The following is a 72,089-nucleotide window of genomic DNA, read 5'->3' on the forward strand; positions in this document are numbered from 1 at the left end:
GGGGGTCATTTACTAAGGGCCCGATTCGCGTTTTCCCGACGTGTTACCCGAATATTTCCGATTTGCGCCGATTGTACCTGAATTGCCCCGGGATTTTGGAGCATGCGATCGGATTGTGGCGCATTGGTGCTGGCATGCGCGCAACGGAAATGGGGGGGCGTGGCCGAACAAAAACCCGACGTATTCGTAAAAACCACCGCATTTAAAAACGGAAAATGTGGCGCTCGGGACGCGCTTACCTTCACTCAGCCCGGCTTGGTGTATTCCAGCGCGTTCCGATGCTTTTCAGCGCAGCAGCGCCACCTGGTGGACGTCGGAGGAACTACCTTAGTGAATCCCGGCCGGACCCGAATCCAGCGCAGAGAATGCACCGCTGGATCGCGAATGGGCCGGGTAAGTAAATCTGCCCCAATATGTTTACAATGAAATTCTCTCACTTTTAACTGTTTTCTTTTCTTCAAAAACTTTTAGCAACACTGTCAACAAATGGACTTTGAGTTGTTTACAACGCTCTGCATTCATTAAGACATTTGTGCTGGTGTCTATTGATAAAAAGTAATTGAGTGAACTATTGCGAAGGGATTGAACATAAAAAACATTGTTTGGTTGCCTTTTGTATTATTTAACAAATTACTTTCAATGTTAATTGGGAAAATCTGTTATTTGGTTTACAAACTCGTGGCCTTTGGTTTTACACATTGCCATCCGTATTCGTTGGGTCCAGATGATGGAAATAAAGTGCAGCTCAGCAGCCACGCTATGTGTATAACAGTTTGGGAAATTTTTTTAAAAAAATGTTATGGCCAAAAGCTTTCATTTATACCATAAAACAAAGATATAAAAATGAAAAAATGTTCCGGACAGTTGTGGAATCACTCTCACAGCGCTCGCTGCTGCCATTGCGTTTGTGCAGCGCAGCAAAACAATCGTGACTTTAGTTTATTAGTACATTTCTGTTTTTCTGTGCTTTCCATGTGAAATTCATGCAGCTTGCTTTTCAACTTTGAAGCAAATACCTCGCATGAGAACTACAAATGTTGAATGGTTCTTACTGTTCCTGAAGTTTAATTTATCTCCATTGTAATATTTGGTCATATGAAATGTTTTTTTTCAGTTTGTATATTTTGCATTTTGGAATGGAAGACATGGGCCACTATTGTCAGCCAAAATGTCACATGACTCACTCTGCTACGCGGGACAAAATACAACGCCACAACCTTGTTAAGGTAAAGGCAAAAAGATTGGTATATGGCAGCACTGTAAAGCATCTCATCTGCTCAAATTTACATGCAATTTCTGTACGTCAGCACACTAAGATCCGGCAGAAACTTCAGCTAAGTAATAATGTCATTCCAAAGCGATCAGGCGTTAGTACCACTGCCATTATAGTGGCATAACAGGCAACAGCATTTTTACTAATTGTGGGGCAATTGTTCCTTTATTATATATTTTGAATTGAAATTTTAAAAATTTATTAAAAATAATGTATGCAATAGACACTGAAAAACTTTTAGAAAATAAAACGATTGCACAAAATGGACATTACTCCCATTTCAACCAAAAAGAAGTTGTTTCTTTGGCATCTTTAACTTATTGTAACATTTTGCAAAACTTTTTTACATTTTTGTGTTTTTTTTTTTTTGGTGTATAACATTAATTGCCAAAAATCCACAGGCACATACCTCACATGTGTTACTTGTTTTAGAACTCAACAAGTGTGCATTTGCTTTCAAAAAGTAAGGAATAATGTGAGCTTGGAACAATATTACTATTTTAAATGAGATGATGTTCTTCGTACACCAAGCAACTATTTTGTTTTGCTTAAAAAAAACAAATTGAAAATTTGGTGCAGGGGACATAAACATGTAAAACGCAACTACATGTTACTTGTTAAGGTGTAACGTCAGAATTGTGAAAGAACTATTGGCATCTTTCAAAAACGAGCCTGCTGTCGTTGGCTAAAAAAAAAGGTTTAACCCCTTAACGCTCTGCGCCGTAGCTCTACGGCGCAAAGGTATAAGGAGTGTATGAAGAGGGCTCACGGGCTGAATGCAAAATGCAAAAACCCCCACCGCTAATAACCGCGGTCAGTGCTTGCACTGATCGCGGCTACTAACCCTGTCATTTCCGCCGGCAAAGTCGCCGGCAATCTATATTCCAATCACCGTCAACGTCATCAGGGGGCGGCGATCGGTTACCATGGTAGTCTCGGGTCTTCGTTTGACACAAGGCTACATGGCTTACGCAGGTTCGTTACAATGAGCCAGTGGCTCTGAATGACCTGCAAAAATTCCATATACTGCGATACAGAAGTATTATACAGAAGTGTTATACAGAAGTATTGCAGTATATGGTAGGAGCGATCTGACCATCTAGGCTTAATGTACCCTAGATGGTCTAAGAAATAGTGGAAAAAAAAGGAAAAAAAAAGTTTAAAAAATAAAAAAAATTAATAAAATATTAAAAATTCTAATCACCCCCCTTTCCCTAGAACGGATATAAAACATAATAAACAGTAAAAATCACAAACATATTAGGTATTGCCACGTCCCAAAATGCCCGATCTATCAAAATATAAAAACGGTTACGGGCGGCGGTGACCTCCGAGGCGGGAAATGGCGCCCAAATGCGACTTTTACACCTTTTTACATCACATAAAAAATGAAATAAAAAATTATCAAAATGTCGCACAGACCTCAGAATGATAGCAATGAAAATGATGTATCATTTCACAAAAAATGACCCGTCCCCCAGCTCCGTGCGCCAAAGTATGAAAAAGTTATTAGCGTCAGAAGATGGCAAATTTTTTTTTTCTTTTTTGTGCACATTTGTTCAATTTTTGAAAATGTATTAAAACACAATAAAACCTATAAATCCGGTGTCACCGCGATCGCACCGAACCAAAGAATAAAGCTGAGGTGGTATTTTGAGTGAACAGTCAAAGTCGAAAAAACTGAGCCCACAAGAACATTTTTTTCAATTTTTCCACATTTGGAATTTTTTTTCAGCTCCGCAGTACACGGCATGTTAAAATAAATAACATTACGGGAAAGTAAAATTTGTTACGCACAAAATAAGCCCTCACACAGGTCTGTACACGTAAAAATGAAAAAGTTATGGATTTTTGAAGTTGGAGAGCGAGAAATGAGCGGAAAAACCCTGCGTCCTTAAGGGGTTAAAGCCGTGTGATGAAAACTACTTACCACCATGGAAATCACGTCTAAGCCGGCTACCGCTTGGCAGATTTTCTTCCAACTGCTGAGCTTGGCCCGAATTTGGCCGAACGTGCAATGGGGCATTTGGCTCCCAAGGGGGTAGCTCCGCATTAAGTAATGCAAGGTAAGATGGATTTTGGAGAGGCTGATATTGTGGTGAATTGTAGGTGGTGGTGGCAAGTGTGCAGGCTGGTGTAATGCAACTGCACTAAATGTGGGTCTACGGGCAGCAGCAGCTTGTGGCAGAATTTGGTGAAGAGTTGGTGGTGGAGGTGCAGCAAGTGCATTACGTAAGCCTTTTAATATTATATCTGGTAAATTTGGTGTGTTTGCAAAAATTTCAGCTATGCCAACGACAAATGTCATGAATGTGCTTTGCTTATCATTTGGCAAATAACGACATTGCCCGGCCACAAGATGGCCAAAACCATCATACAAATCTTCAGACCCTACCTGGCGCAATAAGTTAACTGCTTCAATCTCTATTGCAGACAGATTTGCAGCTGTCGACTGAGTATTCCTGCGTCGAACTGCGCGAGTAGTTGACTGTCTTCAGGCAGAGGTGGGGGAGATTCTTCAACCACTGGAGACATCAATTCCTCTTCAAATGTGACATTATCTTCATCAATTCCTTGGGACATTGCCAACCACTCATCTTCCATGTCAGTTTTGTGCGTCTGGTTGGAGTCTTTGTCCACAAAATTGCCTTGGGTGCTGAATACAAATATGCAAATGATTAATATTCTACATTCATTTTATAAAATTAATGTAAAATGCAATTGAAATCCATGAAAGTACAATATTTGTTGAAACAGAAAAGTCTATGCTTACGATCGCAGGCTCCGTGTTGGTGCAAGGAACATCAATTCTTCAAAATGTTGGTAAGGCCTCCTGTTGGTGGGAGAAGAGCCACTTTTTTCCTTTATTGCGAGATCTTTGCGGAATCGGTCTCGACAAGACCGCCATCTTTTGCGCAAATCCTCTTCTAAAATTAACTTAAAATATTAAATTATCTCCATTTCATGAATACACATAACTATATGTAGAAATTAATCCATTCCACACCTAGTCTCCATTTTTCACGCGATGGTAGTGAAGGCCATCTGCTGTCCATTTCAACACATATTTCCTGCCAAAGATTTTCTCTCTTTTGATTGTCAGCATAATCCTTATTTGTTTTGTCCCAAAGTTGGGGCCTGGCTTTGACCTGCAAGGCATTTTTAAAGTGAAAATTGTACACATAACTTGTGTGCATAATTATAGAATTTATGGCAAAACCTAATAACTGCATCCCCCCCCCAAAAAAAGTTGTGAATTAATGAAGGTTAATGGTTTGTTCAACATTTTTTTTTGTTTTTTTCCCCCAATTTTCTGGGTTAACCAAAAACAAAGGAGAAGCGCCTAAATTCCGAAAATGCATATCTTTTAAACCGTCAGCTTTATAGTTCTACTAAGACAACAGCATCAACAGTAAAAGAAATAACCATATATATATACTCAAGTGTAAGCAAAGCCTAAGCTGAGGCCCATATTTTTACCTCTAAAAGCTGGACAAAATTTTTCGTTTCCACAATTTTAAGCAGCGTTTTAATTTTTAGCAAGTGTTTTTTTTTTGGGGGAAAAAAAAAAACTAAACTCAAGTATATATGGTATGTATTTTTTTATCCACCACAAGGTGTTTTTATTTTTAATTTTTGGATTTTAATTTAGTAAAGGTATTAACACATTTAAAAACATCGGCACATTATGTATCCAAGACATTATTACCTAGACGGAAATAAAAAAAATAAATTAAAAAAAAAAAAAAAAAATGCCTTGTCCTATGAGGGTTCGGTTCAGCCGTCATGGGTGAGTTCCACCTCCGGTCACCTGCTTCTTCCAGGTACTATTAAGTGCATGTCTTACGTCATTCTTTTTATAAAAAAAATTTTGTGTATTGACAAAAACCGGGGGGTCGTCCGTTGGCCACGGCCTCCCAATTGGTGTTGCAAGCATGACAGTGGTGATGTGCCACAATCAAATCACGGACACCCAAATCCGGGGTTATTTTGGGGTACATCAAAAATTGTCGCAATAACTTGCGGAATAGCGGTCCAATTTTTCATTTTTAAAAGTGCACTAACGATACATTATATGTGGTTTCGGCACAGTTCGGCTACGCCCTCCTCATACAGAGATTGGTTTTGCTGTGTATCGCAGCAAAGACCCATCGCTAACACCCGCATTCTGTGCTTGCACCAGTCGTGGGAGTTAACCGTTTCTTGGATGCAATAAAAGCATGGCGGCGCATTTGAGCCACCATGTTACCTGCAATCGCCGCTCCCCGAAAATCATTAGGGGGCGACAATCAGTTGCCATGGTAGCCTTGGGTTACCGGAGGCTGAATGGCCTCTGCATATGCATTACAATGAGGCAGTGTCTCGTTGTACAGTATAGTGAGCAGAAATTTAATATACTGGGATAAAGTAGTATTGCAGTACATGGTCCGAACGGTCTGACCATCTAGGGCAGTGGTGGCGAACCTATGGCACGGGTGCCAGAGGCGGCACTCGGAGCCCTCTCTCTGGGCACCTAGGCTATCACCCCAGAATGAAGTTCACCAGACAGAACTCAAAGAATCTGGCTGCAGAATCTTCCTACAATGATGGATGAATTTGCCCTCCTCCTTTCAACTGGGTTGGTGTCTTTGGGAGGCTGAATGATTGAAAGTTGTCAATGAACAAAGAGAAATACATTACTGCTTAAGTTTCTGCGCTGGCACTTTGCAATAAATAAGTGGCTTTTGTTTGAAGTTTGGGCACTCAGGCTCTAAAAGGTTCGCCATCACTGACCTAGGTTATTGTACCCAAGATGGTTGAAAAAAAAAAAAAAAAAAAAACCAATTCCCCCCACCCCTTTGCAAAGAACGGTTAGAAAAGATAATAAACACTAAAATACACAGACACAATCAAAACTGTTGCGCCCCAAATTGACCAATCTGTAAAAATTTAAAAATTGTTATGGCCGTCGGTGACCTGCGGATCGCCAATTTGCACCCTAATGTCCAAAAGCCGACCTTTACAACATTTAACATGACGTAAAAAATGTAATGAAAGAATGAAAAAAAATGCCACCCACTCCTCAAAATGGAAGCAATGACAATGTCGGCACATTTTGCAAAAAAAACCCATCACACCGCTGCATAAACAAAGTTATGAAAAAAATTGGAGCGCCGCAAGACGTCTTACCTGATTTTTTAGTTTTAGTGAGAATTGTAGAAACTCTGTAGAAACTTTGTCCACATTTTCAATTTCCCACCAGCATCCCACTACATGGCAGGTAATATTAAATAATATCACTGGAAAATCTTTGTCGCAAAAAAAAATATCTCACACAGCTCTGTACACAAAAAAAGTGGGATTTTTTAAGATGGAGAGCGAGAAATGAGCAATTTTAACCTGCGTCCATAAAGGGTGAATGCATCATGTGGTCTGCCCTCGTGTCACCCAAAATAATGGGGGTCATTTACTAAGGGCCCGATTCGCGTTTTCTCAACGTGTTACCCAAATATTTCCGATTTCCCCTGAATTGCCCTGGGATTTTGGCGCACGCGATCGGATTGTGGCACATCGGCGCTGGCATGCACGCAACGGAAATCGGGGGCGTGGCCGAACGAAAACCTGACGGATTCAGAAAAACCGCCGCATTTAAAAAAAAAAATCTGTTGCGGAGCTTGCACTTACCTTCACTCAGCCTGGTTCGGTGTATTCCAGTGCGTTCCGATGCTTTTCAGCGCAGCAGCGCCACATGGTGGACGGCGGAGGAACTACCTTAATGAATCCTGGCCGGACCCGAATCCAGCGCAGAGAATGCGCTGCTGGATTGTGAATGGGCCGGGTAAGTAAATCTGCCCCAATGTGTCAATTAATTGTGCATATATGGTGAACTCTATACACATAGGGGCAGATTTACTTACCCGGCCCATTCGCGATCCAGCGGCGCGTTCTCTGCACAGGATTCGGGTCCGGACAGGATTTATGAAGGCAGTTCCTCGCCGACCACCAGGTGGCGCTGCTGCGCTGAAAATCATCTTAACGCGCCGGAATACACCGAGCTGGACCAGGTGAAGGTAAGCGCTTCCCAAGCGACACATTTTCGGTTTTTAAATGCGGCGGTTTTTACGAATACGTCGGGTTTTCGTTCGGCCACGCCCCCCGTTTTCCGTTGCGCGCATGCCGGCGCCGATGCGTCACAATCCGATAGCGTGCGCCAAAATCCCGGGGCAATTCAGGTACAATCGTCGCAAATCGGAAATATTCGGGTAACACGTCGGGAAAATGCGAATCGGGCCCTTAGTAAATGACCCCCATATTGTTGCACAGGCAGCTATTGCAGTCATCATCAAAGCAGGGGGAAAAAATGCTTAGCCAAACATGGATTCCCCTTTTTCTATAATTTCTATTAAAAAAAAAAAAAAAATTACTCTAAATTTAATATTAATAAACATTCAAAAAATTTATTAAAAAAAATTTATTTAGCTCACAAATCATTTAAGCACACTTGCATTTGCAATAAAGAAACAAGAAAAGACCCATTCATATTACTGCAATAAATCACTGACTGTAACTATAACACACCATCAGCTACTGCACATAAGACTAGCAGACACATTAGTGCACTGTATCATAACAGTAAACTTCAATCCAGAAAAGACCCAGACACAATGGGGGTCATTTACTAAGGGCCCGATTTGTGTTTTCCCGACGTGTTACCCGAATATTTACGATTTGCACCTATTTCCCCTGAATTGCCCCGGGATTTTGGCGCACGCGATCGGATTGTGGCGCATCGGCACTGGCATGCATGCGACGAAAACCTTTCACTTACCTTCACTCAGCCCGGCTCGGTGAACTCCAGTGCGTTCCGATGCTTTTCAGCGCAGCAGCGCCACCTGGTGGACGGCGGAGGAACTACCTTAATAGATCCCAGCCAGACCCGAATCCAGCGCATAGAACGCACTGCTGGATCGTGAATGGGCCGGGTAAGTAAATCTGCCCCAACATGTAGGCCAAAAATATTGTGCAAATCACATTACTGAAAATACGTACAAGACCAATAAGCTTCGACACATCCATGTTCGGGCGCTGATAGACCACAGTCTCCTTACACCACTCTCGCGCGGCTGCAACTGCTGTCCCGAGTGCGCAGCACAGAAAAGGGCGGGTGAACTGCTGAGGTACTTTGGCACCTTTCTCAAATGTCGTGAGAAGACACGCTCCACACGATCCAGACACTTTACCTATGCAGAGACATGGACGCAGGCGGTAAACGCATCCGTTCTCCATTATATCTCTCCACCACTAATTAATGACCGCACACGGAGTTGAAGAAAGCAACGACTGCACATGCATATGTAAGTCACATAGACTTCAATTAGTAGGTCTCGGCTGCGTCTCTACAAAAACAAAATAACGCTTGCGGTAAACGCAAGTGTGACGCAACGTGTGACCGCACCCTTACAGGGTCCGAGGTGAAAGAGCTTGGCAAATATCTGCTGTTTGCCGGATAACAGACAGGAGATAGGACATAGGATGGATTAGTAAAGGGAGATCTGACATTTCATGTAGTTAGTGATGTGATAGATCTGTCTAAAGAGATGGGATATAAGAGCACGTTTGAAGCTTTGGAGGGTGGGTATTAGTCTCAGAGTCTGGGGAAGGGCATTCCAGAGAATTGGTGCGACTCGGGAGAAGTCCTGGAGACGTGCATGGGAGGTTCGAATTAAGGGAGAAATTAATCTAAAGTCACTGACAGATCGAAGAGCACGGGAAGGGCGATAGACTGAGATGAGAGAAGAGAGATAGGGAGGTTCAGCATTGTGCAGAGCTTTGTGGATGAGGGTTATTATTTTAAAGTGAATACGGAAGGAGATAGGCAGTCAGTGCAGTGATTGGCACAGACCGGAGGCCTCCGTGTAGCGTTTGGTCTGATAGACGAGCCCGGCTGCTGCATTAAGAATAGATTGCAGAGGAGAGAGTTTAGTGAGTGGAAGATGATTAGTAGGGAGTTACATGAGTCTAGTCCAGCGTGAATAAGTGCAACAATTAGCATTTTAAAGGGTTTCAATTGTTAGAAACGGTCGGATTCTGGAGATAATTCTGAGATGCGTCAAGAGTGAGCAAGAGATTGAATATATGGTAAAAAGGAGAGGTCAGAGTCCAGCACAACCCCAAGACAATGGCCCCCGGGGCTATAGTGCTCCCACAGACTGAGATGGAGGGGTCAGGGTTGGGTTGGTTAGTTGATCAGCAGAGAGATGATACTGGAAACCAAACCTGCTGATGGAGCAGTATAGAGGGAGAAGAGAAGAGGACCTAGGACTGAGCCCGGAGGATCCCAACACTGAGAGGTAGAGGAGAAGAGAAGAGGACCTAGGGCTGAGTCCTGAGGACCCCGACACTGAGAGGAAGATGAGAAGAGAAGAGGACCTAAGACTGAGCCCTGAGGACCCCGACACTGAGAGGAAGAGGAGAAGAGAAGAGGACCTAGGACTGAGCCCAGAGGAACCCAACACTGAGAGGAAGATGAGAAGAGAAGAGGACCTAGGACTGAGCCCTGAGGACCACGACACTGAGAGGAAGATGAGAAGAGAAGAGGACCTAAGACTGAGCCCTGAGGACCCCGACACTGAGAGGAAGAGGAGAAGAGAAGAGGACCTAGGACTGAGCCCAGAGGACCCCGACACTGAGAGGAAGAGGAGAAGAGAAGAGGACCTAGGACTGAGCCCAGAGGAACCCAACACTGAGAGGAAGATGAGAAGAGAAGAGGACCTAGGACTGAGCCCTGAGGACCCCAACACTGAGAGGAAGATGAGAAGAGAAGAGGACCTAGGACTGAGCCCTGAGGACCCCGACACTGAGAGGAAGAGGAGAAGAGAAGAGGACCTAAGACTGAGCCCTGAAGACCCCAACACTGAGAGGAATATGAGAAGAGAAGAGGACCGAGGACTGAGCCCAGAGGACCCCGACACTGAGAGGAAGATGAGAAGAGAAGAGGACCTAGGACTGAGCCCAGAGGAACCCAACACTGAGAGGAAGATGAGATGAGAAGAGGACCTAGGACTGAGCCCTGAGGAACCCGACACTGAGAGGAAGATGAGAAGAGAAGAGGACCTAGGACTGAGCCCAGAGGAACCCAACACTGAGAGGAAGAGGAGAAGAGAAGAGGACCTAGGACTGAGCCCTGAGGAACCCGACACTGAGAGGAAGATGAGAAGAGAAGAGGACCTAGGACTGAGCCCAGAGGAACCCAACACTGAGAGGAAGATGAGAAGAGAAGAGGACCTAGGACTGAGCCCTGAGGACCCCAACACTGAGAGGAAGATGAGAAGAGAAGAGGACCTAGGACTGAGCCCTGAGGACCCCGACACTGAGAGGAAGAGGAGAAGAGAAGAGGACCTAAGACTGAGCCCTGAAGACCCCAACACTGAGAGGAATATGAGAAGAGAAGAGGACCGAGGACTGAGCCCAGAGGACCCCGACACTGAGAGGAAGATGAGAAGAGAAGAGGACCTAGGACTGAGCCCAGAGGAACCCAACACTGAGAGGAAGATGAGATGAGAAGAGGACCTAGGACTGAGCCCTGAGGACCCCGACACTGAGAGGAAGAGGAGAAGAGAAGAGGACCTAGGACTGAGCCCAGAGGACCCCGACACTGAGAGGAAGAGGAGAAGAGAAGAGGACCTAAGACTGAGCCCTGAGGACCCCAACACTGAGAGGAAGAGGAGAAGAGAAGAGGACCTAGGACTGAGCCCTGAGGACCCCAACACTGAGAGGAAGAGGAGAAGAGAAGAGGACCTAAGACTGAGCCCTGAAGACCCCGACACTGAGAGGAAGAGGAGAAGAGAAGAGGACCGAGGACTGAGCCCAGAGGACCCCGACACTGAGAGGAAGATGAGAAGAGAAGAGGACCTAGGACTGAGCCCAGAGGAACCCAACACTGAGAGGAAGAGGAGAAGAGAAAAGGACCTAGGACTGAGCCCAGAGGAACCCAACAGTGAGAGGAAGATGAGAAGAGAAGAGGACCTAGGACTGAGCCCTGAGGACCCCGACACTGAGAGGAAGAGGAGAAGAGAAGAGGACCTAGGACTGAGCCCTGAGGACCCCGACACTGAGAGGAAGATGAGAAGAGAAGAGGACCTAGGACTGAGCCCTGAGGACCCCGACACTGAGAGGAAGATGAGAAGAGAAGAGGACCTAGGACTGAGCCCTGAGGACCCCGACCCTGAGAGGACGAGGAGAAGAGAAAGATCCAGTAAAGGAGATATTGAAAGTGCGGTCAGAGAGATAGGAAGAAAACCAAGAGAGTGCAGGTGAATGGAGCAGACGCTGCCAATAGCTCCAGAAGAATAAGGAGTGAATAGTCACCTTTGGATTTTGCAGTGAGGAGATCATTGGAGACTTTAGTAAGAGCAGTTTCAGTGGAGAACATAGAGCGGAAACCAGATTGTAGGGGATTGAGGATGGAGTTATAGAGAGATAACGGGTTATAGAGCATAGACCGGGCGTTCGAGGAGTTTGGAGATGAAAGGGAGGTTAGAAACTGGTCTGAAGTTAGTAGCATTGGATGGTACCCTAATCCCAATACACAGGGGAAGATTTACCACAAGTGTCTAAGGTAAAATTATTCTAGTTGCCTGTAGAAACCAATCAGAGCTCGGCTTTTTTTTTATAAAAAATGTTATAAGCAGCTGTGGGAAAAGGAAAGCTGAGATCTGATTGGTTGCCACGGGCAGCTAGAACAGTTCTGCTCTCAGACACTTCTGATAAATCTCCCCCACTGGCTTGCAAGACCTATATAGCATCATATATAAAAGACACCAATCACTTCCCTAACTTCCTGAGACTTCATTGAGTCACATTCCTCCACCCCATGGATGATGCCATAGGGTGGAGGGTTAGTAAGAATGCGCAGGAGGCACGGACCCATGGAGATATTCCACATGCCCCAGCTCCATCTTGGGAGTTGCGGAAGTCCGACAGTCCACTTCACTCGGCGGTACAGGTTTTTTTGTCACAGGTAAGTTACACCAATTCCTTATCAGCTGTTGAGCTTATGTTCAGTAGCGCAGGAATAGGAGCTTGAAATAGACCAATGAGGAATATTCTAGTGAGAAGGGGGGGGGGGGTTAAAAAATGCAGTAGTAAGATTTCCTTTTGACACAAGCAAAACCATATGAAGCACCGGGAGTTTGAAAGGGCCCTTGTTTGACTTGTTATCATGTGATGCCCTTCTTTCTCTCCCTCCAACACATCACCGGGGTTAGTATCAGACTTGTAAGTATTCATCAATAAACAAACGATAAGAAGAGCAATGGTGAGGGACGTTCTACTATGTGGTACCTGGTCAGTCAATATGTGGTGCCTGGTCAGTCACTATGTGGTGCCTGGTCAGTCACTATGTGGTACCTGGTCAGTCACTATGTGGTGCCTGGTCAGTCACTATGTGGTACCTGGTCAGTCACTATGTGGTACCTGGTCAGTCACTATGTGGTGCCTGGTCAGTCACTATGTGGTGCCTGGTCAGTCACTATGTGGTACCTGGTCAGTCACTATGTGGTGCAAGGTCAGTCACTATGTTGTGCCAGGTCAGTCACTGCTAGACAGAAGAAGCAGCCACACAGTGATTTATTTTGGGGAAAGGCCGTTGCAGTGTAGATAACAGGTTTCTAGTTGGCTGAAGAAAACAACTGGGTGTCTGATTTGTAGATTTGCACCTCACCAGTCTGTCTTGTGCTGACTATGTTCAAGATGGTGACAGATGCTCCCCTGCTAGTCTGATGTGTGTGGATGTTAGCGGGACAGTCCATTCGATCTCTGGAATGGGACTGGAAAGATTTGAGTTACTCAAACACATGTTCAGAGGGGGCCGTTTTCTCCCATCCTCACTCACTTCTGCTTCTCCCCATACTCCATTCATCTTTACTATTCAGCACTCTGTGTCATATGACCAGTATGATGCCATCTAAGGTCCTTTACCTGGTAAAATTTCTAAAATCTACCCCATTTATCTATCTGATCAAATGCAAATCACAGCAGCCTCCATGGAGGATGGGGATGAGTAGAAATCCATGTAATTTCATGTGATCAGATTCATACATGGGGTAGATTTTGCAAATGTTAGTGAATAAAGGACCTTGGATGACATCACCGTGGTCAAATGACATGAAGTGGTAAAAAGGAGGCAATGGGAGGAGCAGAAAACACAGTCTTTGTGTTTAAACTCAATCGGCCTCCAATAAGGGACCTAGTCCTCACCTTGCAGCTCAGTGACCACTGACAACTAAAAAATAAAGAGATTAAAGCTGCAGGAGGGTGAACGGCATAAAATACAGAATATTATTCCTGCCGGATGTGCTGCCTCCCCTCAGTGGACACTTGACTACTCAGTTTTCTACACTTTTTGGAAAAGTTGGGTCGGCTTTAAAAATATGCGGAAACAGTTGTACGCAGAAAGTTATTGATTCAGAATTTATTGGTTAGTTTGATCCTACAATATGGAGCAGTTATACCCGACTTAGTGGTAACCGTGCAGCCGGGAGCATTTCCGGTCTTCCAGAATTAGGAAAGGAGATGGGAATCTGCTCTGGTTGGATTCATTGTCCCATGTGGAAGGTATTGAGTTATCACTCTGTCACGTCCCTAATGTGTAAAACTCAACTACATTTCTATATAATGTGAAGATCTTATCTGCTTCTTCCTTCCAGTAACAATGTTCTTGTGTTGAGTTCTGGTCTCCATAGGATAATGTAGCATTTCGGGAAGAATATGCACCCTAATAGTCCGGCACTGGAGGTCAATATGGCGAATATCTCCACGGCCACCATGTATTTCCCTCTGGTGCTCAGATAAGCCGGGATCATGGCGATCCAGACGCTGCAGAACACCAGCATGCTGAAGGTGATGTACTTGGCCTCATTAAAGCTGTCCGGTAATGTCCGAGCTAAAAAAGCCATAACAAAACTAACAGAAGCCAAGACCCCCATATAACCCAGGACAGAGTAGAACCAATAAACAGACCCTTCATTACACTGCACAATGATCTTTCCTGGATAAGAGTGTGTGTCCAGCTCTGGGTAAGGGGGAGCTACAGTCAACCAAGTCATACAGATTATTACTTGGATGGATGAGAGGAACGACACCAAGGAATTAGGCCACTTGCTTCCAATCCAGCGTTTCCAGGTACTTCCAGGCTTTGTGGCTTTGAAGGCAATGCAAACCATGATGGTCTTTGCCAGGACACAAGACACGGCTACTGAGAAGAGGATTCCAAACGAGACCTGACGTAGCATGCAAGTGAGGTCCACTGGATGTCCAAGGAACAAGAAGACACAGAGAAAGCTCAGCATGATGGAGACCAGGAGGAGGAAGCTCAGGGTCCGGTTATTGGCCTTCACAATGGCCGTGTCTTTGTAGAAAATAAAAGTCATAAGAATGAGGAATGTAAGGAAAGAAAATATCGAAGAAACCAGAGAAATCCCCAAGACAATTGTGTCATCTGTGTAGGAGAGGAATTCCTTCATCATTGGAACACAACGATCCTTCTTCTCATTGGACCATTCAAGGTCTGTACATTTCATGCAGGAGTCACTGTCTGCAAAATACAAGAAAGAAAGCAAAAAATACTAAAGAATATTCACAACTTGTGTTGAGCGTCCAAAATCGGGTCCGTGTCATGCAATGTGGGCTCGGGTTTAGTTTAGTGTTAGAACGAACAGGAAAAATCTGGTTGATGTCCTGTTGAACATATAATCCAGTGACCATTACTGCATTTATAATAGCAAACAATTTAATAGCGCAGTTTTTTTTGTTTAATTCATTATTTCAGGTATGTTATTGTTTTAAATACTTTTCCTAACTCATTATTGGTGGCAGTTGCGCTGATAACCGCTACATTCTGCCACAAAGATAATGGGGCTCATTTACTAAGGGTCAGCGGAATAGCTGACGATTTCCAATGTCCGCCGCATTTAGAAGGGCTTTTTGTCGGACGTGATCAGTTTTTGGCGCATCGGCTCCGGCTTTCACGCGGCACAAATCGGGGGACGGGCCGTCGGACGATCCGATTAACGCGCAGGATTTAACATTCAAAATTGTGTTGCATGCCAAGCACTTACATGCACCGGGAAGAAGAAGGTGAACTCCAGCGGACCTCAGTGGGGAAGTGACACGTGGACGCTCCGAATCTTCTTCGAACAATGCACCTCGGGGATTGCGACGGGTAAGTAAATGTGCCCCAATAACTGTGTCTGATACCCATAGGGGGGGATGTATTAATGCAATTGGCCACAATTCTGGTGGTTATGACCTCTAAAACACTGTCTATAATGCCTTGCAGCCCAGTGATCAAGGCTTTTAGACCATTTTTTGGCAGCTTTCCGACATGGAGAATCGTCCGTGCGCCCAAAATTCTTGCGCAGGGTTTAGACCAACTAAAATGAGGTCTAAAGTAGGAACCGATAGGCTGCACCAGAATTCATCATGACAGTCATAAATCTGCCGCAGCAAAAGACAATTGTTTTCCAGCTAGAAACTGGCGGAACCTGAGACACAATAACTGTGTCTTATACCCATAGAAGGGAATTTATTAACGGACTTGGGCCACAATTCTGGCGGTTCTGCGCCAAAAAAAAAGTCTGAAAAGCTTTACACCACATTTATCAAGGCTTTTTAGACCAGTTTTTAGCCATTTTCCGACTTGTCGACTAAGGGGTTCATCATGTCTCAAGTTACTGGGACTCGTGGTAGAGCACTATTGAGGCCAGAACAGTGCGAAGAGGTGATGTCGTGGATTGCGGACAATGCTTCTAGCCATTTGTCCACCAGTCAGTCTTCCACGCAGTCCACCCATGTCACTGAAATCAGCACTCCTCCAGCTCCTCCACCTCAGCCTCCTTCCCCCCAGTCTGCCCCCTCCCAGCAAAATTTGGCATTTGAACCGGCATACTCTGAGGAACTGTTTTCTGGACCCTTCCCACAGTCACAAACCACTTGTCCGGTTGCTGATGAGCAATTTTCCGATGCCCAGGTTTTCCATCGGTCGCAGTCTATGGGTGATGATGACATTATTGACGTAGTGGAAGAAGTGTGTAAAGAGGTGTCAGACGATGAGGAGACACGGTTGTCAGACAGAGGTGAAGTTGTTGTCAGGGCAGGAAGTCAGAGGGGGGAGCAGACTGAGGGATCGGAGGATGATGAGGTGACAGACCCAAGCTGGGTTGATAGGCCGGGTGAACACAGTGCTTCTGAGACGGAGGCGAGTCCTATAGCAGAACAGGTTGGAAGAGGCAGTGGTGGGGCCAGATGGAGAGGCAGGGCCAGAGCTGGTGCATCAGCGCCAAATGTTGCCCGTAGTCAAGCTCCCGTGGCGAGGGCTCCCGTGGCGAGGGCTACATTTTCAGAAGTCTGGAGGTTCTTTAAAGAAACACCAGATGACCGACGGACTGTGGTGTGGAACCTTTGCCAAACCAGGATCAGCAGGGGTTCCACCACTACTAGCTTAACTACCACCAGTATGCGCAGGCATATGAATGCTAATACAAGCCCATTCACCTCCGGCCGGGCACACCACTGCTCCTTCCCCTGTGTCATCTGCTAGTCAGCCCCCTGCCCAGGACCACGTCCCAAACACCTCCCGTGCGAAAACCCCATCTTCGCCTCCACGATCCTCCACAGCATCCACCAGCGTTCAGCTCTCCATACCCCAGACGCTGGAGCACAAAAGGAAGTATAGCGCAACCCACCCACACGCCCAAGCCCTCAACGTCCACATATGCAAGTTGCTTAGCCTGGAGATGCTGCCCTATAGGCTGGTAGAGACCGAGGCCTTTCGAAACCTCATGGCGGCGGCTGCCCCTCGGTATTCGGTCCCCAGCCGGCACTACTTTTCCCGATGTGCCGTCCCAGCCCTGCACAAGCACATGTCAGAGAACATCATCCGTGCCCTGACCAACGCAATTTCTGACAAGGTCCACCTGACCACGGACACGTGGACGAGTGCTGCTGGGCAGGGCCACTATATATCGCTGACGGCACATTGGGTTAACTTGGTGGAGGCTGGGACCGAGTCTGACCCTGGGGCTGGTCATATACTGCCGACGCCGAGGATTGCGGGGACTACCTCGGTCCAGGTCTCAAAGGTCTACTATGCGTCCTCCTCCTCCCACCCCTCCTCCACCTACTCCTCCGAATTACCATCCGTGGGCATGGCGCCATCAGTCGGTAGCTCTAGGCACAGCAGCAGTGCCGTCGCTAAGCGACAGCAGGCGGTGCTCAAACTGCTGAGCCTAGGCGATAAAGGGCACACCGCCCAAGAGCTATTACAGGGCATCACAGCGCAGACTGATCTGTGGCTGGCACCGCTGAACCTGAAGCCAGGCATGGTTGTGTGTGACAACGGCCGCAACCTGGTGGCGGCTCTGCAACTCGGCAGACTGACACATGTGCCATGCCTGGCCCATGTGTTAAATCTCATAGTTCAGCGTTTCCTCAAGACATACCCCAATCTGTCTGATTTGCTCACGAAGGTGCGCTGCATCTGTGCGCATTTCAGGAAGTCCAGCACAGATGCTGCCACTCTCAGGGCAGCGCAGCGCCGCCTCCAACTGTCCGCTCACCGACTGTTGTGCGACGTGCCCACGAGGTGGAATTCAACATTAACCATGTTATCCAGAGTTTACCAGCAGCGCAGAGCGATTGTAGACTGCCAGATGTCAACTTCCACCAGAACTGGTAGTCAGGTCAGTCAGCTTCCTCAAGTCTACAATGAGGAGTGGACGTGGATGTCTGATATCTGTCAGGTGCTGAGTAACTTTGAGGAGTCAACACAGATGGTCAGTGGCGATGGTGCCATCATCAGCCTCACCATCCCGCTGCTTGGCCTGTTGAAAAACTCTCTGGTCAGCATGAAGTCGGAAGCTTTGCGCTCATCACAAGAGATTCCCTTGTTGATAGCCAAAGCGCCCTTAGGTCTGTTTCTAAGCGCATATCGGAGGAGGTGGAGGAGGATGAGGAGGAAGAGGAGGAGAATGTTGGCGAGACAGAAGAGGGGAGCATTGCTCAGTCCTTCACTGTTCAGCATGTATGGGCAGAAGTAGAGGAGTTGGAGGAGGAGGAAATAGGCAGTCAGGCCAGTGAGGAGTGAATTCTTGCTCGTTGGGACTCTGGCGCATATGGCAGATTTCATGCTAGGCTGCCTATCCCGTGACCCTAGCGTTCCAAGAATTTATTCCAGCACCGATTACTGGGTATTCACTCTCCTGGACCCACGGTACAAGCAAAATCTTTCCACTCTCATCCCAGGAGAGGAAAGTAGTGTGATAATGCATGAATACCAGCAGGTCCTGGTGCACAAGCTGAAACAGTATTTCCCTTCTGACAGCGCTAGCAGCAGAGGGCGTACTTCTGCGGGACAAGTAGCGAGGGAGAGTAGGCGAGCAGGCAGCTTTTCCAGCACTGGCAGGGGTACGCTTTACAAGGCCTTTGCCAGTTTTATGTCACCCCAGCAAGACACTGTCACCTGTCCCCAGTCTCGGCAGAGTAGGGCTGATCTTTACAGAAAGATGGTGAGGGAGTAGGTAGCTGACCATACCATCGTCCTAAATGATCACACAGCTCCCTACAACTACTGGGTTTCAAAGCTGGACATGTGGCACGAACTGGCGCTGTACGCCTTGGAGGTTCTTGCCTGCCCTGCCGCTAGCGTGTTGTCCGAGCGGGTTTTCAGTGCAGCTGGTGGCATTATCACCGATAAGCGTACACGCCTGTCGACTGACAGCGCTGACAGGCTGACGCTTATCAAGATGAATAAAGCCTGGATTTCTCCGGATTTTCATTCTCCACCAGGTGAAAGAAGCTCAACCTGAATAATGTATGCACTCCTCCTCCTCATTGTCCTCCTTCTCCTCCTCTTTGTACACTAAAGCATAGGAAACTGGCTATTTTTTGGCTCTGGCTCTAGCTATAGTACTCTATGTATTTAATTTTTCTGGAGGGCCACCTACCCGGTCCTCTGTTTTAAGCAATTTTTGGGAGTGCCACATACAGGCACTCAATCTATTTAATTTTTCTGGAGGGCCACCTACCTGCTCCTCTGGTTTGAAAACTTTTTTGGACTGCCAAATACAGGCACTCAATTTATTTAATTTTTCTGGAGGACCACCTACCTGCTCCTCTGGTTTGAAAACTTTTTTGGACTGCCACATACAGGCACTATCCAAATTAAATTGTCTCCATAGCAGCCTCCTCAAACGACCCGGCCTGCTTTGAAAATTATAATTTTTTCAAAGTAAACGCTTCTGGCCCCCAGGCCCATTTTGGGTGGGGAGGAGCCGAGAGACAGGGGCTTGGACAGGCGAAATCTCGCCTGGCAGTGGACCGCCAGCTCCATCCCAAGATTAGGCAGCCTCAGAGGCATCCATGCATGCTGCCCCTGCTGTTTCCTGTCCATTTTGCCTCCACGATCCTCCACAGCATCCACCAATGTCTCATTTCAACTCTCTATACCCCAGATGCTGGAGCACGAGAGGATATGCAGCACATCATCCCCTTATCAAACGACCTGTGTCAGTCAGAATTTTCAGGTGTTTCACCAGATACATAGTGGAACTCGGCCCATCTGTTGCCGCCATGTTGGAGACCTGAAGTTGCAATCATAGCAGCGCAATATGGCTGCCTCCACATGTCGTCCCCTTATCAAATGAGCTGTGTCAGGCTCATTTTTCGGGTGTTTCACCAGATACGTTATGGAACTTGGTCACTATGTCGCCACCATGCTGTGTTATCGACTAAATATACCGTCAACCTTTTGTTCACATAGGAAATCATTTCACCTCCTTTGGTGAAACCTGAGTCCATTTAGGGTATGTCGCCATGCCACTCTCTAGCCTGCCACTGCTGCCGCTGCCTCTGCATGCCGTCCCCTATAGTGTCAGGGTCAATTATTGGATGTTTTATCTGCTATCTAGCCTCCTTCGGTCACTCTGTCATGGCCATGCTGTTGCCCATAATTTTGGCATAATGGTGCGATTAAGCAGCCTCAGAGGCATCCATGCATGCTGCCCCTGCTGTTTCCTGTCCATTTCCGTGGTGTTTCGATCCTTTTCTGAGGTTCCCAGGTGTGTGGCAAAGCTTCCCTGTGCAGACCCTTGGTCCCCTTGAAAAATGCTCGAGTCTCCCATTGACTTCAATGGGGCTTGTTATTCGAGACGAGCACTCGAGCATCGGGAAAAGTTTGTCTCGAATAACGAGTACCCGAGCATTTTAGTGCTCGCTCATCTCTAGTGCACAGTGTCCTGGCCATTTTTAGAATGTCTTGCAGATGGGTGGAAGACCTGTTGACAACCAGATTGAACACGTGTGCCATGCTGGGCGCATGTATCATTCCTCCTCAGTGCAGCGCGGCACCATGTTCCTCCCATTGTCTGTAACAATGGTTCCGATTTTCAGTTGTCACGGAGAAAGCCACACATTGATTTCTTCTCGCATGACGCAGAGCAGTTTCCCGCCTGTGTGACTTCGTTCACCCAGGCAAACCAGGTGTCGAACTGCCTGACACTGCCTTGCCCTGCACATGTCGTATGATGGAGTAGCACTTAGACTTGTAGAGGCTGAGGTGGTGGTGGAAAAGGAGGAGGCGGACACTGGTGCAGGAACAGCAGTTTGACAACGTGGTGGAGAAAGCAGCATCTGCTGTTCAAGTTGTTGGTGTGGCTGGGCGGGAAGCACATTCACCTTGTGGGCTGTAAAGGACATATACTGGCCCTGACCATAATTACAGCTCAACAGTCCGCGCTGCCGTGCACCTTGGAAGAAACCGATAAGCTCAAGGACTAGCCCACCTACTGTTCTACATATTTTGGAAGAGCTGGTACTGCCGTTTCGGAAAATAAATTTTGGCTTGGTACTCTCCACCTCGGTTCGGCACAAGCCATTAGTTCTCTGAAGGGTGCAGAGTCCAGGACTTGGAAAGGGAGGGACTGCACTACCAACATCTTGGGCAGGAGCACGGTCAGCTTCTGCACCTTAGGATGACTGGACGCATAGAGTTGTTTCTTAGTAATCGCCTCTTGCAACATTTGTTGGCGCCATGCGTAGCGAGGAGCAGGAGCATCTGGACCGGGAGATGATGTCAAAGACAAACAGCATACTTTTAAGAGGCGCTGGAGCCTTGACTGGCTGAAATGGCATGTGTGTCACTAGGTGCTGCTGCGACGGCAGGATGGACCTCCACATCTGTTGCATGTTTCTCCCAGGCCACTGGATGGTGACGCTGCATGTTTTGAAGCAGGGCCGTGGTACAAACGTTAGCTCCCTGGCCACGCTTTACTTTCTGCCTGAGATTCTACATATACACACGCTCCGCTCCTCTGGTGTCTTCACAAAAACTGCTACACCGCAGAGGTGGTGATTTTACTGCCAACAGTCTGCACTGAGTGACTACTAACACCGCTGCCTCACTGAGCCCCTGTGCCACTTGCTTATTTGTGTTTCCCTGTCACTGCTTTCTTCCTCAATGGTCTCAGTATACACAGCTCGACTACTTGCAAGTGCAACATAACCTCCTGTGCCACTCTCCATATCTCTACTTTCCCGCCTACTGCACAAAGCAGAGGATGTCTGCCCCACCTCTCCACTGCCAAGCAGCTGCTGACTGTCCGCAAAGACTTCGTCCTCCTTGAATAGTAGCGCTGAGCCCAGACCACCTAGTAGCTCTCTGGCTGCAGGAAAGGAACAGGACAGAGGCTGGTTGAGGACAGGTTAGGGCCCCTGGGCCATGCCAACTAAGGGTTGTATATGATATACCCAAGGACTCTTGGCTGGGGTTGTCAGATGTTATTTGGGAGGAAGTGGATGACCTAGTCAACCAATCCAGGACCTTTGGTTTGTTGATAAACACACACTGGCAGTTCTGGCCTCACAGAGCCACCTCTGCTGCAACGTCCCCTTACTGTGCTGCCACCTCTGCCTGCCCCACCTTTCTGTCTGACATGTGGATTAGACACGGATATACTTTATCTACCAAAAACTTGAAATTTGGGGTATACAGAAGCACAACAACTGACACCCTGGGATTAGAGCAGAAATCACTACAGCAACAGTGTGGATTTTACACAGATTTCTTCCTATTCACTATTCAGCAACAAAATAGAACTGCTATTTGGGGTATACACATCCCCAAAAATCAATACAGTTTCAAATGGCGGAAAAAAAAACAGAGTATACAATTTGGAGTGTGGTTGGACTGCGCTGGTGGAAGAAGGGGTAGCCCACACTATTCCTTCAAATAAGGAAAGAAAAAGGTGATTAAAAAATGTCACACAGCCCTATAAAAACAGTCAGCGTTTTCCAATCTCGGCATTTCACACTGTATGTGCTGCCTGTAGCGTCCAGCTGCTTGTACTGTACTGTGCTGTAGTGATTTCGGCTCCAATCCCAGTCGATTTTGGGGGATCTAAATTATAGAACACACCTGCGCTGTCCTAGTAATATAAATGATAGCTAATGTGGAATCTGTGATGGAGCATGAAAACTCCCAGATGGTAATTGTATCCAGTCCGAATTCCTGTTATTCACCTGAATGGTCCAAAGAGGTTTCTGCATACAAGAGATTGGTCTATAGATGAGAATATGTCTTAAAACATAAATAAGTGTCACGTATTTATGTTTTAAGACATATTCTTACAAAGAAGGAGTACATACATACATACACACACATACATATATACACACATATATACACTCCCCGGCCCCTTTATTAGGTCCACCATGCTAGTAACGGGTTGGACCCCCTTTTGCCTTCAGAACTGCCTCAATTCTTCGTGGCATAGATACAACAAGGTACTGGAAGCTCCTCAGAGATTTTGCTCCATAGTGACATGATGGCATCACACAGTTGCCGCAGATTTGTCGGCTGCACATCCATGATGCGAATCTCCCGTTCCACCACCTCCCAAAGATGCTCTATTGGATTGAGATCTGGTGACTGTGGAGCCATTTGTGTCCAGTGACCTCATTGTCATGTTCAAGAAACCAGTCTGAGATGATTCCAGCTTTATGACATGGCGCATTATCCTGCTGAAAGTAGCCATCAGATGTTACAGGGTACATTGTGCTCATAAAGGGATGGACATGGTCAGCAACAATACTCAGGTAGGCTGTGGCGTTGTACCAAGGGGCCCAAAGAGTGCCAAGAAAATATTCCCCACACCATGCCACCACCACCACCAGCCTGAACCGTTGATACAAGGCAGGATGGATCCGCGCTTTCATGTTGTTGACGCCAAATTCTGACCCTACCATCCGAATGTTGCAGCAGAAATCGAGACTCATCAGACCAGGCAACGTTTTTTCCAATCTTCTACTGTCCAATTTCGATGAGCTTGTGCAAATTGTAGCCTCAGTTTCCTGTTCTTAGCTGAAAGGAGTGGCACCCGGTGTGGTCTTCTGCTGCTGTAGCCCATCTGCCTCAAAGTTGGACGTACTGTGCATTCAGAGATGCTCTTCTGCCTACCTTGGTTGTAACGGGTGGCGATTTGAGTCACTGTTGCCTTTCTATCAGCTCCAACCAGTCTGCCCATTCTCCTCTGACCTCTGGCATCAACAAGGCATTTCCGCCCACAGAACTGCCGCTCACTGGATGTTTTTTCTTTTTCGGACCATTCTCTGTAAACCCTAGAGATGGTTGTGCGTGAAAATCCCAGTAGATCAGCAGTTTCTGAAATACTCAGACCAGCCCTTCTGGCACCAACAACCATGCCACGTTCACAGGCCACAAATCACCTTTCTTCCCCATACTGATGCTCGGTTTGAACTGCAGGAGATTGTCTTGACCATGTCTACATGCCTAAATGCACTGAGTTGCCACCATGTGATTGGCTGATTAGAAATTAAGTGTTAACGAGCAGTTGGACAGGTGTACCTAATAAAGTGGCCGGTGAGTGTATATATATATATATTATACATATTTTTCATATATTTTCTTTTTTTTTTTTTATTCAAAAGCTTTATTGAACATACAATGAGATCACAAACCATAATCGTTACATCATGTTATCACAATTGTCTAAATTAGGTTCATATAGGCAATTTGTTTGAGTATTAAAGAATATCTTGTTTAATCTAAAGTTGTATCATTGTTTTGGAGTAAAGAGAAGTAAGGAGAAACAGATTAAACTGTGGGAAGGGAATGAAAGGGAGTAGGGAAGGTCAAGGTATGTTTTGAAGGGGGGGAGGGTGTTCTCAGTCATGCATAGTGGAATAGGAGGGAGAGCGCATAAAGTCTAACCAAGGGCCCCATATTAGGATGTGTCTTTCCTTTGTGCGATGAGATTCTGCCGAGAGCTCTTCCATTCTCTGTAGAGATAGGATCTCTGTAAACCACTCCGACATGGATGGCACTCGAGTGGTCTTCCACGGTCTTGGGATCAGTGTGCGTGCTGCAATTAGCATGTAGCCTGTTAGTGATCTTTTTGCTTTGATGGGGAATGGTGGGAGCATGGATAGTAAAAGGTGTACAGGATCATTTTCCAACCCCTGACCAGACAATTCGTTTATCACATCCACCACCCGGGACCAAAAAGGTTGCAATACTGGACATTCCCACCATATATGCAACATATTCCCTTCTCTTTGATGGCATCTCCAGCACTCGCTTGGGCTGGAGGGGTAGATAGAGTGCAGTTTGGCCGGTGTCCAGTACCACCTGGACAGGATCTTAAAGTTGGTCTCTTGAGCTCTGACAAAAATAGATAGTTTATGACAGAACTCAAAGGCTTTTGACCAATCCTCAGATGTAAATGTTTTCCCCATCTCTTTTTCCCAAGCACTTGTGTAGGGGGCAGTGGTTTTAGCCCACTCGTCTTGGAAGAGGCTATATAATGCTGAGATCGGGTGAGGAGTAGCCGTCGGGGATGTGCACATTCACTCAAAAGGTCTTAGCTGGCAGTGAAGTTTGAGGCGTCTTTTGTGTGTAGTATAAAAATGACGCAGTTGGTTGTAGTCCCAATTTGTGCGAGATGTGAGTGTGGATGAGGTGGTAATGTTGGCGAGAGGGTGAAGAGAAGAGTCTTGTAGCAGGTCCCTAAACACAAGTGGGTCACTTAATCTGATTGGAGCTAAAAATTCCGGATGGGTTCCCGGTGGGAAGTCAGGGTTATCCGTAATCGGAACAAGTGGACCGTCAGGTTCAAATAATCGGGAGGTAGTATCCAGTCTCTTTAGCGTTTTAAGATTTTGGGTGGCCACGTATGGGAAGGCATTTAAACGGTGGTCTAATGGGGCATGTGAGTGTGACCAGGGCAAGGTGGTTACGGGTGCTGGAGAGAGGCTACCTTCTATTTGTATCCATAGTTTATTTTTACTATTATGGAATCAATCAAGTATCTAGCATATGTGGTCGCAAGGAAGTAGTTTCTACATTCCGGGAGTCCCAGACCCCCTTGCATCTTTCTCAGAATCAGTGGAGGACCAGATAAATTTATTTAGGAGGCTCGATAGTTTCTGTAAAAACATTTTGGGAAGGGCTAAGGGGATTGTTTGGAACAGGTATAGCAACCTTGGCAGTAGAGTCATTTTGACACAGTTAACTCTACCTACCCAGGAAATTTGCTTAGATGAACAGTTCGTTAGGTCTCTTTTTGCGGATTGCAAGAATGGGTCAAAATTCAAGGCGTATGTGGATTTAAGGTCAGAAGGGATTTGAATCCCTAGGTAAGTAATAGCCTTCTGCTGCCAGGAGAAGGGGTATCGCAAGCTTAAGTCACGTATCTCAGCGTCTTGAAGGCCCAGGCTCATAGACTCGCTTTTGGATACATTTACCTTGTGATTGCTGAAGTGTCCGAATGTTTCTAGAACCGTCATCAGCGGGGGTAGAGATGTGCCTGGATTTGTAAGGTATAAAAGAACGTCATCTGCGAAGGCTGAACATTTGTAGTCACAATCTCCTATTTTGATTCCCGTGATATCAGGATGTGTTCTGACGGCTATAAGTAAGTGTTCTATCACCAGCGCGTATAGAAGTGGAGATAGAGGGCATCCCTGTCTAGTGCCATTTTTGATGGGAAAGAGGGGCAATAGTGATCCATTTATTCTTATTTGCGCTTGGGGGGTGCTGTACATAAAGGGATATTTAAGGTGGAAGAAGCAGAAATCAAGGGCTCTTGCTTCCTGGCCCCCCCACCTGGATGAACCAGGTCATATATTGTGTGTGCTTTCTGTGTATGTATATAACTTTATAAGAGTAATTATAACATAGTACTTATTATAATATAGTAGACTTTATACGTGTACCTGTAGATATTCCAGGTGTTATGTGTTTTACCATATATATACATAGCTAAGTGTTTACAGTGAGTGTGTATATATTAGTGTAACTATATGTATAACCTGTAGCCGTATCCCATTCACACGTGGATCTGTGCCCTGCACGTGTATTGGAGTAGATATATAGATGCTATTGTGCATATACTCCACTGTAGTCTCTATATGTACATGTATATGGTCAGGTACTGGATGTGACTCCTGCGTCAGGGTATATCCAGGAGATGCTGTAGTAATAGAATATATTGTATATACATACACATTACTGTGTCCGGGAGGGGTCAGGAGAAGAAGGTTTGTGTGCAGTTGTGTTCTCTATGTATTTTGTATTGTATTTTATGTAGTTACTTTGTCACATGTATGTTGTTAGTAAAGTCTTTTTGTATATAAGTATCTGCGAGGGTTGTATGTTATTCCTGTGATATATGAAGGACTGGAGTAGGTGCTTATGGTAAATAGCACAGACTAAGGGGCTGGACAGAACCACTGAAGCCTAGAGGAACTGAGGAAACCCAATCCCCCAACCCCCCTTTATCAATGGCGAGCCAGGCCCAAATGTCATGATCCATCTACATTAGGATATAGTGATGAAATTGTTGTTATACTGTGGACTTAGGTCATTATACTGGGTAGGTTCGGACAGGTAGCACAGTGTCACCTGAGGCCTAGTATGAGTGTGATTATTGGCAGCGAATCTATATGAGTTCAGTTCTTAGGATTCTGGTTGGTTTCTGTTATCAGACCCTTGTGAGGTGACCCGGGTGTGAGGGTCTTTGCTTTGTATAGTCCTTGGTACAGGAGTAACACAGATCGCAGGGATACAATGACTGGCAAAGTGGAACATGTGACTTTTGAAAAGTTGAGTAAATATAGTTAATTTAACCCCGTGTTATCTAAGAAAGAGGAATCTCTTGAGCTGCTATGGGAATCCCTGGTAGAGCAGGCGAGTTCCTATGATAAGTTGCAGTGTACTGAACCAGACATCTAAGAGGCTCCACATGATGGCCAAGCTTGTGTGTGTATTTGAGGAGGCCATTAGTAAGATGGAGAAGATAGATGGAGACAAAGGATCAAAGGTTCCTAAAGATTTGCATTGCAATTGTTGTAAGGAAGGGGTTAAACAGCTGTGTAGCTTAGAGACACAACTGGAAGAGCACATGGAGGCTATAAATGAGATGGAAAGCCGCATACACACGCTGCAGTCTCAGGTCGCTGAGAAGGAGAAGTATTATGCAGATGTGGATAAGGTGTTTATACAGTTATACATGGAAATAACCGAACATAAGCAAAAAGCAGCAAATACTGAGGTGATTATTGACAACTTGAAATGTGAAATAGCAAAAAGGGATGAGATCATCTGTAGCAGGCAGACGTCCATCAAAGAGTCTTTGCCCACGAAACAAGTTTGTGTTTCGAGTGCAAACAGGAGGAGAGATGAGACTGAACCTGCGGCTGCTACAGATCACTCCACAACCCGGCTTGTTACTAGGCCTGGACTAGTGGGCAGTGGAGTAGATGGAAGGACAAGCATTGCTGGTGGGATAGATGGAGGATTAGAGGGCGACTCAGAGACGTCACGGATCAGCCATAACCTGCGGCTGCTACAGATCACTCCACACCCCTGCTTGTTCCTAGGCCTGGACCAGTGGGCAGTGGAGTAGATGGAGGGACAAGCATTGCTGGTGAGACAGATGGAGGATTAGAGGGCGACTCAGAGACGTCACTGATCAGCCATAACCTGCGGCTGCTACAGATCACTCCACACCCCTGCTTGTTACTAGGCCTGGACCAGTGGGCAGTGGAGTAGATGGAGGGACAAGCATTGCTGGTGGAATAGATGGAGGATTAGAGGGCGACTCAGAGACGTCACTGATCAGCCATAACCTGCGGCTGCTACAGATCACTCCACACCCCGGCTTGTTACTAGGCCTGGACCAGTGGGCAGTGGAGTAGATGGAGGGACAAGCATTGCTGCTGGGATAGATGGAGGATTAGGGGGCGACTCAGAGACGTCACTGATCAGCCATAACCTGCGGCTGCTACAGATCACTCTACACCCCTGCTTGTTACTAGGCCTGGACTAGTGGGCAGTGGAGTAGATGGAGGGACAAGCATTGCTGGTGAGACAGATGGAGGATTAGAGGGCGACTCAGAGACGTCACTGATCAGCCATAACCTGCGGCTGCTACAGATCACTCCACACCCCTGCTTGTTACTAGGCCTGGACCAGTGGGCAGTGGAGTAGATGGAGGGACAAGCATTGCTGGTGGGATAGATGGAGGATTAGGGGGCGACTCAGAGACGTCACTGATCAGCCATAACCTGCGGCTGCTACAGATCACTCTACACCCCTGCTTGTTACTAGGCCTGGACTAGTGGGCAGTGGAGTAGATGGAGGGACAAGCATTACAGGTGGGATAGATGGAGGATTAGAGGGCGACTCAGAGACGTCACTGATCAGCCATAACCTGCGGCTGCTACAGATCACTCCACACCCCTGCTTGTTACTAGGCCTGGACCAGTGGGCAGTGGAGTAGATGGAGGGACAAGCATTGCTGGTGGGATAGATGGAGGATTAGAGGGCGACTCAGAGACGTCACTGATCAGACATAACCTGCGGCTGCTACAGATCACTCCACACCCCTGCTTGTTACTAGGCCTGGACTAGTGGGCAGTGGAGTAGATGGAGGGACAAGCATTGCTGGTGGGATAAATGGAGGATTAGAGGGCGACTCAGAGACGTCACTGATCAGCCATAACCTGCGGCTGCTACAGATCACTCCACACCCCTGCTTGTTACTAGGCCTGGACTAGTGGGCAGTGGAGTAGATGGAGGGACAAGCATTGCTGCTGGGATAGATGGAGGATTAGAGGGCGACTCAGAGACGTCACTGATCAGCCATAACCTGCGGCTGCTACAGATCACTCCACACCCCTGCTTGTTACTAGGCCTGGACTAGTGGGCAGTGGAGTAGATGGAGGGACAAGCAATGCTGGTGGGATAGATGGAGGATTAGAGGGCGACTCAGAGACTCCACTGATCAGCCATAACCTGCGGCTGCTACAGATCACTCTACACCCCTGCCTGTTACTAGGCCTGGACTAGTGGGCAGTGGAGTAGATGGAGGGACAAGCATTGCTGGTAGGATAGATGGAGGATTAGAGGGCGACTCAGAGACGTCACTGATCAGCCATAACCTGCGGCTGCTACAGATCACTCCACACCCCTGCTTGTTACTAGGCCTGGACTAGTGGGCAGTGGAGTAGATGGAGGGACAAGCATTGCTGGTGGGATAGATGGAGGATTAGAGGGCGACTCAGAGACGTCACTGATCAGCAATAACCTGCGGCTGCTACAGATCACTCCACACCCCGGCTTGTTACTAGGCCTGGACCAGTGGGCAGTGGAGTAGATGGAGGGACAAGCATTGCTGGTGGGATAGATGGAGGATTAGAGGGCGACTCAGAGACGTCACTGATCAGCCATAACCTGTGGCTGCTACAGATCACTCCACACCCCGGCTTGTTACTAGGCCTGGACTACTGGGCAGTGGAGTAGATGGAGGGACAAGCATTGCTGGTGGGATAGATGGAGGATTAGAGGGCGACTCAGAGACGTCACTGATCAGCCATATCCTGCGGCTGCTACAGATCACTCCACACCCCTGCTTGTTACTAGGCCTGGACTACTGGGCAGTGGAGTAGATGGAGGGACAAGCATTGCTGGTGGGATAGATGGAGGATTAGAGGGCGACTCAGAGACGTCACTGATCAGCCATAACCTGCTGTTGCTACAGATCACTCCACACCCTGGCTTGTTACTAGGCCTGGACTAGTGGGCAGTGGAGTAGATGGAGGGACAAGCATTGCTGGTGGGATAGATGGAGGATTAGAGGGCGACTCAGAGATGTCACTGATCAGCCATAACCTGCGGCTGCTACAGATCACTCCACACCCTGGCTTGTTACTAGGCCTGGACTAGTGGGCAGTGGAGTAGATGGAGGGACAAGCATTGCTGGTGGGATAGATGGAGGATTAGAGGGCGACTCAGAGACTCCACTGATCAGCCATAACCTGCGGCTGTTACAGATCACTCTACACCCCTGCTTGTTACTAGGCCTGGACTAGTGGGCAGTGGAGTAGATGGAGGGACAAGCATTGCTGGTGGGATAGATGGAGGATTAGAGGGCGACTCAGAGACGTCACTGATCAGCCATAACCTGCGGCTGCTACAGATCACTCCACACCCCGGCTTGTTACTAGGCCTGGACCAGTGGGCAGTGGAGTCGATGGAGGGACAAGCATTGCTGGTGGGATAGATGGAGGATTAGAGGGCGACTCAGAGACGTCACTGATCAGCCATAACCTGCGGCTGCTACAGATCACTCCACACCCCGGCTTGTTACTAGGCCTGGACCAGTGGGCAGTGGAGTAGATGGAGGGACAAGCATTGCTGGTGGGATAGATGGAGGGTTAGAGGGCGACTGAGACGTCACTGATCAGCCATAACCTGCGGCTGCTACAGATCACTCCACACCCCGGCTTGTTACTAGGCCTGGACTAGTGGGCAGTGTAGTAGATGGAGGGACAAGCATTGCTGCTGGGATAGATGGAGGATTAGAGGGCGACTCAGAGATGTCACTGATCAGCCATAACCTGCGGCTGCTACAGATCACTTCACACCCCTGCTTGTTACTAGGCCTGGACTAGTGGGCAGTGTAGTAGATGGAGGGGCAAGCATTGCTGGTGGGATAGATGGAGGATTAGAGGGCGACTCAGAGACGTCACTGATCAGCCATAACCTGCATGTGTGTGACAGTAATGTACAGGAATCCCAATCTTCCCATAAGATGGAGAGGATGCAATATCTGTTGAATATATGTAAATATATCCCGAGCTATGATGAAAATTTAGATCCTTTCACTTCCTGTGACACGTTTGAAGGTTATTGTAAGAAATTTTCTGTTCCAATGGAGCATCGCATGGAGCTGTTCAAGCTATGGCTACCAGCACATCTTTATCAAAGATACGAGGCCATAGGGAAAGCAGCCCCCAGTAACGGCCAATTTCATGATGAGGGAGACAGACTTTCCATCCTCATGAAATTGGTAACAGGGCATTTGAATGTCACCCCAGACATACTGGTTAACTTCAGACCAACCATCTATGATGAGCCCTGAGGAACTGAGGAAACCCAATTCCCCAAAAACCCCCTTTATCAGGGTGAACTAGATCTCCCAGGGGGGGCCAACATCTTAGCATATATTTTAGTGTCTATGTTGATTAGGGATATTGGTCTGTAGCTCGGGCATAGCTGGGGGTCTTTTCCTTCCTTGGGGATGACCGTGATATGGGCCTGAAGGAATGAAGGTGGAAGAGGGTTAGTGGAGGTAACTGCATCAAATGTGGCTAACAGGCTTGATGAGATTTCATGTAATAGTTTTGTAAAAGGGAGCGGTGTATCCGTCCGGCCCTGGGCTCTTGCCAGTCGGGAGCGATTTAGTCACATTTTGTAGTTCTTCTAACGTAAAAGGTCGTTCGAGTAATTCAGTATCCTCTTGTGAAAGGGTTGGCAATGCCGTGTTTTGGATGTATTGTTTCAGTGTTTGTGTGGGTTGTGGTGGGGTGAACGAGGTCGAGGGGTGTGGGAGATTGTATAAAGAGTGGTAGTAAGAAGAGAAGGCTTCAGCTATCTCCTCAGTGGTATGGACGGGTGAGCCTCCCTCCTTCTTTATTGAAGCTATATAAGTCGATGCTCTCTTGTCTCGTAGGGTCCTAGCGAGTAGTCGGCCAGGTTTGATCCCCCACTCGTAGAAATAATGTGAGCACAAGTGTTTAAAGCGTTTTTGTTTGGTTTCAAGGATAGAGTTAATTTCATGTCTAACTGCGGTGAGCTCACGGAGTGTACTGAGTAGAAGGGTTTGTTTATGTTTGGCTTCGAGATCATGGAGTGTGGTCAGAAGGGATTTAAGTTTGGCTCCTGCAGCCCTTTTTAATCGGGAGCCGTGTTTTATAAGGATGCCTCTTAGATTGCGATTCAAGATTTCCCATTTGTAGGCCGGGAATGTGTTGTCATGTTTGTGATCAAGGTGAAATGTATTAGCAACTTTCTTAAGTTCCGCGATGCAGAGGTGGTCATGTAGTAGGGACTCGTTAAGTCTCCAACTGAATGGAGAGCGTTTTCCAGGTAAGAGAGAGAGAGTACATGTAACAGGGGCATGATCCGAGCTGATGAATGAGCCGATTTCTGTGCTTAGGACAGATGAGAGGAGATGATGATGGGCATATATATAATCTATTCTGCTGTATGAGTTATGTACCTGGGAATAGAAGGTATAATCCCTATCCTCTGGGTGTTTCAATCTCCAAATGTCACAGAGTTGCATGGAGTGGAGTAGCTTTCGCAGGCGATTTAGTTTACCATATGACACAGAGGATTTACCTGAAGAGGTGCCTATGAGTGGGCTTATAGCTAGATTGAAGTCACCACAGAGGATGAGGGAGCCGCTAGCAAATTCCGTTAAATCTTCTAATATTCTGATTAGAAAATTTGTCTGGTCAAAGTTCGGAGCGTAGATATTGGCCAATGTGTATACAGAGCCCTGGATGTCACATTTTATAAAGGCATATCTAGCCTCGGTGTCGAGTTTTGTTTCTAAGACAGAGCATTGTGCAGATTTGTGTATGAATATAGATGCCCCTCTAGATTTTGACTCGGGATTAGTGCTATGTATGTGGGTAGGGTAATGTTTGCTATTAATCTTAGGTATACAGTCAGTTTTAAAGTGTGTTTCTTGTATGCACAGAACCCGGATCTTCTGTTCATGAAAAGAGTAAAGAATCTGCGAACGCTTTTCCGGTACATTAAGACCTTTGGCGTTGAAGGGAAGCTATTTTGAAAGGGAGTGCGTTTGAGGTGGTAATTTTTGGCTGCTAATGTCAAGTTACTAAACCACCTCCAAATCTGTTTGATGTAGGAGACTGAGATCAAGTGACTACGTTAGAAGTAGTGGGAAGGAAAAAGAGTCAGGGTATGAGGGGTACGGAAGAGGGTTTAAGAACAAAACTTAACCCGGACTAAGAACTGTTCCGGGAAGGGAACTAAACAGTTTAGTGCTAGTGCACAAATTTAAACCGCAGTGTCTTACTACAGTTTCACCTATGGGGGTAGGTTTACCTAGCAGTAAAAAATATAAATGTTGGGGCATGTATGATGAGTAAAAGGATAGCCAGTAGATAGCGGTCCTCTTTCGTCTGCGGCCCCCTCACCTCTGCTGGATAAGAGTATTGATGAAAGATACTGTCTATAGCATCGTGGTCAGAGCGAGAGGGTCGCAGAGGGCTCAGAATATCGTGGTTGGCTATTTCACAATCATAACAGAGAGAAATATCGGAACAGTGAAAAGACTATTGACCATTGTTCCATAGAGAAATATTAAAGGATACAGAGTTTAGGAGTATCAATACTTCTAAAATAAGCCGTGGAAGGCTAAGTTCTTTGGTCTAGTCAGATTCCAAGCGACCCCTGTTTCTCTGGCGTTGTGGGCGGGGTGACTCCCAGTCTAAGGATCTTCCAGGAGCTGAGGCAGAGGGGTTGTAGGATTGTGGAGGTTGGTCAGCTGTAGGCGAATCCCAGTCTGGAAGGATCATTGAGGGTAGGTCTAAAGCACATACGAAAGATGGTAAGTCCTCTGGATGAACTAATGACGCTAGTCCTTTTGAGGAGCGTGTGTGGAGTGCAAAGGGGAACCCCCATCTATAGGTTTTCTTGTAATACTTGTAGAAGAGGTCGGAGTGCAGCTGGAGAGATCAGGGAACAGGGCTATCCACCAAAGTCCAGGTCACCTTTTTGTCTTGCTTTCTGCATAATCTGTTCTTTGATAGAGTATAAATGTATCCTGCAGATTAAATCCCGTGGTCTAGCTGGGTCTGAACTGCGGGCCCGGAGCGCCCTATACGCACGATCAATTTCGATACGGGTATCTGCCGGACGGCTCAGTAACATGTTGAATATACCTGTGAGGGTTGGAATGAGGTCAGAGGTATGTGTCGCCTCTGGTAGGCCTTTGATTCATATATTGTTTCGTCGATTTCTGTTCTCCAGATCATCTAATTGGGACATCAGTTGTCTCATTTGAGTGGACTGTAAGTCTGCTTTCTCTCGGATCTCTGCAATAGCAGTGGTAGTCTCTGCCCTAAACACTTCAAGAGACTCTACTTTTTCTTGTATAGCATTGACTTCCACTTGGACTTTCTGGAGATCTTGGCACCAGGCACCTTTAAGGTCAAGTGCTAGCGTGTCCATGTCCCCCTTAGAAGGTAGTAGAGCCAAGAGGGCTTGTAGTTCTGGGTGTCCCTGTAATGCGTGTGCCACTGCTTCTGGGGTAGGCAAGGTAGGGTTAAAGCCGCCACTATCTCCTTCTTCGGGTTCACAATGATTTGTTTGCTGCACCCTGTTAGATGTTTCCTCTCCTTTATTTAAAAGGGGGCATTTGTGGGGGGACTCTGTAGTGAAGCACTCTCTCCCTTGGAACCCTTTTTTGGTGTTTCATAGGAGGTTTGTGATGTGGTTGTTGAGGGGATCCTGAGTGGGGGAGCCATTGTGTAAAGATCTCCTGTTGTGTGGTCTGAAGCCCCTTGTTGTTTCTGGCTGATATAGAGGTGTATGGGGTCTGAGAAGGAAGCTTACCTCATGTTGGGCCTGCTATCTCAGAGGAGAGGCCAGCAGGAGAGAAGGCTTGCAGCGGTGGTGCTGGCTGCTGTATGCTGGGAGGTCGTTCTCCTCGGGTTCCTGAGGGGTGTCTGCGTCCCTTCTGCCGCTCAGTAGCTGGGACTCGCTGCTACCTGGTGGAGCGTGGAGTAGCTGTCAGCTTCTGGCAGTCGTTCTCCCGTGACTTGGGAGATTCTCCTTCCCTGCCTTGTTGCGAGAGGTGGCCGGGGTCCTTGCTGAGGCGTCTTGATGCCTTTCTGGTGCCTAATTTCCCCATGTAAAGGTTTCTTTTGCCCTTTTTTGCTCGGCCGAGCACGGAGCTCTGTCTATGGATGTCTGCTCTGCATCGCAGTTAGGCCACGCCCCCTTTTTCATATATTTTTTAATTGTATCAATAAAAAGATTTTTATTTATTACATACTTTTTTCTCTAGATTAGGATGTACATTTAGATAAATACACACTTTGTATATTGTTGAGGGCATTAGATGAGTTTTTGCTCAGGGAGTCTCCCTGAGGCACACGATGGATAGCAGCAATGTTTGCAGTTACCAAATCCTATATAAAGAGGGTGGTCATGGTGTAGCACACTTACCTCTCATTCCTGACTTTCGAAACGCGTCGAGGAGAAGTGTTCCTTTGGACGACCCGCTGATTGAGTGACGTCACTCCAACGTCCGGGGCAGCTCCACATTATTGCTGACTTATTCAGAGTGCAGCACTTGTAGAACCTCATCTATTTACCAATTTCTTGTATGCAGACCATTCAGGTGAATAACAGGAATTCGGACTGGATACAATTACCATCTGGAAGTTTTCATGCTCCATCACAGGTACCACATTAGCTATCATTTATATTACTAGGACAGCGCAGGTGTGTCCTATATTTTAGATCCCCCAAAATGGACACCGTGCGATTGGAGCAGAAATCACTACAGCACAGTACAGTACAAGCAGCTGGACGCTACAGGCAGCACATACAGTGTGAAATTGGGGATTGGAAATGTCTGCCTGTTTATATAAGGCTGTGACATCACATAAGCCTGCCGGTCGCTGATTGGCTTACAGGTCTGCACATGTGATAGAGGGTGTTACTTTCACCTTCCCAGAGTTCTCTGCCCCATATAACACATTGTGCTCGCGCCCATTTAACTAATAAAGTGTGGGAAAAAAAATTGTTCCCACGAATCACCATAAACTTCAGATTCGTGACCAAAGTTTTCCTGAAATTCTAAACAAACTCCGATTCATTAGAGTTGATTCGCCCATCTCTACCCAACGTGTCTTATGGAGCAGTGATAATATCTGTGTCTGATAATCAGGGCCAGATTAGGGTTGGCGGGGGCTCTGGGAGCAAAATCTGTCTGCGGCCCCCATTGAGTGTAGTCCAGACAAGGTAGAGCAATCACTATATACAGCGGCCAGCATTTGCTATGTACAGCCCCCAGAAATCGCTATATACAGCCCCCTAGTAATCACTCCATACAACCCCCAGCATTAACTATATTCAGTCCCCCCAGCATTACCTATATACAGTCAACAGCATTAACTATATACAGTCCCCCTATAATAACTATATACAACCCTCCTATAACTCTATACAACCCCCTATAATAACTATATACCGCCCCCTACAAAAACTATATACAGCCCACTATAACTAACTTTATACAGTCCCCCTATAATAACTAATTACAATTCCCTATAATAACTATATACAGCTCCCTATGATAACTATACACCCCCCATAATAATTATATAGAACCCCCCTATAAAACCTATATGCAGTCCAAGGTAAATATAGTGATTGCTGGGGGCTGTATATAGTGATTACTGGGGGAGCTGTATAGAGTGATTGCTGGGGGTGCTATATATAGTGATTGCTGGGGGAGCTGTATATAGTGATTGCTGGGGGGCTGTATATAGTGATTGCTGGGGGCTGTATATAGTGATTACTGGGGAGCTGTATATAGTGATTACTGGGGAGCTGTATAGAGTGATTGCTGGGGGAGCTATATATAGTGGTTGCTGGGGGAGCTGTATTTAGTGACTGCTGGAGGAGCTGTATATAGTGATTGCTGGTGGCTGTATATAGTGATTGATGGGGGAGCTGTATATAGTGTTTGCTGGGGGAGATGTATATAATGATTAGAAGGGAGCTGTCTATAGTGATTGCTGGGGGAGCTGTCTATAGTGATTGCTGGGGGAGCTGTATATAGTGATTGCTGGTGGAGCTGTATATAGTGATTGCTGGGGGAGCTGTATATAGTGATTGCTGGGGGAGCTGTATATAGTGATTACTGGGGAGCTGTATATAGTGATTGCTGGGGGAGCTGTATATAGTGGTTGCTGGGGGAGCTATATATAGTGGTTGCTGGGGGAGCTGTATATAGTGATTGCTGGGGGAGCTGTATATAGTGATTGCTGGGGATCTGTATATAGTGATTGCTGGGGGAGTTGTATATAGTGATTGCTGGGGGGAGCTGTATATGGTGATTGCTGGGGATCTGTATATAGTGATTACTGGGGAGCTGTATATAGTGATTGCTGGGAGAGATGTATTTAGTGAATGCTGGTGGAGCTGTATATAGTGATTGCTGGGGGGCTGTATATAGTGAATGCTGGTGGAGCTGTATATAGTGATTGCTGGGGGAGCTGTATATAGTGATTGCTGGGGGAGCTGTATATAGTGATTGCTGGGGGTGCTATATATAGTGATTGCTGGGGGAGCTGTATATAGTGATTGCTGGGGGAGCTGTATATAGTGATTGCTGGAGGAGCTGTATATAGTGATTGCTGGTGGCTGTATATAGTGATTGATGGGGGAGCTGTATATAGTGATTGCTGTGGGAGCTGTATATAGTGGTTGCTGGGGGAGCTATATATAGTGGTTGCTGGGGGAGCTGTATATAGTGATTGCTGGGGGCTGTATATAGTGATTGCTGGGGAGCTGTATTTAGTGAATGCTGGGGGCTGTATAGAGTGATTGCTGGGGGAGCTGTATATAGTGATTGCTGGGGGAGCTGTATATAGTGATTACTGGGGGCTGTATATAGTGATTGCTGGGGGAGCTGTATATAGTGATTACTGGGGGCTGTATATAGTGATTGCTGGGGGAGCTGTATATAGTGAATGCTGGTGGAGCTGTATATAGTGATTGCTGGGGGGGGCTGTATATAGTGATTACTGGGGGCTGTATATAGTGATTGCGGGGGGGCTTTATAATGCGGCCCTGGGGAGCACTATAACTCTATTCACACAGACCAAGTGTCACTGCGTCTGGCTGGTCATGTGAGGACGGATGGGGCAGATCATCCTGATGCACTTCTCCGGAGCTCAGAGGAGGTGATGGGGGGAGTGTGGGGTATCTTCATACCTGTCATGTCAGAGACTTCCCCCGGGGGGCAGGAGACACAATCATAGCAGCAGGAGAAGATTCTGGATGTGGAGACTTTATATTCTCCTGGTGAACAGTCCTCTGAACACTGCGACACCGGGACCTAAGAGAAAGAGAGAAGAAAGGTAAAGTATCAGCCGGGATCGGCACCGAGCTGCCGAATTCTTTACATAGTTGTCATTTTAATATAGAAGAGGGAAAAGAAAGAAGGAGATTACAAAGTATATGTACATGGAGACCCCGGCTGGTGACACATCATGGCCGGAGCGTTGTGCAACCACCGATATCCTCTGCTGTAGAGATCTACACATTTATCTGGTGATTCATAGATTTGGTGCCATTTTTCGGGAACTGAAGCTGAGCCAACTCTCTAAATCTATAAAAATGTTGGTTATTGCTGCTTCAATGAGGTTAGTAACATTGCTGAAAGCAGCATGTGTCCGATCACATGACTCAGACGGTGACTGGGGGCGGGGCCATTGAAATTAACCCACCCAAAATAAATACTTCATTAAAAAGCATTGCCCTAAATGGTCTAATATCACGGCTGTATTCTTAAAACATCAGTTTGTAAACTTATATACAACTCACCTGATGTGGATCCTCTGAACTAAGTGAGTCCAATAAGGCCCTGCATATTCAGTGGTTACTGCACTGCTCTGCGTCCTAGCTCCTGAGTGACAGGCCTCACTGCTAGGACATGCTGCTGTATGGAGCATTGAGAGAGAGCTCTGCTACATCACTGGATTCTTCACTGGATGAATGGGGAGGAGAAGTCCATGGAGGCCGCTGTGATTTCATGGGATCAGATATATACATGGGGCAGATGCAGATGTAACAGAATCTTAGATGACAGCTTGTCACATGACATGAAGTGCTGTATACTTAGAAGAAGCATGACACGCTGAGAGGTAGATGGGAGGGGCCAAGCAGAACACATCACAAAAAGTTGATTTATGGGGATGTGAAGAAAACCATTTTTAGCTTAAAAAAAGGTTGTCAGTTCTATGGGAACCTGTCACACGCTGTATTTGTGAAAATATGGAAGCAGGTTCCCTTTGAAGATCATCATTATGGGGCTCATTTACTAAGGGTCCGAATCACGCACTTTTGTTGGGATTTTGGTGCACGCGATCGGATTGTGGCGCATCCGCACAAGCTTTCACGTGACAGAAATCGGGGGGGGGGGGTGGCTGTCGGACAAAAACCGCAGAATTTAAAAGAGATTTGTGTCGCAAGATCAAGCACTTACATGCACCGGGAAGAAGAAGGTAAACTCCAGCGGACCTCGGCACAGCAGCGACACCTGGTGGATATCGGGCGTGCGGACCTTAGTGAATCCCAGCAGAACTGAATCAGCATCGGACAACGCACCGCGGGATCGCAACTAGACCGGGTAAGTAAATGACCCCCTATGTGTTATTTTTATTGTTTTTTTTTCTTATCATTGAAATTTAATGAACACTGGGCTTAACCGCCAGACGTTTCCTTGAGGAGATCTGACCTTGCTAAAAGCATCTGAGCCCATCCCCCAAACACCCGGATACCCTCCTTTCAAAAATTGGAGAATTATCTTCTACGGTCACGGACCTTCCACAGGCTTCTAGCACCTCTATCAGGCCAAAAAACAGTCACCCCGGCTTCTCGGAGGCTTCTTTCACCTCCTTTCATTACCATCTGGAGGCTATTTACAGTGATCCAGGGACTACTAGCTGGGTGCTACTAGCCGACTGGGTCACAAGTAGCCTCGAGTAGCAGTCGTACCCGCAGCCAAGGGCCATCAGCCGGACTAGAGGTGGTCTCTTCCTGGTGAGCTCTGCCTGCTAAACTTGCTCTACCGAAGCCTAGAACTCCAGAACCACTCCTGGGCTCAGACGTACACCCTGTCCTTCCCTCCCTATGTTATGCAGATCTTATGTTTTTTTGTAATGTTTTTCCTTTGTATTTTATTGTTAATTTCCAGTCACAGCAGGCGGAGTGGTGGAAGATGTGAGATGGTTGCTCGGTTGACCGACTTGCCAGCTGGGAGTTCAGGGCTTCAGCTTTCAGAGCTTAAAAATCTGTAATTCTATGCCAAGTGCCTGATTTTTGGATATTATGGGTTAATATATAAAAAAGTCTTTACAGGTGGTTTACATAACATGTTATGATTCCCGTATAGTCCTCTGCTATCTCTGAAAGGGGGCAGGTCAGGATATCCTACAACATTCTTACAAAACCTAAACAGCCAGATGGGTGAGCTTCTCCGACAGCACCCAGCAAATCTGGAAGTACCGGGACCCACAGCTGCTGGGTGGGCCCACTCATGCTCACATCTCCATCCCCAGTAGCTGTGCCGGGTGCTGGATGCTGCCCTGAGTCTCTGCACTGTGCGGCTGCTGGCAGGAGGATTCGTATAATGAATAGGGGGTCAGGAGGGGGCTGCATATAATGAATGGGGGGTCAGGAGGGGGCTGCATATAATGAATGGGGGTCAGGAGGGAGATGCATATAATGAATGGGGGGTCAGGAGGGAGATGCATATAATGAATGGGGGGTCAGGAGGGAGATGCATATAATGAATGGGGAGTGAGGAGGGGGCTGCATATAATGAATGGGGAGTGAGGAGGGGGCCGCATATAATGAATGGGGAGTGAGGAGGGGGCTGCATATAATGAATGGGGAGTGAGGAGGGGGCTGCATATAATAAATGGAGAGTTAGGAGGGGGCTGCATATAATGAATGGGGAGTGAGGAAGGGGCTGCATATAATGAATGGGGGGTCAGGAGGGGACTGCATATAATGATTGGGGAGTGAGGAGGGGGCTGCATATAATGAATGGGGGGGTCAGGAGGGGGCTGCATATAATGAATGGGGAGTGAGGAGGGGGCTGCATATAATGAATAGGGGGTGAGGAGGGGACTGTATATAATGAATGGGGAGTGAGGAGGGGGCTGCATATAATGAATGGGGGGTCAGGAGGGGGCTGCATATAATGAATGGGGGGTCAGGAGGGAGATGCATATCATGAATAGGGGGTCAGGAGGGGGCTGCATATAATGAATGGGGAGTGAGGAGGGGGCTGCATATAATGAATAGGGAGTGAGGAGGGGTCTGCATATAATGAATGGGGAATGAGGAGGGGGCTGCATATAATGAATGGAGAGTGAGGAGGGGGCTGCATATAATGAATGGGGAGTGAGGAGGGGGCTGCATATAATGAATGGGGGGTGAGGAGGGGGCTGCATATAATGAATGGGGAATGAGGAGGGGGCTGCATATAATGAATGGGGAATGAGGAGGGGGCTGCATATAATGAATGGGGGGTGAGGAGGGGGCTGCATATAATGAATGGGGAGTGAGGAGGGGGCTGCATATAATGAATGGGGAATGAGGAGGGGGCTGCATATAATGAAAGGGGGGTCAGGAGGGGGCTGCATATAATGAATGGGGAGTGAGGAGGGGACTGCATATAATGAATGGGGGGTGAGGAGGGGGCTGCATATAATGAATGGGGAATGAGGAGGGGCTGTATATAATGAATACATGTCGCTACGTGAGTCTTCTGCACAGGGGCCACTGAATCCTGGAGCCGCCCTGTTCCCTGATATTGATATTTACTACAAAGTCTCCTCAGATCAGCAGAATCGTAGACTGGTACAAATAAACCGGGAAATGTCTCCTATTCACTGTTCCCTCCACTCACATTACAGACATCCAGGGACCTATAACGTTTTTCATTGTTAAACATCATCACTAGAGCCCAATTCAACATCTAGCAGGTGTCTCCTCACCTTGTGGCCTCACCCCTCACCTATTACAAGGGTCAGCGACCTCCTGGGAAACGTCATGGAGCATGAAGCCAGAGGAGATGTATTGTGTGATGGAGCCTTCACTTCCCTGAATCCAGATGTCCCCTCGTTCATTGCTTGATTCCCTCTCATACGCACAACTTCCGGGAACTCATCATCCAGGAACTTACCTACCACTGAACTCATCATCCAGGAACTTACCTACCACTGAGCTCATCATCCAGGAACTTACCTACCACTGAGCTCATCATCCAGGAACTTACCTACCACTGAACTCATCATCCAGGAACTTACCTACCACTGAGCTCATCATCCAGGAACTTACCTACCACTGAGCTCATCATCCAGGAACTTACCTACCACTGAGCTCATCATCCAGGAACTTACCTACCACTGAGCTCATCATCCAAGAACTTACCTACCTTTGAGCTCATCTCCACAATCTACAGATCCTTTCTGATGGACAACCCAACCAGCACATTTTACTTTATGGGTAAGTGAATGTGCCCCAATATGTCAGGAGAAAACAATCTCCAAATCAACTGGATATGTTAAAGCTTCAGGAAAAGTGAAATTGCCCCAAAGTGGAGAAACCTTGATGATCCCATTGATGCCTCCCTGTCCATTTTTCATTTTCTTTGATATTTTGGATAAAAGGCCATTTATTCCATAGTGTACAACGGACCACGGTGCAGGGAAGCCTCTTCCGATATAAAGATTAATAAAGCGTTTAAGAACATAACGAAGATAAGTGCCGGCACCAGCTCACCCTGAGCTCACCCGGAGCCGGTGCACGGCATTTGCTGCTTAGAAGCCCTATCCAAAGTGGTAGGTTTCCATTAAATTAGCAGGAGACTGCATATAGGGGCCAGCTACTTCCCCTCAGCCAGTGTCTGAGACTACATGGGACAGTGAGTATTCAGCACCTGTTCACACATGGTGAGCCTTATTCTTGTTCACATGGTGCGGTATTGCATGACATCCGCTGCATCTGTTGTGCGGTGCTGGTGGGGGTCTGGGCCCGGAGCCATGGGGGCTATGCCTGCCAGTACGGGTGCTGGGGGGCAAAAGAGGTCATCGTGAAGTGGTTGGTGGCTTATACAATTTGATCAAAATGTAACTAATAACCTGGAGTTCGTTATATAATGTAGTCGAGCGACAGTAGATCATTGTGTGATGTGTGGATGTGTAGTCCAGTTCTTTTTCTCTCCCCATGTTGACCCCTAGTTAAAGACGAACCCCTCTGACCACTGTGACCTCTGGTGACCTCTCTGGACGTTACTATAGTCCCAGACTGCAATGATCAGCTGTAAGGTGTCTGTAATGAGGCTTTATTCATAATCCTTGGTCCAATTGCAGCAAAAAATTATGAAACTACAATTGTCACTGGGGAAAAAACTATTATCTGGATCTACAATTATAAAATATATATATATTCAACTTAAAAACAAACCTTTGGAACTTATCCTGTACATAACCCAGGGACTGCCTGTACATCCCTGAAAAGACTCTCAATAATCTTTAAGACCTTATTTGTAATCATAATTGGAGAAACATATGATTTTAGGCAGTCGCACATTTATAACTGCTCCATGACTTGTGGCTGACACGGCTTTGCTAATTTGAAGAAATTGAAGTGGGGTGAGGTGGAGGCTCTGGACTTCCAACTGAGGATGACCGCGGCAAAGATAATGCAATTTGATGCACTGTCTGCCATGTCATTGATCTTGTTTCCTATTGGTGTCTGCCAGCAGAAGCCGCACACCCTGGCGCCTGCTTAACCCCTTAAGGATGCAGCCTGTTTGCAGGTTAAGGCTCGCAACTTTTTTTTGAAATTTGACCAGTGTCTCTTCCTGTGGTAATAACTTTTGAACACTGTTACTTATCAAAGCGATTCTGAGATTGTTTTTTCCCCACATGTTGTACTTCATTTTAGTGGTAAATTTTGGCTGATAAGTTTTGCGTTTATTTACAAACAAAAGAAAAAAATGATGAATTTTTAGAAAAATTTGCCATTTTCGAAATTCAAAATCACCGCGTTTTCAGGCAGATAGATTTACCACCTAAATAACTTGCAGAATAACATTTCCCATTTGTCTACTTTACATTTTCATAATTTTTGAAATGTTTGGATAATTTATTTTGACGTCACGCGGCCTACAAATCGAATAGCGATTTTCCGTATTTTCGGAATTGACTATTTTGGGGATAAATACTGTTTGAAATCAGTAGGAAACCAGAGGAGCCAAAACAGCGATCGGCCCCCCCGAAAACGGTGCGGGGGGGCCGATCGTGGGGTAAAGACCCCCAGAAGGCAGGTTAAATGCCGCGGTCGCGTTGACCGCGGCATTTAACGGGTTAAACACCCGCGATCGGAGCCCACTCCGACCGCGGGTGTTAGCCGGGGATGTCAGCGGTAAATTACCGCTGAAATCCCGCGGCTAACGATGCCGGTTCGGCTGCTATACAGCGCTGAACCGGCATCGGCTCTGCGCAGTAGCTGTACTGCGCTGAGCGCTAATCGCGGGACTCAGCGCAGTACAGCTACGGCGCAGAGCGCTAAGGTGTTAAAGTACAACTGTAAAGTAAAAAAACTTTTGCCTAAACTTTTGCACTAAAATAAGCAATTTTCTAATTTACACTCATTAGCTATCTGCAGCCATTTGTCAGCTAGAAGGCGAGAAGCTAGCAGGAACCTTGTTCCTCTGGTTGTCTTTGTTTGACTGGTTGTCATGGGAATCCATAGCTAGACAGATTAGGGAAGAGGAAGGTGTTGATGGGGGGGGGGGGTTACTACCATATGCACGTTCATGACGTGTAGGTGCTGGGTACAGGAGAATATCTGTACAGGTGGAATATAAAAAACTCAAGGACCTGCAGTGATCATGTGGTTTAGGTCATCCAATTACATTCCAGGAATGGTATGTAGCAGGGCTGTGTGTGTTTCATAGATGGAATATGGAAGAAATGTTTATGTATGAAAGTTTGAATGCAGAAATAAACCAGAGCTCAGGCTCCCATCAGTTCTAATGACATAGCATTAACAAATACATGCTTTATTCATGTGTTAACATTGTGGCAACACATGCATTTGTTAATACAATGTTAACAGCTATGTTATCAGGCAAATCTCCTCTCTTTGTGATGTAGTAGATAACTGTGTGATGCATGGGTCCAGTGCTCTGTGTCTTCCCTGCCTTTCTCTGCACTAGATCTCTGCAGATCACTGATTCTGTGTCCTGGTTGGCTGAGCGGTTTGTGCACATTGCCATTGCCCATAACTGATGTCATAACCAGGAAGTCCCGCCCACTTCAGGTGAAGCTGAGAGGATATTACAGATAGCCTTATATATCTATTCCCCCTATATCGCAGGATACAGAAATCGCTGGGATTATTACAGGAAGTCCCGCCCACTTCAGGAGAAGCTGAGAGGATATTACAGATAGCCTCATCGGCCACTGTCTAGGGTGGACCCAATAAGGCAGGTGGCAGTTTGGGGGCTCCTTGTCCGTTTCCTGCCATTACACCATCTCTATGACACAGAATAGTCCCATTTTACCTGATTGCTCCTGTTCTTCCATAATATCCTCTGTCGATCTATAGTAAAAGTTATGTTTTCCATATATGTGCGGCCGACAAATTCAAGTTTGCAAGACTCGTTGCTGAAACCAATCCAGTTCATGATAAAATATTGACCGATATACTGTCCATCTGCATCAAAGTAAGGAATCCCATCGTTGTCCTCTTGATATAAGAAATGGCGATGGAGCTGTAAGACAGAAGGAAATATTCATACACAGTGACTTTCATGGAGGTTTCTGATGGAGAATGAAATAAATCTCCCCATCCCCACCAATGTCCTGGCTTCTCTGACCCACATGTCTGTGGGCAGCAGGGGTGTAGGGCCCACTGGAAGGTCTCGAAGGTCTGACATGGATGACAAGTCTACTAACAGGCTGGAGTAGACACCAGAGCACTGGCAGAGCTACCATCTACACCTAAATAACCCCCCCCCCCCACTGTGTCCAGAGAATCTCATTGAACGGTTCTCATATTTGTTGGACACGTCCTGCTGTCCAGTCCTTGTGAGAAGACGTTCATAAACTAAACTTGTGGCCCTCTGCCAAGTTATTATTGACAATGGCCGATGTATTTCTGATGAATAAAGAGAAGACTTGATTCACTGGATCACATTGGATCTGCTGCTGCTTTTTCCTCAATTGTATCTTTTTGGACCCATGCAACTGGGGTCTTACTGCTACAAGCACCCACCACAATGTAAGGAGGCCTATATTAGGCAAATTTGGATGCTGTCTCAAACTTTGTTTTCCTCGACCTCTTCCATAGACACTTTCATGGCACTTTAACGCTATATGGGTTTTTACGTTGGTCACTAAGAGGTCTTAGGCTAAGCCAATGGGTTTCTCCGTCACCTGGTCTAAGTTCTGCAGGGGTCCCCTGTGCAGGGAAGAGCAATGACATCTGTCCTGCAGGGTACCCCGACTGCATATGGAGGGTGCCCCTCTGACAGGGGGTGTCCAAGATTTGCATTGAATATGTATATATTGGTTGCGTTAGCACTTTAAGGGGTGGTAGTGCTCAGTTTAAGGTTCTCCTCCTCCCTGTTGTTCACCCCTTCCCTTGTGCTTATAGGAAGCTGTTGTAGCTGGGTTGTGGTGAGCGAGTATTTGGTTTGTTAGCCTGGGTCCTCCTCTGCCAGGTCTGCTAATATGGGCGATCCCCTTATAGAGGCGCTTCGCGCCCACATTAGGCTGGAGGGAGAGGTCTGGCTGTCTCAGGTCCTCTCTCCCTCGCAGCCAACTTCCCCTGCTTCCCCCCCCTGCAGTCTTGGCGCGCACCTCCGCCGCCTTCCCTTCTCCCTCCCCCTCCATCTACATTCCTCCCTCCTCCGCCTCCTGTGGCGCATGTAGTTAGCCGGAGGTACGGACAAGTTTTGCGTCCGCCAGCGCACCTTAATGATGTTGTGCCCCAAGTGCCTGGTGCAAGGGCGCTCGCTGGGGCAGGGGCATCACCGCTCCTGCTGCCTGTGTGAGCGCAGCCCAGGGCGGGATCACGCCCGACTTGCTCTTCTGGCTGCACGCACTGTGGAGGGTATAGCCCTGCCTCCTCCTTCCTCCACAGCGTTTCCTGTGCAGCCGGACGCCATTAGCAGCATGGGAGGTCACTACAGCTCCGCTGCTTCTTCATTGGAGGCCTCCATAGCCGCCCCCCTAGTCCTCCCCTGAGGTGCAGCAGGAGCTCTCGGCACTGGTGGCAGCCTTTGCTGCGCCCCCTGCTGCGGAGGCTAGCGCCCTCCACCGGTAGTGCTCCAGCCACCCATGCCCCTGGCCCCATCCCAACCTCCTCCGGGTCCTCCAGCTCCTGCTAGGTCCACTCGCCAACGCAGCAGGTTCTACTCGCCCTCGCCCACCCGGGATGCACGCAGGCGTAGCCGCCGCGGCTCTGCGGCACATCATGACAGCAGTGGAAGATGGTCCTGCTCCTCTTATTGGGAGAGGAGGTCCAGGTCGTCCAGATGGCGTTCCCTGTCTTCAACGGGCGGTTCATCGGATGCCTCGGTGATGTCTGGTCAGTGGAGTCGAGGACAACGTGGGAGCGGCAGGAGCAGTTCTGCTAGGGAGACCAGCCGGGTTCTACCGCCGATGCCATCAGCCACCATCGCAACGCCTGTGGCTCCGGCCGCATGTCTATATCTGGTGAATATCCGGCAGGGCTGGAATGCCCATCGTTCCTGTGGGCCCTGATCCTCAGTTGATGTAGTTGGTCCAGTCCTCTCTTGCTTCTTCGACTTGGCAGTAATATGGTAAGGCGTGGGAGTCGTGGTGGTACTTGGCGACGGGTAGACCCGTGTTTACTAGCTCTGCAGATAGGGTTGAGGTAACGTTATCTTATTTGTCCTCCCTTCTCTCACTTTTGGGGTCTCTGGATTCATCCTGCAAGACGGTGTTCATGTCCGAACACGAGGTCTTGCTTTTTTCTTTGTCTTTTAGCCTCGCATTTTTGGGGGCTTTTCGTGTCGGCGAGTTATTGCCGGCATCCACCTCTTCCCCAGGGTGTTTGGTTAGGCAGGATGTGGTTTTGGGCCAAGATGTTTTGCGCATTAAGGTCCGCAGGTCTAAGACAGACTTGAATGGGAGGGGTTCTTGGGTTTGCCTCTGTGCGGTTCCTGGTCCGTTTTGTCCTTTTATGCTGTCTCGTAGTTTCCTGTCCCTTTCTTTGCCGGGTGACCGTTTCCTGGTGCAGGACGATGGTTCCCCTCTTACCCGTTTTCAATTTCTCTCTGTTTTTTGTAGATGTTTGTCAATTTTGGGCCTGGTCTTGGCTGAGTATGAGACTCATTCATTTAGGATTGGTGCCGCCACTGAAGCGGGCAAGGCCTGTTTACCTGATTCCGATGTTATGCGTATTGGGCGCTGGCGCTCTGGATGTTTTGCACGCTATGTCCTCCCTGACCTTCTTCAATAATTTTTCTTCTCCAATAATTTTTCTTTGTTTCTGTTCTAGGTTCTTATGTGCTGCGATCGCGCCAGGCAGTGTGGATACAGGGGCATTCTTATGTCTATTGGGTGTCCCAAAGGGTGGAGTGTCGGCCGGGCGGGAGGACCCGAGGTTTCCATGCAGTTGATGTTTTCTGGCGTGACATACGGGGTTTGTTATGGTCCCAGGTTCTTACTGAAGTATTCGACATCAGTCTCTGTACTTCCCCTGTAGTTCTGGTTGTATATGCTGGTGGCAACAACTTGGGTCGCAGAGCTTATCACTGTTATGCAATCAGATGTCGACAAGTTGTCTGCATTCTTTGCTGATGTTGTCATAGTGTGGTCTGAGATGGTTCAGAGAGTGGCTTGGCAGGGTGTGAGGGATGTTGGGGCTATTGACTGTGCTAGGCGGACTTTCAGTACCCAGATGGCGCGTTTTGTTAGGTCAAAGTCCAGGGTGGTTGTCAGGCACATAGAATTGCTGGATGATGGGGTCCATCTGACGGACATTGGGCTTGACATATTTTTGCAAGATGGCATTGAGCAGGGCGCTTTTCCTGTTGGGTGGTGGTTGGAGCTCCGTGTAAGGGTACGCAGAGCTCCTGGTGGTGGAAAAGAAAGATTTGTGGAGATATGATGGAGATTTGCCCGGAAATCGCATTGTTCGCCGGTAGTCCGGCCCAGCAAACTGGCTCGGGCAGCTGCGGTTGGCACCGAGAAAGTGCTGGTTACTTTTGGAGAATTGTTAAAACAAGTTACTAAATAGCTGTGACCTTTTCCACCCAACAGGAAGCCTCATTGTCTTTTATTCTTGGGGGAGGGGGGGTGTTTCGGTAGAGTTTATAACTCTGTTTAATATTACCGGTACGGGTTCTGGTTAAAGTGCCTTATAGGGAGTTTGTGTTCAGCTTACTACCTTGCAGTCTGTGACAGTCGGGCCCCTGCTCTAACAGTCCGGATTGAAATGACATCCAATCCGACTGTTAACCCGTTAGATTCTGCGGTTACAGCATTGACCATGGAATCTATGTACCTGGTGAGGGAGGGGCATCAGGAGTGTCATCTTCTTCCATGGACAGTGATAAAGGCGATAGAGGCTGGAAACATAGGACAAATGAGTCTACACTTCTGTCATCTCCTGCATGTATGTTAGATGTAATCCTGTGTATTTTCGACCTTATTACTGGAGCTTATAACTAGAAATGGGCGAATCAATTTGAACGAATTGGAATTAATTTCGAATTTCAGGAAAACTTCAGTTCGGTACGAAATGGCCGTGAGCACAACGTGTTACATGGGGCAGAGAACTCTGGGAAGAAGAAAGGATTAGCCTCAATCACATGTACAGACCTGTAAGCCAATCAGCGAGCGGCAGCTTATGTGATGTCACACAGACTATAAAACAGGCAGCTATTTGAAATTCAGTCATTTCACACTGGATGTGCTGTCTGCAGCGTCCAGCTGCTGGTACTCAGTAGATGATGGAGTGATTTTTTCTCAAAGTCCAGGGTGGCAGTTTTTGGGGTTCTGTATTCCCCAAATTTCAAATCTTTTTTGTTGCTAAAGTAGATATCAAGAAATTCATGTCAAATCAACCAATTAACCAATATGTCAGACAGAGCAGTGACAGGTGGAGCAGGCACAGATCGCAGCACAGTATGGGGACGTCATGGCAGGGGTGACTCTGGAAATCCAGAACTGCGGTTGTCATCTAGTGGCAGTGTGTTGATGAACAACCCAAAAGTTCTCAATTGGTTGACTAGGTTATCCACTTCCTCCCAAATGACATCTCACAACCCCAGCCAAGAGTCAGTGGGTTTGTCAGATACAACCCTTAGTTGTCATGGCCCAGGAGCAGGTCAGCGGCCCTCACCTGTCCTTAACCAGCCTCTGTCCTGTTCCTTTCCCCCAACCAGAGATCTACTAGGTGGTCTGGGCTCAGCGTCACTATAGAGCGAGGATGAAGTGTTTGAGGACAATGAGCAGCTGCTTGGCAGTGAAGAGATGGGGCAGACATCCGCTGCTTTGTGCTGTAGGTGGAAAAGTAGAGATGTGGTGAGTGGCACGGGAGCTTATATTGCACTTGCAAGTAGTTGGGCTGTGCATACTGAGACCATGGAGGAGAATAGCAGTGACAAGGAAACACAAATCGATGATGATGTAGCTGATCACACTTGGGAGCTGGGTGTAGCAAGGGCTTCACCATCATTATCGGGAGAAGAGGGTGTTAGCTTACGCATCAGGCAGCGGAGCAGGCAGCAAGTCACTACTGTGGCCATTAGTCAGCAGGGTGGCAGCAGTGTGAGCATGGGAGCCAAACAGCCATGGGATACAAGACCCACTTCGCCAGTCCAAGTAAGCAGGGGCACAGGGGTTCAGCGAGGCAGCAGCCTTAGTAGTCGCTCAGTGCAGAGTGTTGGCGGTAAAATTACCAACTCGGCGGTATGGCAGTTTTTTGTTAGAACACAGGAGGAGCCGAGCATGTGTATATGTAGAATCTGCGGGCAGAGAGTGAAGCGAGGCCAGGGAGCTAACATTGGCACCATGGCCCTGTGTCAACACATGCAGCGTCACCATCCAATGGCCTGGTTTCTTCCAAGGTGCACGCCAGCGCGGACGAGTGGAGCTGTAACTACGGACAGGACCAGTACATGTCCTTTATGGGCCACTGGGTGAATGTTCTTCCCACCCAGCCACATCAACAACTTGAACAGCCGATGCTGCTTTCTCCTCCACAGTGTCAAACTTCTGCTCCTGCGCCAATGTCCGCCTCCTCCTTCTCCACCACCACCTCAGCCTCCACAAGTCTAAGTGCTGCTCCATCATACCACATGTGCAGGGCACAGTGGTGTCAAGCAGTTCTACACCTGGTGGGCGAACGAAGTCACACAGGGGAGGAACTGCTTGGCATCATGCAAAAAGAAATCAATATGTGGCTTTCCCTGCGACACTGAGGAGGGAAGGCCCATGCGCCCTGAATGGCGCACGTGTTCAATCTGGTTGTCAATAGGTTCCTGAAAGGTCTTCCACCTTTCTGCAAGACATTCTAAAAATGGCCAGTATGCACTTCAGCCATTCTTACATAGCTGACAACAGCAGCAGTACAAGAAGCAGACCTTGCTCCAGCAGGTGGTGGCCTACTTGGACAGCACTCTACCTCCCCAGGAAGAGGATCCCCTGGACTACTGGGTGTAGCCGCAACTTGCGGAGTTTGCAGTAGAGAAGCTGTCCTGCCTGGCCAGTAGTGTGGCATCAGAGCAGGTGTTCAGTGCGGCGGGGGCCATTCTTACCCCAGGGAGAACCCTCTTGTCCACCCGTATTGTGAAGAGACTGACCTTTGTCAAGATGAATCAGGCTTGGATCAGCCAGGATTTCAACACACCAATGCCTAATGCATCAGATTAGATCAGCCATGACGCCTCCTCCAAACATTTAGAAATGAATCTGTATTCTAACTACCTGCCTCAGCCACTGTTCTGATGCTGCCACCCGCCTGATGCTGCCAGTTGCTCCGTCTTCCTCCCACTGTCTTTACCAGGGACTGGAATTGTGACCCACCCACACTCACCCACACCAATTTTACCCCTTTTTCCATACATCAACAAGCAATATGCATATTAACACACAAAAAATCTGCCGCAGGCAGCAAACATGAATCTTTTCATAAGTTCATATTATCTCAGGCAGAATACCAAATTGTCCTGTTTCCATATTCCTATACCGTTTTCTGTGCTTTTAATCTACCCGTAACACAAACATAATCCCAACAGCCCCCCTCCAAATCCCTCCCCGTGAGCCAGCTCCTTATTTGGGCCATCTGATCCTAAATCTACTGAAGTGTGTGTACCATGTAATCCTTTATTTTGCTAAAGATAGCTGATATTCTAGACTTGCTCTAATTCTAACCAGGGCAGCAGAGGGCAGACCGGGAGTATCAAACTGTCTACCCCATATCTTTTAAAATTTAGGAATACAATTCCTTTTCATGTATGTACTAAATTCTAGTCATATAACCCCATTCATAGGTCTACAAACTCCTTTTTGTCTGGGGGCCGAGGTCTTATCCAATGGGCAGCTATAACCTTTCTAGCATGATACAAAGATCGCTGTATCGCAACATTAGTGGGTTCAGTCAAATTATGGACATTAAGCACCCCCAAGAGGCATGCCAGAAGTAGCCCAGCCGCCTCAGCTCCACACCTGGGGCATTCAGAATTTGGTCTAACGCCTATTTGACACAGCAATTGGGGGGACTTATATACTCTGTGCAGGAGTAGCATGTGAGACATTCTGCGTGCTTCATTAGGGGAGAGAGTAGGTAGCAATTTTAGGGCTTCGGTCCATTGTTCTTCTGAAATAGGGCCCACATCCCTGCTCCATTTAGTGAAACATTTTTGCGGGATGTCCTTGTTGGAGTCATTAAGCAATACTGTATAGGAATAAGAAATTAACCCTTTGGTAGAATTCGCTTTTAAAATCCTATACAGTGCCCCGCTAGTACCCACCTCAATTGGCTCTTCCCTAGTCTGTATGTTAAACGCATGGCGGAGTTGTAGATACTGGTAAAACCAGGCATGTGGTAGTTGGAAGTCTTCTTGCAATTGGGCGAAGGTTTTACAACTATCATCTATGCACAAATGTTTCAGTGTCTTCACCCCCTTTGCCTCCCAAGGAGTAAATCCCTCCAACTGGAAGATTTCTTTCAGAGCCGGATTGCGCCAAAGCGGCGTATCTGAAGTGTATTTGGGAATGCCCATAATTGCCTTAGCTTTCTGCCACACCTTGTTCACAAGGGATAGGGTTGGCTTTTTCCCCACATCCCCATTGCCAAATGCTGCTTCTAGAGCGTGTACCGGTGTTGTGTGCTTTGTCCACAGACTTATTAACCTACCTGTGGAGTTAGTCTTTCCTTCAACAATATCTTCCCCCCATCCTCTAAAATGCTGTATCTGCGCTGGGATTGCCAGACCACCATCCATCTTTCCCCTTTGCAATGTAGTTAACCGGTTCGCGCCCGCCCGCCGTGAATATTCAGCGCGTCTCGCTGCATGGAGATGGATCACGGGCTGAGCCCTCTCCATAGCCAGTAAGTCTTTGCTGCATATTGCAGCAAAGGCTTACCGGTAACACCCGTGATCGGTACCAGCACCGATCGCGGGTGCTATCACAGCGATGGCTGCCGGCAGCCTCGAAAAGATGCCGCATGGGTGCTGCCATCTTACCTGGGATCGCCACTCCCCATGACGACATGAGTGATCCATGGTAGCCTCGGGTCTTCCAAAGAGTTTAACCCCATTGTAATGAATGAGGAGGAAAATCCCCATATACTGCCATACTGTAGTATGGCAGTATATGATAGGATCGATCAGACAACCTAGGGTTAAAGTACCCTAGGGAGTCTGAAAAATAGTAAAAAGAAACATAAAAAAAAATTATAATAAAAAACCCTAAAATTTAAAATCCCCCCCTTTCCCTAGAACTGACATAAATATAAATAATCAGTAAAAATCATAAACACATTAGATATCGCCGCGTCTGAAAATGCCCGATCTATCAAAATATGATAACGGTTTTTCACTGCGTTTAACCCCGTAACGGAAAATCGCACCCAAAGTCAAAAATGTCACTTTTTTGCAATTTTGAAAAATATAAAAAAGTCTATAAAAAGTGATCAAAAGGTTGTACAGTCCTAAAAATGATATCATTGAAAATATTATCAAATTTTACAAAAAATGACACCACCCTCAGCTCCGTGTACAAAAGTATGAAAAAGTTATTAGCGCCAGAATTTGGTAACATCAAAAAAATATTTGGTATCCCCTTAATCGTACCGAACGCACTTCACATGTAAACGGAGGCCGAATGTATACCGTCACCAGAACCTGAGGAATTCTATATATGGTACAATGTAAGCAGACGAATGTACCATCCGCATCAATCAGAGAGGAGTGGCACTCGAATGGAATGGTCCTAGGTACCAGTATACTAACTCCTCTGGCATGCGTAGAGAATGGAGAGTGAAAGCTATGTGCAACCCACCCCTTTTGTAGGACCTGCGTGGATTCTTTTCTTAGGTGTGTTTCATTTAAGCATATGATAGACTTTTTACTGACATCCCCTAGCCCTCTGGTGTTCCAGATTATTATGTTATACTTATTAGTCATTATCCCATACTATGCACATTTTGCTACACACAGGGGCAGATTTACTTACCCGGCCCATTCGCGATCCAGCGGCGCATTCTCTGCAGTGGATTCAGGTCTTCCACCAGATGTTGCTGATGCGCTGAACAGCATTGGAACGCACTGGAGTACACTGAGCCGGGCTGAGTGACGGTAAGCGCGACAATCCTATCGCGTGTGCCAAAAACCCGGGGCAATACAGGGAAAATCGGCGCAAATCGGAAATATTCGGGTAACACGTCGGGAAAACGCGAATCGGGCCCTTAGTAAATGACCCCCACAGACTTTATTAATATAACTAGGAGCTGGCTCACCCCTCCCTTCCCTTTTCCCCAACATACAATTTTTATAACAAAACATACAAAAGACATTCTTCCAAGGTCAGGAGATGGGAGCCAAGTTGCGCCTCCTGTACCTTGTGTGAGTATGCTAGACTTTTCAAACTAGAGCTCTATTTCTTTCTCGTATTACAAAATAGAGTAATTTCTACGATATCAGAGCTCCTGCCTCCGCCTGCCGACAATTACCCAGCATTGCAAGGCAAGAGTTAAGATATACCTTCCAGCATATAATTATAAAACATGCATTTTAAGACCATAACGGAATTATATCAACTGTCTAATAACATATCACCGCAACATAGACGTGTCTCACTGCTCCTCTCTGTCACCGGCCCGTAGTCTCCCTTCATTTTCATGCAGCCAGTGCGCTGCAGCCTCCGATGATTCAAAGAAGTGGGTGGTGTCAAAGGCCACCACTCTTAACTTGGCCGGGTATAGCATAGCATAAGAAATTTGTAGTCCTCTTAATCACCTCTTCACATCCATTCACATGAATTTACTGCATCTTTTCTGTACTTCCATGGAAAAATCTGGATATATGGCCACAGCTTTGCCCTCGACGGTTAAGTCCGGGTGATCTCTTGCCTATTTCAGAATCTGATCTCGATCGCAGAAGTGCAACAGTTTGAGAATCATTGGCCTCGGCCTGGCCCCTGGTGGTAATGGTCTGGATGGGACTCTGTGGGCCCTTTCTATAGCAAATAATGGAGTAAGAGTATCTTGGCCCATTTTTACTCTTAATCAGCTATTCATGAACCCCACCGGGTCCTGTCCTTCTGCTTTCTCCGGTATTCCCACAATCCTCAGATTGTTTCTGCGCAGTCTGTTTTCTAAGTCGTCAGACTTGGAGATTAGTAAGGATACATTGTGATTCAATCTCTTCAGCCCCTGCATAGGGACCATCTGGTCTTCCACCTCACTCATTCTATCCTCCACTGCATGTACACGGTCGTTGGTTTTTTTCATGTCATGCCTGATTATATTGATATCTTCTGTTAGGCCCTCAATATGTGAGTTCATTGTTAACATTGCCGTACCACAATGCGCTACTGCCTTAAATACTTCCTTAAGTGTTGGCTCTTCTGGTACCTGCAAAGATGCCGCCATTTCCGCAACCGTTGTGGGCTGTAGAGGAGTCTTGGAACCTTTCTTTTGTCGTTGTGGCTGCGGCTCCTCCATCTCTTCCATCCCCTCATCCTCTGATTCCTCCAGAGATCTCGCAGCTTTTGCCTTAGTTTCATAGTTTCATAGTTTCTACGGTTGAAAAAAGACACTTGTCCATCAAGTTCAACCAAGGAAGGGTAGGGATTGGATGAGGAAGGGATTTAGGGGAAACAATTCTATATAACATAACCATCTATGTTATTTAGGTGTAAAAAGGCATCTAGACCCTTCTTGAAGCTATCCGCTGTCCCTGCTGTGACCAGCGCCTGAGGCAGGCTATTCCACAGATTGACCGTTCTCATAGTAAAAAAGCCCTGTCGCCTCCGGTGATTAAACCTTGATTTCTCCAAACGGAGACAGTGCCCCCTCGTCTTTTGATTTGATCTAATCTGAAACAACTTCTCACCATATTTTTTGTATGGACCATTCATATATTTAAATAAATTAATCATGTCCCCTCGTAGTCGTCTCTTTTCCAGACTAAATAAATCTAGTTGTTTTAATCTTTCCTCATAACTGAGACCCTCCATACCCCTTATCATTTTTGTGGCTCTACGTTGAACCCTCTCCAGCTCCAGGGCATCCTTTTTATGGACCGGTGCCCAGAACTGGACAGCATATTCCAGGTGTGGCCGAACCAGTGCCTTGTATAGTGGTAATATTACATCCCTATCACGAGAGTCCATACCACTTTTGATACATGACAAGATCCTACTGGCTTTAGAGGCAGCTGATTGACTTTGTGCTGTTATTCAATTTGTGATCTACTAGTACCCCCAGGTCCTTCTCAACAATGGACTCACCCAGATTTACTCCCCCAAGGACATATTTTGCCTTTGTATTATTGGCCCCCAGGTGCATAACCTTACATTTATCCACATTAAACCTCATTTGCCAAGTGGATGACCAAACATTCAGTTTGTCCAAGTCACCCTGCAGCCTGTGAACATCCTCCATAGACTGTATTACACTACACAGTTTGGTGTCATCTGCAAAAATAGACACAGTGCTATTAATTCCTACCTCTATATCATTAATAAATATATTAAATAGTAGTGGGCCAAGCACAGAACCCTGGGGTACACCACTCATAACTGGTGACCGTTCCGAGTAGGAATCATTGACCACAACTCTCTGGATACGATCCTTCAGCCAGTTTTCAATCCAATTGCAAATGATTTCTGCCAAACCAATAGCCCTAATTTTACCCATCAGGCGTCTATGAGGGACAGTGTCAAATGCCTTTGCAAAGTCCAAGAACACAATATCCACAGCAGCTCCTCCATCCAGGCACCTGCTCACCTCTTCATAGAAGCAGATAAGGTTAGTTTGACAACTTCTATTCTTAGTAACCCCATGCTGGCTATCACTTATTATTCTATTTGATGTCACATACTCCAGTATGTAGTCTTTTACTAACCCTTCCAATACTTTCCCCACAATGGAAGTTAAGCTTACAGGCCTGTAATTGCCAGGCTAAGTTCTAGAGCCCTTTTTATATATTGGCACCACATTTGCCTTGCGTCAGTCACTTGGCACCACACCAGACATTACAGAATCCCTGAAGATTTTAGCCAGCGGTACAGCAATAACAGAACTGAGTTCTTTAAGAACTCTGGGGTGTAACCCGTCTGGTCCAGGAGCTTTGTACACATTGATTTTATTGAGCTTAGATTGGATAATGTCTACATTTAGCCAGTCTAGTATATCACAGGATCCATGACCCGCACTTGCACCACCCAAGTCAGAAGTTCTCTCTTCTATTGTATAAACGGAGCTAAAAAACCTATTAAGTAACTCCGCCTTCTCCTGGTCTCCAGTCACCGATGCCCCATTTTCAGAATAAAGGGGTCCAACCTGTTGTGACCCATTTTTTTTTGCATTGATATACCTAAAAAATTTCTTGGGATTTGTTTTGCTATCTTTAGCTACCTGTCTTTCATTTTGTATTTTGGCTGATTTGATTTCTTTTTTACAGATTTTGGTAAGTTTTTTGTAAGTATTGAAAGCCTCAGGTGACCCGTCAGATTTATATTTTTTAAATGCCCTCTTTTTCTCATTAATTGCCCTTTTAACTGTAGCTGTAGCCACGCGGGGTGTAATCTAGCCCGTCTATACTTGTTACCTATTGGAATAAATTTAGAAGTATAAAAACCCAGGATAGATTTGAATTTCTCCCATTTAACATTAGTATCATCATGTGACAGTATCTGATCCCAGTCTATATCCTGTATTGCAGCCCTGAATTTTTGGAAATTAGCCCTCTTAAAATTCAAAGTTTTCGATTTTCCCACCTGTTTCTGCTTTTTAAAGTTTAAGAGGAAAATAATTATATTATGATCGCTGTTCCCAAGGGGTTCCCTGATACTGACATTTTGGACAGTCTCCTCATTGTTAGAAATCACAAGGTCCAACAATGCGTCACCTCTTGTGGGATCTTCTACAAGCTGCAACATAAAATTATCCTGCAGAAAGTTGATAAAATGTTTCCCCTTCATAGATGAAGACGAGCCCTGACCCCAATTTATATTTGGAAAGTTAAAGTCTCCCATTATCACTACGGTCCCCCCCTGTGCAGCCCGCTCCATCTGTTTATATAGGTGACCCTCTATTTCCTCAGAGATGTTAGGGGGTCTATAAATTACACCAAAAATAATTTTCTCAAAGCTCTCTTGGCTTTGAATTTCAACCCACAAAGTTTCTGCCTCCTCACACTCTGAGACCACTGACTCATTCACAATCGCTTTTAAGTCTCTTCTGACATACAGACATACCCCACCTCCCCTCCTATTACATACAGACATACACCACCTCCCCTCCTATTTGCCCTGTCTTTCCGAAAGAGTGTAAAACCTTGAATATTAACAACCCAATCATGCGATGCATCGAGCCATGTCTCTGCTACACCAACAACATCTAACTGTTCCTCTAATATCAGAGCCTCAAGCTCGCCCATTTTGCCTGAGATACTTCTGGCATTTGTGAACATACAATTTAATTTTCCACAGTTATTTATCTGATTTAAAGTAATTTTACTGGCACATATATCCTCACCACTGTTCTGCAACTTGTGGATCTCCTTATCCACTGCCTCAGGCCCCCATACACCGCCCACATCACCACCCACCAACATAACCTGCCCCCTCTCTGACCTGTCTACCCCTTCAGTGTCTTCCTTTTTCTCCTCCCCCGAGCCTAGTTTAAATACTCCGCCACCCCTGCTAGGATCTTCTCCCCGAGCACAGCAGCCCCCTTTCCACTTAGGTGCAAGTTATCTGCAGAAAACAGCTTGTACCCCAGTGAAAAGTCAGCCCAATGCTCTAGGAACCCAAATCCCTCTGCTCTACACCAGGATCTGAGCCATGCATTTAACTCCCTGAGCTCCCGCTGTCTGCTCTGTGTAGCGCATGGCACAGGTAGGATTCCGGAGAATACTACCTTGGAGGTCCTTTCTTTAAGCTTTGAACCTAGTTCTTTAAAATTATTCTTCATGCTCCTCCACCTACCATCTATTCTGTCATTGGTACCAACATGGACCACGACAGCTTGGTCATCCCCAGCCCCTCCCAGTAATTTATCCACCCTTTCCACCACATGCCGAACCCTGGCACCAGGGAGACAGCAAACCATTCGGTTGAGGCGGTCTTGGCGACAAATTATTCTATCCGTCTTCCTGATTATAGAGTCCCCTACAACCACTAGCTGCCTTGGCTTACCTGCACTCCCATCCACCCTACTACTAGCTGGTCTGCTCCCCCGGCTGTGAGGGAGAGCAGGATCCGCTAGGGCTGCCATTTCTGACACTGACGTCCTTACATCATTGCACAATTTTGCAATTTTGCTTGGATGTTCAGAGTCAGAGTTGGCCTTCCTTTTCTTTGACCCCTTCCTACCCCCTCTATTTACAGTAACCCAGCTACCCACCTGACCCTGCTGGCTTTCCTCTCCACCCTCCACTTCTACCCCGCTTATTGCTTGCTCAGTGAGCAGCATACTCCTCTCAAGATTGTCAATTGCTCGCAGCCGTGCAATATCTTCCTCCAGATCTCTAACACGAGCTTCTAGTAGAAAAATATGGGCACATCTGTCACAGTGGTATTCACCCTCGAACTCTTGCTCCAGCAGTGTATACATGCGGCAGAGTGTGCACTGGAGCATACCACCAATCTTGCTAGCCATATCCTAGTAACAAAACAGTGATAAGTATATAAATCAAGAGATATAAAATGTAGGTTACTTACAGTTCTGTGGACTTCTCTTTTTCAAACTCCGCTTTTTTCAACTCACTTAAGTTCACTAGCCACTTAGAATCACAAGCCAAAACTGAGCGAGCTCAAAAGTGAGTTGCTAGACCTTAACTTATCAGGTGTGAACACTAATCCCTCCTCCCAATTAGCAGACCAGGCAAAGAAAGGAAAAAAAAAATCTATTTAAATTGTGACACTAAGAAAAGTGCTATTACCTATATACTCAGTCCACAATCACCCAAACAACAGATTCACTCTTAACACACACAAAACTCCGCTTTTTTCAACTCACTTAAGTTCACTAGCCACTTAGAATCACAAGCCAAAACTGAGCGAGGAAGATTTACTTCTGGAATTACTCGCCCTTTCCCAGGCAAATTTTTAGAGTCTTGCCGCCACCTCCTTGAATCTGGTCACGAACCACGAAGGAGGGAACCTTGTTTAGCTGGAGTTCTCAGGGTGCTATCTTTACCGTCCTTTTTGCGAACTCCCGTGCATGTCATACTGGTAGCCACGGATATGGTCTTTAGCACACCTCCCGAAAACAATGTACACTTAGGCACGGCAGACAGGGCACAGTTCAATTTTAAGATACAAAAGTATGCTGTAGATATCTTAGAAATCAGATCTCACTAGACCAGATGGACTGGGTCACTTATACATAGGCCTTGGCAATCGATGATTTACTTTACTGAAGATAGACCTGTGCTATGCAATGGGTTGACTCTTCAAGTTCTGAGCCTCTGTAGTACCTTCCAGGCCTTTATTAAGTTAACTATTGAAGGGACTTTGTATTGTTACAAAGGGACATAACAGCTTTATTTCTCTCCACTGCTTAGCCACCTATTGCCTGCGTTGCAGCACTGGGCCTCTGTGACAGCCTCCCTTCGTAGCAAGATGGCGGACACCACGAGGCGGGGAAGGAAGATGTTATCTCTCACCCCGGGACCGCTGCAGCTCTCCGGCACCTGTGACCTCCGCTCTTCCTGTGGACTCCAAGGCTTTATGCCACCCACTCTGCGGGTCTAGGTATGCTGCGGGCAACTTCTCCGCTTCCTAGCTGTCACTCAGCTACTCCCCTGCTCGGCAAGATGGCGGACGCCACAAGGCAATGCAGGGAAGGCGCGTCTCACGCTGGGATTGCCGCGGCCCGCCGGTATTCTTCTCCTGCGGTTCTTCGGAGGTATGTTGCAGGTCAGCCCTCCCGCTCCTCAGCCGCCTCTCCGCTGTCTCTCTTCAGCTCCGGTCTCTGACGCTAAATTGGCTCACCGGCTGACGGCCTCCACACTTCCCACCATGAACTATTCCTATCTGGCAGTGTCCCCGTTAGTTGTTAGTAAAATTTGTCCAGCTAGACACAGGATAATACAGTATGGGTGGCAGGTGCTCTGCGCCGTGCTTCCACTCACATCCCTGGTCAGGCCATGCCCATGCATTGTGCCGCTTTCTGACCTCCTGCTGCTGCTGCTACTGCCGGCACCTCCCCACTCTGTAATTGTACCACACTGTGGACTACTACCAAAATTTGTCATTGTGCCACTCTCTGGCCTAAGGCTGCTGCTACTGCTGCCACCCACCTACACACTTTGTCATTGTGCCACTCTGTGGCCTATTATGTTTCTGCCACCTCCAGAATTTGTCATTGTGCCACTCTCTGACCACATGCTGCTGCCGCCACCTTCGCCTTCTGTCATTGTGCCACTTTGTGGCCTACCATGTTTCTGCCACCTCCATAATTTGTCATTGTGCCACTCTGCAACCTACTCATGCTGCTGCCAACTGACCGCTGTCTCCCTGGAACACCCTGTGATTTCCATAATGCTGTTTTCACCCGCCACCCCTCTATGACATTGCCACTGTGTTTGGTTTTCCCCTTCATTTCATCTGTCAGAAAGAATGAAAAGCTTCAGGATTGAGCCAAAAGCAGGAGTGGATACAGAACACAGAGGACATGCAAATATCCCATTTACTGGTCATCTCTGTTCAGGATCCACTCCTGTTTGTTTTTGGCTTGAGCAATACTGATGGATTATTGACCAATTGAAAGAGGACACTGACGCGTGAAAAGAAGGGCAAAATGATCGGTGACGTCAATGCAGAATTACAGGCGACATCCTCTGCACTCTTTTGGGGGGTTTCTACATGTATCCACGTTTAACAGAACAGGTTCCGTCGTAATCTATGGAATCATCTGATGTCAGTGTAAAGAGTGCACTCTGTGATGTTATAGTGGGATCTTGGCCCTCAGCTCGGTCCTTTCAAGCCGGCACAGACGTTACCTTGTCAGGCTGTGTTCCCGCTTTGCTTATTTGGGAAAGTTGGCCTATGTAAGTGCACATGGAAGTGAAGCGATTCTAAGAGCTGCGGCTGTCATGTGCGTGTCATACTAAAACACAGCATTGTTTGAAGACCAAACCACACTCCCTATGCATAATTAAGTATGGCACAACGTTCTACAACACCCTACAGGCTCTCTGCAGACAGGAAATATCTGGTGATTCGTCATGATTCGATTTGGGTCGAAATCATTTTGCCGGAAAATTTAGCGAACTCAGCGAATCAAATTTTTTTAAAAATTTGCCTTTCTCTACTTATAACCAGACATTAAAGGGGTGATCCCACTTTGGCATGTTATTGTTTGAATTATGGAAAATTATTCAATTTTCCAATATACTTTCTGTATCAATTCCTCACAGAATTATAGAGCTCTGCTTGCTGTCCTGCAATAGGAAGCTTCTATGTTAATTTACAATGGACAGTGATCTGGCCATGGTCACACAGGTGCACGGCTAGTGCATCTTTCCCATCTGCACCTTCTTTATATCATCACATACTCACCACCTGCACCACCTACACTGTCTGCACATCCTCACCACCTATACTGCTTGCACATCCTCACTACCAATACTGCCTGCACCTCCTCACCCCCTTATTTGCACCACCTGCCCAGCCCACATATCCTCACCACCTGCACTTCATCAAAGTCCTCACCACCTGCACATCCTCACTAACTACAATGCCTGCACATACTCACCACCTGCACCACCTACACTGCTTGCAAATCCTCACCACCTGCACATTCTCACCACCTGCACCAACTACACTGCTGCACATCCGCACCACCTGCAACACCTACATTGCCTACATATCCTCAACACTTGAACATCATTAAAATCCTCACCACCTGCACCACCTACACTGCTTGCAGAATCCTCACCACCTGCAACACCTACTCTGCCTTTACATCCTCACTACCTACACTGCCTGCACCTACTCCCCACATGCACCACCCATGCTGCTTGCACATCCTCACCATCTGCACATCTCGTTATTCTCACCACCTGCACATCATCAAAATCCTCACCAACTGCTTATCCTCACAACCTGCACCACCTACACTGCCTGCAAATCCTCACCCCCTGCACATCCACATATCCTCACAACTTGCACCAGCTGCACATCCTCACCACTTGCACATCCTCACCACCTGCACTTCTTTACCACCTGCACATACTCACTTCCTCACCACCTGCACCACCTAAACTGCTTGCACATACTCCCCACCTGCACATCCCCATATGCTCACCAACTCCACCACCTGCATAGCCTGCATATCCTCACCACGTTCATATCCCCACATCCTCCTGACCTGCACCACCTACAATGCTTGCACTTCCTCACCACCTACATCACCTGCACCATCTGCACCTTGTGCATATCCTCGCCGACTACACATCCCGATATCCTCACCACTTGCACATCCTCACCACCTGCACTTCTTTACCACCTGCACATACTCACTTCCTCACCACCTGCACATCCTCACCACCTGCACCACCTAAACTGCTTGCACATACTCCCCACCTGCACATCCCCATATGCTCACCAACTCCACCACCTGCATAGCCTGCATATCCTCACCACGTTCATATCCCCACATCCTCCTGACCTGCACCACCTACAATGCTTGCACTTCCTCACCACCTGCATCACCTGCACCATCTGCACCTTCTGCATATCCTCGCCGACTACACATCCCGATATCCTCACCACTTACACACCTCACCACCAGCACTTCTTTACCACCTGCACATACTCACTTCCTCACCACTTGCACCGCCTGCACATCCTAACCCCCTGCACCACCTGCACATCCTCAACACCTGCATGGCATCACATCTTATCAATCTGCACCTTCTACATATCCTCACATCCTCTCCACCTGTACTTCTTCACCACCTGCACATACTAACTTCCTCACTTCCTCACCACCTGCAAATGCTCACCACCTGCATCACCTGCACATACTCACCACCTGCACGGCATCACATCTTACCCATCTGCATATTCTCACTTCCTCACCTCCTGCACCACCTACACTTCCTGCACATCCTCACCACCTGCACCACCTACACTGCTTGCACATCCCCACCACCTGTACCACCTACACTGCTTGCACATCCTCACCACCTGCATCACCTGCACCACCTGCACATACTCACCACATGCACGGCATCACATTTTACCAATCAGCACCTTCTGCTTATTCTCACATCCTCACCACCTGCACCATCTACACTTCCGGCACATCCTCACCACCTGCACCACCTACACTGCTTGCACATCCCCACCACTTGCACCACCTACACTGCTTGCACATCCTCACCACCTGCACATCCTCACTTCCTCCTGACCTGCATATCCTCACATCCTCCTGACCTGCACCACCTACACTGCTTGCACATCCTCACCACCTGCATCACCTACACTGCCTGCACATCCTGACTACCTACACTGCTTGCACATCCTCCTTACCTGCACATCCTCACATCCTCCTGACATGCACCACCTACACTGCTTGCACATCCTCACCACCTGCATCACCTGCACTGCCTGCACATCCTCACTACCTGCAGGGCATTACATCTTACCCATCTGCACCTTCTGCATATCCTCACATCCTCACCGCCTGCACATCCCCATATCCTCACCACTTGCACATCCTCTCCACCTGTACTTCTTCACCACCTGCACATACTCACTTTCTCACCACCTGCACCACCTGCACATCCTCACCATCTGCATCACCTGCACCGTCTGCACATACTCACCACCTGCACGGCATCACATCTTACCCATCTACACAATCTGCATATTCTCACATCCTCAACTCTTGCACCACCTACACTTCCTGCACATCCTCACCACCTGCACCACCTACACTGCTTGCACATCCCCACCACCTGTACCACCTACACTGCTTGCACATCCTCACCAACTGCACATACTCACATCCTCCTGACCTGCACCACCTACAGTGCTTGCACATCCTCACCACCTGCATCACCTGCACCGCCTAAACATACTCACCACCTGCACGGTATCACATCTTACCCATCTGCACCTTCTGCTTATTCTCACATCCTCACCACCTGCACCACCTACACTTCCTGCACATCCTCACCACCTGCACCACTTACACTGCTTGCACATCCTCACCACCTGCACATCCTCACATCCTCCTGACCTGCACATCCTCCTATCCTCCTAACCTGCACTACCTACACTGCTTGCACATCCTCACCACCTACATCACCCGCACCGACTGCACATCCTCACTACCTAAACTGCTTGCACATCCTTCTGTTAAAGATATCACACTGGTCTTGGACGCCATCTTACATGCTGTCAGACATTTTAAAGACTCAGCATTCATTTAACATAACTTTCACTAAAGTTTGGGTGGGGTTTGTTCCTCAGCACACAAAGACTTAGTGCTCGCTAGCACCACCTAGAGGATGGTATCCAGGTGAACATCTGGGCATTTTGTTTATGTGAAGACAGCCAATGGTTCTACATTCTTTTGTGTGCTTACATCCAATAGTGTTGAATTTCAAGGGTCAAACCACCCAATAGTATTGTCCGCTTGTGTACTTGCACGCCCCTTTCAGAGTGTGTTTTTTAACTTTCCAGATAAGAGTTTCAGTGCCAAAGAGAATAAAGGAGTCTTGAGCTAATCTTCAGAAAGGACAGTGTGTCTTTCCTGGTTTACTCCATTCCAAGCTGGAATAAAGACTCTATAAATTGAAAGTCACCTTTACAATGATTAGGGGTTTGAGCCCCAGATAAAAATCTATAAGAATTGGCGTCCCTTGGGTGGACATACTTTTATGGACATCTGACCATCGAGGTGACCTCCGCAAGAGTCCAGGCGGCCAGTGACCAGAACTGACAATGAGCGCTCGTCGGGGGAAGTCAAGTCTGTTTTTGTCTACCTTGACTGTAGTTCTGTTTCACTAGCTGAAAGGGACTGGGTAAGGTCATCTCCTTGTGTGATAATATGTACTTTGCCACAATCTTAGTGAACATACTCTTATTTATGGATATTTAAGGCAAAGGATCCCTTGTAAGGTGTTTGACAGAGACTGGACGGTGCCTATGTATGTTGTAGAAAAAGGTCTGCAGTGCCCTCTTGTGGATTGTTGATGTAGTTCAGAGAGTTTGTGATGGTGTTGAGATTTTTGTTCATGTAAGCGCTGATAGAATCTGGAAGTTTGCAGAGACAAATTCTGGCCAAATTTACGACCATTCCTTCGGGATTGATGCGGCCCCGTGATGCGGAAAGGACAGTAGAGACAAGAGGGACACTGACGGGAATTTTACAGTTGAGCGTTAACTCCTTGATTTCTGAAACATTGTGTGAAGGTCTCTAATTTGTACTTACTGATAGGTAGCGGGGTAGTCTGGAGCTGTATTTACGGAGGACATCTATAGCCCTTGAACAAAATCAGGTATTCCACAGATTCCTCAAAATGGGTAGTGAGCAAAGTAAGACTGTAGCTGGACACTGCAGACCTAAAAAGGCATCGGACATAGTGTCACACAGGAAAGGTAAAGAGTGGGTAAAAGGAAGTTATGAGGTATTGAAGTTTTTGGGTATGTTAGATGATCCCCTGAGTGTGCAAAGGTAGGAGACAGCACTTGAGCGGCTGGCTCAAAGACAAAAAGTGGCATACCCAGGCAGAAGGTTGGCTTTATGTAAGTAGAGAGTTAATGACAAAGGAAAGGAAAGTAGATGGGGTTGATTACTGGAGACTTAGACCAGTGACTAAGGACAGACCAGGACAGAGTGCCCATTGAAGAAAGAGACAGGCTATAGGGACATTTCAAAGTTTTTGATGTGAAAAGAATTTGAGAAAAAGAGATTTCATTATATTTTCCTTGGAGTGAAAGATGGCCCCTGGAATGCAGACTCCACCCCTTTTATCTGGTGGTTAGAGAAGATGACACGCCCTACCATCCTTCAGTGGTGGCCATCTTAAGTCAGTTTATTTTTCAGTGGCAGCCATCTTAAGTTATATTACCTTCAAGTCCCTGAAAGTTAATTGCCTATGACTCTACTCTGTTGGCAGCCATAAAGGCTGGTTGTAGGATAGCAGCTTCACCCTTGAGGCGTCCTGGCGGAAGTTCGAGATAAAATGCCGGCAGGTGAATATTTTCACCAATTTCAAACATTTGCTAAGGGTCTTGAGTGTGCAATGCTGTTTGTTTATTTTATTTTAAAACTTATTTGATCCTGACAATTGCAGAAAAATTACTAGAAAAAGAATTGCAATGTCTCTCATACCTGCTTTCTGGAGTTGAAAAAGATAATCAGGGTCAGATCTGTGGGCAGCTGTGCAGCTGGGCTCTGTCTTATCTGTGTCTGTGAGAAGTGGCCTTGAAGCACATAGAAAGGGATATGTGTTGAGTGGGGGCGACAGAGCTGACAGCCTAAAAGACTTAAAGGAATTTGCTTGTGATAAGAATACAAAAAGACAGTATGATGTGACGTCCTCCTGTGTACCCCACGAACAGACTAAGCAAGAACAAGCCCCCCCCAACTGTATTACAGAGCCTATGACTGACTTTTTTTTCCTTTTTGATTTAAAACCAACACAAGTGTACCTGACTTCTGTTTGAGACGTTGGAGTCTGGCCAGAACTTTATAGAGAGCACAGAACACTAAACTAGAGATGGTTGAGAGAATCCTATATGTCTAGATGAGATAAAGCGGAGACCAGTGTTAGCAGACTAGAGACGTCTCTGACAGACTCGTGACAGAAAGCCAGGAAGAACAGAGACTAGTTTCACAGACCGCACCAAAGTGAGACTGAGAGAAAGTTAGGGTCCGCAGACAGCCCGACCCAAGTGGGCGTTACAGGGAGGCGACATTACTAAAGTAACTGGCCACATTCTAATAGGGGGGTGGACGTCAGCCTGCACAAGAACTGATGTAAGACTCCTCCCCTACTAGCCCGATGATGATTTTAACCCATTCCCGGTCAAGGAAAAGGCCCGGAAAGAACAGACGGATACATGTAGGATGGTCTATGATCTCCAAGCTGCCAATGAGTGTACTGAAGCCCAGTGGTCCCTAGCCCAAACTGGCAGCAGTCCCCGGGAGTGACATATTATTCACTGTTATGCATAACCTGAAGCCTGGAGACTACATGGTGGTAAAGAGACACCCCAGAGAGAGAGCCTGGAGCCTTGCTTCGATGGTTCTTTCCACGTCCTGCTGACCAGCGCCACGTCTGTTAAGCTAGAGGGAAAAATTTGTGAATTATATCGGAGATGCTTTCCAGAACCGCATGGCTTTGGACATGAACCTTGCTGAGAGGGGAGGAGTCTGTAAGATGGTGGGAGCGGCTTGTTGCATGTACATCCTGGATGACATCGCCCCCTATGGATCCATTACCCATGCTCGTGAAAAGATTGAAGGACTGTCCAGGGAATTCAAGAGGAACTCTGGGGTGGAAACTTTGTCCTTCACTTTGTAGTTGGGGGATTGAAAGGGTTTCCTTTAAGTGGGGGTGATATTGGGGATTGTGATTTTGCTCTTGTCACTTATTGCGTGTTGTGTGGTCCCCCTCATTAAGTCCACCATGTCCCAGATGGCCGTCAAGGCGGTAAGAACCATGGCAGGAGAAGTCCCGGTGTGGAGGATACCGTCTTGTTGAAGAACCAGCCTGTTAATAAACCCATAAAGTATGGAAACACAATTATGTAATTTGAGTATGCAGGCCTGTAACCCCCGAGTGACTGGCCTCCAGGGGATCAGGTGAAGAGTTAACAAGTCCAGCAGGTAAGGGTTTAGCCTACCTGTATGTACCTGGAGTTTGAGGAGGTCACCCTGGACAAAGCTACAGGCCATGCAAAGCTCAAAAGGGGGGAAATGTTAAAGATATCACACTGGTCTTGGACGCCTGCACCTGCACCACCTACACTTCCTGCACATCCTCACCACCTGCACCACTTACACTGCTTGCACATCCACACCACCTGCACATCCTCACATCCTCCTGACCTGCACATCCTCCTTGCCTCCTAACCTGCACTACCTACACTGCTTGCACATCCTCACCACCTGCATCACCCGCACCGACTGCACATCCTCACTACCTAAACTGCTTGCACATCCTTCTGTTAAAGATATCACACTGGTCTTGGACGCCATCTTACATGCTGTCAGACATTTTAAAGACTCAGCATTCATTTCACATAACTTTCACTAAAGTTTGGGTGGGGTTTGTTCCTCAGCACACAAAGATTTAGTGCTCGCTAGCACCACCTAGAGGATGGTATCCAGGTGAACATCTGGGCATTTTGTTTATGTGAAGACAGCCAATGGTTCTACATTCTATTGTGTGCTTACATCCAATAGTGTTGAATTTCAAGGGTCAAACCACCCAATAGTATTGTCCGCTTGTGTACTTGCACGCCCCTTTCAGAGTGTGTTTTATAACTTTCCAGATAAGAGTTTCAGTGCCAAAGAGAATAAAGGAGTCTTGAGCTAATCTTCAGAAAGGACAGTGTGTCTTTCCTGGTTTACTCCATTCCAAGCTGGAATAAAGACTCTGTAATTTGAAAGTCACCTTTACAATGATTAAGGGTTTGAGCCCCAGATAAAAATCTCTAAGACTCCTTACCTGCACATCCTCACATCCTCCTGACCTGCACCACCTACACTTCTTGCACATCCTCACCACCTGCATCACCTGCACATCCTCACCACCTGCACCACCTACACTTCCTGCACATTCCCACCACCTGCACCACCTACACTGCTTGCACATCCTCACCACCTGCACATCCTCACATCCTCCTGACCTGCACATCCTCCTATCCTCCTAACCTGCACCACCTACACTGCTTGCACATCCTCACCACCTGCATCACCTGCACAGCATGCACATCCTCACCACCTGCACCACCTACACTGCTTGCACATCCCCACCACCTGCACTGCTTGCACATCCTCACCACCTGCACATCCTCACATCCTCCTGACCTGCACATACTCACATCCTCCTGACCTGCATCACCTACACTGCTTGCACATCCTCACCACCTGCATCACCTGCACCGCCTGCACATCCTCACCACCTGCACCACCTACACTTCCTGCACATCCTCACCACCTGCACCACCTACACTGCTTGCACATCCCCACCACCTGCACCACCTACACTGCTTGCAAATCCTCACCACCTGGAAATCCTCACATCCTCCTTACCTGCACATCCTCCTATCCTCCTGACCTGCACCACCTACACTGCTTGCACATCCTCACCACCTGCATCACCTGCACCGCCTGCACATCCTCACCACCTGCACCACCTACACTTCCTGCACATCCTCACCACCTGCACCACCTACACTGCTTGCACATCCCCACCACCTGCACCACCTATACTGCTTGCAAATCCTCACCACCTGCCAATCCTCACATGGGCCGAGTTTCACAATGTATCTGGTGAAACACCTGAAAATTCTGCCTGACACAGCTCGTTTGATAAGGGGACGATGTATGGAGGCAGTGAAGTAGTAGTAGATGAAAGATGCTGCAGTTAAAACTATGTTGGATCTTGGGATGGAGCTGGCGCTCCGCTGCCAGGCGAGCTTTCGCCTATCCAAGCCCCTGTCTCTCGGCTCCTCCCCAAACAGCACTTCTAAGAACCTTTTGTATAAGATCAAGTGTAGTAGTGTTCTTACAAGTTTGGGTTATGGCGGGTGAGGGGAATGTAAACAGATGCGCAAGAAGCGCTGAAATAATATCGGTAAATGATAAAAGTTTGCCAGTATATTTTGTGGATAACACAGCAGGGTGGCGACAAAGTTAACAAGTTTAATGTGGAAGCCATGA

The 72,089-nt window shown here is 47.1% G+C and overlaps 1 protein-coding gene across 1 annotated transcript; it reads right to left on the reverse strand.

Moving 5' to 3' along the window:
- Positions 1–13,938: 13,938 nt before the first annotated feature.
- LOC140123042 (vomeronasal type-2 receptor 26-like) lies at positions 13,939–46,401 on the reverse strand. The gene is made up of 4 exons (XM_072144293.1): positions 46,342–46,401; positions 46,027–46,236; positions 38,655–38,778; positions 13,939–14,846 (listed from the first exon to the last, which is right to left on the reverse strand). The coding sequence occupies exons 1-4, from the start codon at positions 46,399–46,401 to the stop codon at positions 13,939–13,941; spliced, it is 1,302 nt and encodes a 433-aa protein (XP_072000394.1).
- Positions 46,402–72,089: the final 25,688 nt, after the last annotated feature.

The sequence above is a fragment of the Engystomops pustulosus genome, chromosome 3 (assembly GCF_040894005.1).
Source record: "Engystomops pustulosus chromosome 3, aEngPut4.maternal, whole genome shotgun sequence".
Lineage (NCBI taxonomy): Eukaryota > Metazoa > Chordata > Amphibia > Anura > Leptodactylidae > Engystomops > Engystomops pustulosus.

What these genes read in the sequence shown, in the direction of transcription:
- LOC140123042 (XM_072144293.1), bottom strand. Translation starts at nt 46,401, where the DNA reads ATGTCAGACCTTCGAGACCTTCCAGTGGGCCCTACACCCCTGCTGCCC. An exon ending in TGCTGCCCACAGACATGTGG is followed by an intron (nt 46,237 to 46,341) that starts GTCAGAGAAGCC and finishes TCTGTCTTACAG; the next exon opens with CTCCATCGCCATTTCTTATA. An exon ending in GGAAGAACAGGAGCAATCAG is followed by an intron (nt 38,779 to 46,026) that starts GTAAAATGGGAC and finishes TCTTTCTCTTAG; the next exon opens with GTCCCGGTGTCGCAGTGTTC.